General features: G+C 41.2%; 1 protein-coding gene across 1 annotated transcript; it reads left to right on the forward strand.

The window, feature by feature from the left end:
• Nucleotides 1–3,368: 3,368 nt before the first annotated feature.
• On the forward strand, nucleotides 3,369–57,249 carry CNKSR3 (CNKSR family member 3). Its single transcript, XM_054279493.1, has 13 exons — nucleotides 3,369–3,450; nucleotides 31,658–31,821; nucleotides 38,334–38,536; nucleotides 39,752–39,839; nucleotides 42,363–42,404; nucleotides 44,269–44,388; nucleotides 46,632–46,691; nucleotides 49,400–49,468; nucleotides 50,166–50,312; nucleotides 51,856–51,980; nucleotides 54,408–54,616; nucleotides 55,128–55,217; nucleotides 56,698–57,249. The coding sequence occupies exons 1-13, from the start codon at nucleotides 3,399–3,401 to the stop codon at nucleotides 56,994–56,996; spliced, it is 1,668 nt and encodes a 555-aa protein (XP_054135468.1). The 5' UTR covers nucleotides 3,369–3,398; the 3' UTR covers nucleotides 56,997–57,249.
• The last annotated feature ends 14,430 nt before the right edge of the window (nucleotides 57,250–71,679 follow it).

A 71,679-nucleotide genomic window follows, 5' to 3' on the forward strand; every position in this document is an offset into this window, starting at 1 on the left:
GCAGTTGTTTATTCCTCCCCCTCGAGATGAGTAGCAGCAGTTACCTCTCTTAGAGAAGGGAGCTGCTGTCCCTGCAAACCTGCACACACCAAGGGAAATGAGGCATAGCTCTGGTGGGTGGTAGTAAGTCTGGTAACAGACACACTGTGATGCAGCAGCCAGGGGACAAAAACAATGTGGTGTGAAGAGATAACCTGGTCCAAACTCAAACTTAATTCTCAACTGTTCAAGGAATTTTGGTGTGTTCTCTCTGTATCAGCAGGTATTTGTTTTAGATCATCTATTGCCTCTCACCCTCACGCTAGTTGAAAACTTGAATGTCATCCTTGTTGTCCACTTTGGTCACTTTCTCAGGCATAAGACCACCTAAATGTCAAAAAAACAGGTCCAGGCAGGTAACCTGGTAGGTCATGGATTTAGAATGAAAAATTAAGGCCTAAGAGGGTCAACCAGACTGTGTTTAGAAAAGAATTGTAATGCACTGTTAAGATAGAGTAGAGCCAATATAGTTAATGAAATGATGCCAAGCTTTTTCAATTATCCAAATACTCTTTTTTTTTTCTTGAAAGGATAATTTATTTCCATAGACTTCTGTTATAGAGAGTCATCTGCCCTCCTCTTGCTGCCATAAGAGAAAGCTGAAGATGGCAAACTGTGTAGCTTCTTCTGCCATTTTGACAGGATGTGGCTGTGGGTTTAGACAAAAGACTCTTTTGTCTTTCCTCTGGGGTGGTGAGAGGGAGCATATTGCTGTGCCTAGGTCTGTGAAACTGAGATCATGGTCCATACTAAGCGCTGTGTTGTCAGGCAAACTGGCCTGAGAGCCCTTTGAGAACCTGGAGTGCAAGAGGATATACAAAGGAAGAAAACAAAACAGGGAATCAGCCAACAATTGTTCTGAATTGTCTTCTCAAATCAATTTACTTTTACCACTGGAAAATGGTAATAAAAGAAAACCCATGCACTTCTGGAGAGCTGGCAGCCAGGTCCTTGGCAGAGCAATGAATGCCATGCAAGGCTGCAAGCAGAGAAAAGGAATGGACATCTTTGCTAATAATTGGTACTGGTTAAAAACTCATAAACTAACTTACAGAGCATCTGAAGGCATTCAAAGGAGAAGTGTCATTTTTTAATATGGCATTGCTAGAAAATGGACAGAGTTGCTTGGTTTTTTAAATTTTTTTTTTGGCAATGAGTATTCTTTTTAAACAAAAACCACCTTATTCTATAGACAGAACTTCTAATTGCATCATGCCAGTGGACTACTAGGTAATCTCATCTCAAATAAAGATCAGATTGTGGTGATGTAATCATGAGAAAGATCAACTCAAAAGCAGCTGTAATGTGGGTTTGCAAAGAGTAGCACAGGTAAGCCATGTGGCTAGGATCCTTTTGAGAAATAGGAGACATGCTGCCTTCCCCTGTGAGTCCCATTTCTTTTGTCCAGAGGAGGCTATAAAGCAGCTGGTGTTGGGGGACATCATGTAGTAAAAGAACAGAAAGTCACTGCAATGTTGTCCTGCTAAAAAAAAAAAAAATTAATAGATTGGTCACTTTGAAAATGACCAAAAATACTAAGTATTAATAATCGATTTGTTGGATTGGCAATCTGCTAGCAACCCTCTTTGCATGCCTTCTTCACAAAATATGGTGGTCATCTGACCCAAATCAGGCACAGGGACTGGCCCAAGACCTGTGACAGAGAAGGATGACAGCAGATGAGTGTTCCAAACACCAAGGGCCAGAGACATTTGCTATCCTGCCTGCAACCTAGGGAAGCATCTGTGTAGTTAAAACAAGTGCTGTTACATTAACCCATGTGAAACCATTAGCAGGGTCCATCTGTTTACTCAGGCCTCTGCGAGGGGGGAGAGCTGCTGTTTTACCTTTTTAAAGCATAAATGGCAACATGTTTCAATAGGCAATCAGGAAACTTTTGGTTGTTGCACCAATATTAAAGCTGTGAGGAACTGCACTTTAATCTTTCAGATAGACAGAGAGGTTAACTGACAGCTGTTCTATTTCAGAAACTAGAAAGCAAATACAGAAATCAGCTAAAACGAGTTAACCTTATAATAAAGAACTAAAAATATACCTTCAACAACCATGTAACAAAAAAAGAGAACATATTATACTTTCTAGGTATACATGCATACCCCCTTTCTTTTAAACTACTGGTTCTCCGAACTAGAACTAGATCTAAAACTCCTCCTGATTCCAATAGGGGTCTGAGGCAGTGTGTGCCAGAAGGCAGCTGTTTGTGCCGCGGTGGGAAAGCTGGGCACTGCACAGCTGGGTGCTGCACAGCCCTGCACGGGACTGACGGCCCCTGTCCCAAAGAGCTTACATTTCAGCTCCATGACTGAGGATAACAGATGGGTCGAGACGGGAGATGATGAGAACAGTGGGATACTGGACTGTCTCAAATCCCAGCTGCTTGCCCACTCTGTTTAACTTGCCAAGTTAAAATTTCACGGTCTTATTGTCACAGCAGTGTTTATGCTGTTTCTTCCTCATTGAGGAAGAGGAGCAGAGGGACACTTGTGCACGCTACAGAAGGGCTTCAGGCTGCAATTTGCCGCTGAACCAGATAGTATTGTGATAGACACAATAAAAACTCCTGTTTTCTTCATATTTCCTTGCGGCATGGAAAGGTGTTTGCAAGGCCGATTTATGTGCTCAGTGCTAGGGAATGGCAGAAGCCGCTATGCTGGGCACACAGTTCTGGAGGTCAGCCCTTTCACCTCTGAGAAGAGACTGACATTCAGTAAAGACTTCCATGGGCTTCGGAAGGTGGCCAGGACATAAGCGGCAAATTTCCCACGAGGAATGCGAGTCTGAGGTGCAGCTGATGGTTTAATGCAGCCCCCAAGAGAAGTGAGCAAAATAGAAGTAAACTCTTAAGGCGAAACAGCCTCCACACCCAAGGACGCTTTTAGGCGCGGGATTCAGAAACAAAAACCCCAAATGCCAATTCCGGGACAAGCGTGGTTCAAGGCACTCTGCTGCTAAAACTGCCCCAAGGCCGTGACTCACTCTGAGCCACCACCGAAGCAGGGCGCAGCGCCTGGCCGCCGCTCCACCCCATGGCCCGCCCGCCGCTCCCGGGGAACCATGCCGGGCGACTCCCGAATCGCCGTCTCTCCGGACCTGTCGGAGCGGGAACCACTGGAAGTTTTTTCTCGGCACTTTCCCAAGCACGAGGCCCGGTCGGGACGCGGCACCTGGGGGCGGAGCGGCAGCGGGGCGGGCCCGGCCGCGGCCGGCGGGAGGAGCCGGGCCGGGGAGGGGGCGGCCCGGAGCGGCGCTGCCGGGATGGGAGCGTGAGAGGGGGCGAGTCCGCGGCCGGAGGAGCTGCGGTCTGAGCGGGGGCTGGTGCCGGTGGGCTTGGACCCGCCATGGAGCCGGTGACCAAGTGGAGCCCGAAGCAAGTGGTGGACTGGACTAAGGGTAAGAGGGAGCCGGCCCTGCCGTCTGGGCGCCGGGGGAACTTTCCGGCGGCGCGCCGGGGGTGCTCCGCTGCCGCCGCGGCTCCTCTGCCCGGCGGGGCGGCGGCGTGGGCGGCGGGGGAGCGCGGCCTCTGCCAGCGCCGGCCCCGGCCGAGCCCCGGGACTGCCCGGCGTGGTGCTCGGGAGCTGGCGGCTTCCCGCGCCCTCCTGCCGGCGCTCCTCCGCGCCTGCTGGAACCTGCTTCGCCTTGCGGGATTTTCGGTGCTCTATTGGTTTTTTCTTTTTCTGACACTGGGGAAGAGAAAGTTTTGCAGCGAGACTGGCTAACTCCAGGTCCGTGTGTGTGTATATATATATTTATATATCTGCATATCTATGTATCTGCCGTGGGGTCTCTACCCACGGCTCGGTCCCCTTCTCCCTGTGTTCGTCCTGGCCAGCCTGCTTGCATGGAGCGGGGATTTGCCACGCTCCTTCAGGCAGGTAGGAAGATCGTGGAATCAGAGTAGTTCAGGTTGGAAAAGTCCTGCGAAAGTTAACTTTCAGCTTCTCAAGCGAAAGCCGTTGACAGTTCGAAAAAACTTCAGGTTTGTAAGTTAAGCAAGAAGTTTTTAAACTAGCTCAACTAAGCAAGAACTCTTTATCCTGTTCAGCGGTGATGGGACTGAAGAGAGTCCCATCTCGGAGAGGTGAATAGCGGCCCCTTCGTCCGCCGGTCTGTCCGTCCATCCCTCCCACCCCTCATCTCTCGGGTGCGTGCTTGTGTCTCCCTCTCCCGCTAGCAAAAACGCCCTCCTCTCCTTCGAGGTTTGTTGGCAGTGCTGACAGAGCAGCGAAAGCCTCGGCGGGGCTGCAATGTGCAGCCCGCGCAGCCCCGGGGGGCTCCGGGTGTCGGGATAGCTGCGGGCGCTCCGCTCCTGCCCGGGCATTTCGGCAGCGCTTGGTGTTACCGGGGCTTCCTCCGAGGGCAGGTTCAACCCCGTGCTGTCATACTGCGCTTGGACCCTGCGAGCTCTTTCCGAATGCCAGCCGGGGTGTCGCAGTTCCCGCTCTACAGGGAATGAATCAAAGGGAAGTGGAGCTATGGGTTAGGGTGAGGGATTTATGGCTTCTGGAGCGCGCGTCTCTCTTTTTTTTTTTTTTTTTTTTTTTTTTTTTCTTGCGGCATTAGGTTTTAGTGTGATCCTCTTTGGTTACATAAAGTATTTTCGCAGGCTTAGCTGGAGTTTAATTTGCTGAGGAGTTGGGAATGTTGTGAGGGGTGCAGGTTTGCCCGCGCTGGGAGCGGCGCTCTCTCTCCCTCTCTGGCTCGGAGCAGCCATTTCTGCCCGCCGTGCTTCGCTCGGCGCCAGCGGCCTGCGGTCAGCGCTTGGCGGCAATGCGGCCCCACACTCACTCCGGCAGGTTTGGAAAGCAGACCCGTGTTTTCAGACAGCCAGAGATGGATACTCCCAGCCCTCCTGAGCGTGAACATGTGCCTGAAGGCGCCGGTGCCAGTGAGCGACTGTCCAAGCAGCCTTTGTGAGGAGAGGATTCCACGCAAACGTGCTGTGAAGTTATGCGTTAACATATAAATAACTTCCCCAGAAAGATCTCTCTTTTTTTTTATGCTTGGAATTGGTTTAAACAGGAGTGCATTGTTCCAATGAAATAAGCCTTTTGCTTTGGCATGCGGGATATTTATATAAAGCTTTTCCCTCATTGTGTTTTTTCTCTTGGGTGCTGAAAGTTTGTTGCCTTGCCAGATTAAAGAGTAAACCTGCTAATAATTTTAAAAGCCTTTATTATTCTTAAGCATGCTTGGCTTCCTTTCTTGCATAATTTATTTTACTTGCAGGTTCCTTGAACAGGTAACTCTTCAGCTGGACCCTCAATTAGTGTTTTGCAGAATAATTTGAGGGCTGGCTGTAGTTGGGGGGTGGATCTTCTGACTAATGCAAACACTTGTACTTTGAAATGTAAAGGAATAAATTAAAGACTCCTGGTGACTTTTGTTTGTGCTGTTGTTTTTCAGTTTCTAGGTAAGCGTTGGACTTGTTTAGTACACAGAGTCATTTTATGTCACTCCCTGCGTGACAAGACTGTAATAAAGAAATGACATGTGGAAAATTCTTCTTTATGGTTATACTTTCATCTCTGAACATGAAAATAGAGGCTTTAATAGCTAGCTAACAGCCTTGTTAGCACAATGTCTCATCGTTTATTTTCAACCTGAAGTAGTTATTTACTGTGTAGTTCACAACCAATGGGTTTCATGTTTGACCAAGACCAATTTAATTTTACCTTATGAATATTTCATTTAATTCTCAAGGTTAGTTTTATGAACAAGTGTTTGGAGGGGAGCTTAAGCTCTTTGTTGTCTTGCACGTGCCTTGTGTGAGAAGTGATGCCATGATCTTGTTGAACTCTGGGCAAAAATAAACTGGTGATATCTGCTGCCAGTAGTCAGTGCTGTGGTGCTGTGGAGATGTATTTTAGGAGCATGATGTAAAAAACTGCTGGGAGATGCCAGCTCTCACTGGGGAGATTGGTTTTGCAGATAATGATTCTTACTTATCACACAATGATAAAAAATATCTTGGCAAAAATGTAGAGAATGGTGGAAATAAGTGATCTGACTCAGTCCATATTAATGTTCAACGTGAAACTGAGCCCCTTCTCGCTCTCCCCCCCATCAAACTTTGATAAATTAAATATTTTTTATAACTTTTCCAGACCAAAAGGAATCATGGAAACTTACCCTTTTCCATGAAGCAAACTCCTAAAAAGCAAAATCCCAAAGTAGGCTGTATGACCACTGCTGGATGCTGGACAGCTTATTTGTTCCTGGTCAGCCTACTTTTTTGTTGCTCTTAAATAACTTTTTTTACAAGGTAACTCTTGTTCTGAAGAGTTTTGCTCTGAGATTTTGAGATGTTCAGTCCTTGGAAAATACTGTAAGAGGCATTTATCCAGCATTTAAAATGGAACCTATAAAGAAGTATTAAGCTAAACATAAATATTTTTAGATATTTGTAGTCAGGTTTTAAATAAAAAGGGCTCTGTTCATTGTTACCAACAACAGCTGATACAAAACACAGTTGCTTGTCTTCTCTTGCTAATTCAGACTAGAATGCTGCTATTTTTTGTGAACAAGGGTGTTTTTTCTGGCACAGGGCGCTGTACTGGCAATAGCAGGCTATGCAGCTAATAAGAGCTGGTCTAGTTAAACTGAAACTGCAGAGGAAGACTTCTGCTTTTATTGCCAACAATTTTCTGTGTACATGAAGCATTTTTCAAGCAAGGATGTGATAACTTTTTAGCTACAGCATCAATGTTTGAAAATAATCTGCTTTTTCTGTAAGCACCACCTCGATTTCTGTCTGAAAGAAGTGATGGTGTAGTTAAAGGTTTCTCTTTGAGCACAATGAATTCAGATAGTACTTAAGGCCATATTCAGCCATGAAAAGGTATGCATTTTCCTAGATGCTGTGTTGATTTACTTCTGCCTGGGCTGGCATGGAGTCTGTGCTCTTTGAGCAATATTGTCTGCACTGTTTCCTAACTCTGCTGAGAAGGTGTGTTTGGGGTTTGTTTCTCTGGGTTGTTTTGAGTTGATCCTTGTTGTGGTACAGACTAACATCTGGGCAGTGTTGTAGTTGACCTGTGATCTTGCTTTTGTGCAGTGTAAGATGCTTGGGGGCTCAAAGTCCTCACCTGTATACCACAGCACTCTCTCGTGTGCCTGAATTTCTTGAGAGTTCCTCAAGAGGTATTCCTAGATTTGCTCAGCTTCTTGCAGAGCAGGTGAGTGGTCATAGAAGTTGCAGCACATTTGCAGTACACTGTATAAAAGTGACTTAATTTTACTGGCATAATGACAATTGATGGTATGGTGAAACTTTTTCTGGTCTAAGAAGTCCCTGGCTACTGGAAACCCCTCAGTTGAGGTCATTCCTCAAAAGATGTGAGGAAGAGGAGGAGGAAAGCAGCATTTGCCACAGAGGTCCTGTGTGAGAAATGTCACTGTTGTCTTAAGGACATGGCTGTGCCTCCTCTTTGTTTGCTGTAGCCTGATCTGTCTCTTCCCCCTTTCCCCAGGCTTCACGTGCTTGTGTGAGTTGTGACTTCAAGCAGAATTTTACACAGTAAAGACAAGTTTGACATGCTTGTAGTTGGAAGCCTCTGTTGTTGTGGGGCTCCATTGCAGCCTGGCCTTTGTCACTGGAGCTGTAGACTCGGCTGGCTGGGGATCACATCTGCTTGGGGCTCATTATTGCATCCAGGTTCAGTTATTCCCTTTCTCAGGAGTTCATGGACATTACTTATTCCTGCATATGTCATGAAATACTCAGATTTCCATTCCTGGTAAAGCTGTTGGACAGCTACATTTATAGGTATGTCTGGGAGAAGAGGGAGAAATATGCTAATTTATTAATAGGTAGCAATTAATCGTGAGGGCCTGGTGTTCTTTTTTTAGAGCTATCTTGCTTACCCAGAGAGATTTCAACAAGGTCAGTCCTGTTACCTGTGTGTGCTGGGAGCTGCAAAACAGAGCTGGATTTTAGAACAAGTTATGGGTGATGCCTGGAGTTATTATTTAGCTTTTCTTTTTAGGCATTCTCAAGTGAATGTCATTGTGTTCAAGTTATTTGGGAAGATCTAACACTAAGAAATCCCTGGTATTCTGCTTTCAGTGAGGAATAGCAGGGAGAGCTGCCCATGCCTGGAGTACAGAACAAGCTCTTTCCTCATTTCTAATCTTTTCTTGTTTACCTAAAAAATACTCTGTATGAGTATTTGTTAATTAGATCAGGGAATGGTGTTGCATAGCCACTCTTTGCACTTCCAAGCTTGCCCATAATGTTTTACTAGGAAAAGGTGAAATATACTAAATGCATCTATTTATATTTATTTGTGGGCTGAAACAAAGTAAAAACTAGCACAACGAGTTTGTACTACTGCAGTCTTAAAGTTATTCATGCATTGTTGCTGAGTGAATATGTATGAAAACATAAATCAAAGTTGGCCTCTGTGTTCTTGTGTTTAGATCACGTTTTCATGGGTTTTTCTGTGTTGCACTTTCTTGAGCTGCTTGTTGGTGATTTTTTTTCCCCTTGATCTTTTTGTATTCACAGTCAGCTCTGTTTATTTGCCATTAAATTGCTGTTCAAACTACTATAATAAAACACTGGGAACTCTGAAAGTTGAGTTCTCTCAGCATCATGTCTGGAAAAGCAATATTTGAAAAGCTAAAAATCACAATAGGCATTAGTGGAAAGTTGATTGTAACTTCACAGAATGTAGTGAAACTGTCTAGTTTAAGGTGCAGGGATTGGCCACTGTGCAGACTGCTTTTCTCCTTTCTTTAAAGCTTGAGGGTCAGGAAGTAATTTGTATCTGTTGTTGGACACTTCTATAGGAAAAGGCTCATTTTTGATGAAATATTGCTTGGGCTCCAGGTTTTCAGAGCTCTTGTTATGTGTTCCTTCCTTGCACTTCTTCCCTGTGTTTTCAGCATGCAGAACTTCTTAAACGAGAATCATGCCTCTCCTTGTTTTTACACGCATTAGCACATTGCAAGAGCTACAGGAAGACAAGGTACTGGGGCACTGGCTAAAAATGTATGTTGAAATTTGCCATGATGATTTATTTTCTGTAGTGAAAGACCCCAACAAAAAGTGGTTACTCAATATGTGCTGCAGGATGAATTGCAGTTATGAGTGATGTGTGAATACAGCCTATTATCAAGTACTCAAAAATATGTGGGGGTTTTTGGGGTGGCATTTGTTTGTGCTTTTTTGTCTCTTAAATCAAAATTTCTGAATTGCCTGGTTTAAGACATGGAGCTCCTTCCAGGCATGTCTAACAGATGATGACTGTTCAGGATTTGGGAATTGCAGAAGTGGTGGCAAGACTGCTCAGTGTTTGGTTTGTCTTAGGACAGGATTTTCACTGATGCTTCACACAGAAGGCATAATAATAAGTCTAAACAGTGCCTCTGTGAATTAAGTGAAAGACATTGATTTCTGTTGGATATTTTCCATAGAAGTGATGATACTGTTCTGAATTTGCACCTTGTCTTTGCCTAATGGTATCACACAGTCAAGCCTTGCCTTCCTAGAGGAATGGTGTATCCGCAGTGTTTCCCCTTGCTCTGTCCTCCACACACCCCAAATAAATCCTGTCAAAAGGAGGGGGTAGTGAGGTACTGAACAATGGCAAGGCACATTTGAGGAGAGGAATGTAAGGGTAGACAGGAGTTAATTGAACTGGGATCTCTATAGCAACCTCTCACACATTTATGGGAGTTCTTCAGGCCCCAGCTGCCTGTGGTGTTGGGGTAGCTCAAGATTTTAGTGTGTTTGTACACAGGGCTGTTGTGAAATAAAGGAGATTCAAATAAAAATGCTGTTTGACTGTGGGTCTCTGGCTGATGTTAGACCTGGTATGGAGTCCTTGTGTCATTTGGGCTCTCATTACCAGGGTGGGATAACTTTGGAGTCTGAGTCTATCATTCAGGTCCCTGGGCCATGCTTCCTTTGCATGAGGAAATTGCCTGTGGGTTTCCATATGCCTGCCTCCATCTTTTCAGAGTACAAGCAATGACATTTCACAGCTTGTAGGATCTGCAGGAGGTGCACTGAATCAGCCTGATCTGTTTTGTTGGCTTTAAACATTCATTACCTATTAAAATAGATATTTATGGTATTATGAAATGTAGCTAATTTTCATCAAGCATCACACATGCTGGACAAAACCAAGCATCTGTGTTTGATTTGGTGAGATCAGACCACTGACCTCTGTAACTCTGGTCTACAGTCTTGTGTTCAGCACCTGGCTGAATTCTGTTATAATACTGTATCAGTGCTGTGTTAAAGTAGTTTCTAATATGCTCTTCTCTATACAACGTTTTGAATGAAGACTGTTCTTTGTCACTGTCATGACAAAAAGTATTTTTTGGACTGTTTCTTAGACTAGTAGTTAGGTGTAGGTAAGCAAAGTGTATGGTGTGTTGTTGCAATCAAAGCTTTGTGGCATAAATGTGATCTTATCTTACTCCTTGATCAAAGGAAAGAACTTAATTGGTGCTCATCAAGGGCTAAGGCTTCTGCTAAGCAAGTGTTGGTACATGCTTCTGGCTAATCATCCTGATGTCTCTCTCTTGGGCGTGCAAAATGAATGTTGCTTAGGTTGCCATCCTTTTATCATTGTGCTTATTTATCTCATAGTCTTGTTTTAGTGAAATGAAGTTGGCTGGGTGAATGCTTTATTAAAAGCTCTGCAATAAACCCATTTTATCATTAAATAATGGAGACCTTCTCTGGTACATGTGCTTTTCAAGCCAGAAGAGAAGGACTCAAAGTTTTGCAGGAGGCAGAACGCTGTACCTGAGCAGGTCTGAGCACTGCACTGCTGGCTGTGTGTGCTTGGCCGTGCAGGTGGGGAGGGAGAAGGGATCAAAAAGGGATGAAGGCTTATTTCCCCTCCTCTTCCCCCTCCTCACCCCCCCCCACAATAAGACTTGTCCTATGTAGAGGGCTCCAAGAAGAAGTTCAGGCATGCCTGAGGAATGTGGCCTGAAAAACGTGTAGAGGATGGAGATGTGCCCAGAGAGTACTGCAGAGGAAAAGTGGGAACCTAGTGAAATACAGATACCTACTCTGACGTGAAACCTTTTTTTTCCTCCCTCCCTGTCTTGTTCTAGTCCCTGCTTCACTGCATCTTGTGCAAGGTGTTGGATTCTGTTTGTATTCTGTCAATTTCACCAAACAGAATTATAAAAGTATAAGGTGAAAGTTACACTTAATATTGACATTCCTAAGGCGAGCTGTAATGGAAGCTTTGGAAGAAGGTGGTGACAAAAGATACAAATGCTATAAGTTCTGTGTGTTTGTAAGTCTTTTTCATCCAAATTTGTAGTATGTCTTGTGGTATTTGGACTTTGTTTTTACTAGAGGGTGTAATTTATACCTCTTGTGAAATATAATCCCTGTGTCAACATAAAAGCATTGTAGTTGTTTCCTTGTATTTCAAAATAGTTCATCTTTTCTCTTGGCTATACCTACTTCACACTATTTCAGACAATAACATTGGATAAATAAATCTATATGTGATTGTGATTGAAACAAGGACTTGGAAATCAAACCTGCCAATAACATTTCTATATCTTGCTGGTTTTTGTTTTGTCTTCTCATAACATATTAGGCATCACTGCATAAAAAAAAAAAAAGGTAAGAACATATTTTGCCCTCAGTTATGATTATAATTTAAAGATAATCTTGGAGGAACATGTAATACTGGAGTTTGGCTGAGGATGAGTTTCATTGCTTATTTGTGGGGGTAAGTGTGGGTTTGATGCAGCAGTGCTGAGGCTGGAGCATTCAAATGGACTGAGGTGGGTGCTGTCCATCCATAGCAGGTACTCTCTGCGAGTGGGTGCTCTGAAGGGTGGGGGATCTATTTTTATGGTTGCTCTTATGACAGTTTCATGATAATTTAATATTTGGGACTAGGGTACACCTAGGCTTTGGGACTGGGTGTACCAGAGTGATGCTGACTGCTAGGATTCTGGCCAATTGTACTTTTATTCAGATTTTAAAACTTCAAGAGAAGATGACTGAAGTAGAGCCTTGAGAAACAAAGCCTCTGGGAGCTGATGAAGTGTCCTTTTGTTGCCTTATGCAATTATTGTCTTAATTTAAAATTAACACATTGTTATCACGGTGTCCCTGGTGTTAACCCTTTTTTTATTCTGTTCTATTTCATACAATAACATTGGACAAATAAATCTATATGTGGTTGAAACAAGGGCTTAGAAATCAAAGCTGCCAATAACATTTTTATATCTTGCTGGTTTTGGTTTTATCTCTTCATGACACATCTTTTTAGACCACAGCATGGTGTGTAAGTTCCAAGCTAGTTAGCATCTTTGGTCTATAAAATCATCTCTTCAGACAAGACAACTAGATAATCCCTTTGGATGTTGCCATGGCACCAGTAGCAGCAATATGTGCCATTTTTTATTGTGGTAAGATTATTGCTGCCTTCCCAAGGTGATGTATTTGGAGAGGAATTCTAGCTCTCAGTAGAGTCACTCATGTGCTAGGCATGTCTGGAGACTTGCTGATCTGCCTTTCATGGAAATGATAATTTCCAGGATGGTCAGGTAGTATGCACGCTTGCAGGTTTGCTCAAATTAACATGGCTTGGCTGCTGCAGGATACTGAATGGACTGTGTGGTTTCTAACACATGTATAATTGAGCATAATGCATGTAAATTTTACTGTCCAATATCATCCTCAATTTTCCAAGGGTTAAGAGAGCCTTGAAATGATAGTTGGAAACTTAATTATCTTTTGCGGCTTTACTGAATTATATTTTGCTCATTATTATTCTACCCTGTCATTGGGTGTTCTCAAAAATGTGTCAACTTGTGAAAACTAATTTTCAGGTAAGATTTAAACTATTTTCATTCTGCCCCTTATCCCCCTAGCAGCTTTGTTAGTTAGACATGCATGGGTCTTCCCTTAAAATGCTTCTTACACCTAGGAATTATGCACTGTCTGGAAGTTGCACCAAAAAAATTGTTTTCTGTAAGAGATTTGAAAATAAATGAAAAAAAAAAAAGCCCAAACCCAATTTAGCTGTGAGAAAGAGGCAAATAGCCATCAATGAAATTGCCTGACTTCCCAACAAATACCTGATGGTGCTTAATACCAATGCAAATACCTGTGGCTTAAAAGTATCAGTGACTCTTGTCTGGAGCTTCAGCAGAGGGTCAGAAATATTCTTGACACCACCCCCTAGCAGGGTAGAATATCTGCTCACACTCTTGCCTCTTCATCATCACAAAAAATGAGGATGTCAGATGGACTGGCTGAGGTATTTGTAGGACTCTTCCCTGCCCTCTCCTGTTCTACTTTTTGTCTGGGAAGGTGGTTGGTCTCCTGATCAGTTTAATGATATTTTAGACTTGCCTCTGATTCAGACAGAGTCCTCAGCTTTGCCATTGATTATCTTAAGACACCTTTGGCTTTGTTATGGCTGGGGCGTTGCACTTGAACTCTGAGGTCTCTGCTGTTTTAGGGAGTAGCATCACAGCTAGGGCTGAAAGATATAAAGTTATGAAAATGGGTCAGGCAGCTAATTGTTTCAAGCAATTGCTTTAGATGTTTAAAGTGATTATAAAATTATGGAGAAGCTCAAAGATTTGGTGTTCGACTGCTCAGTTGATACGCCTTGTTTTTTGACCCAGTTGTGACATGCTTTAAAATGCCTGTTTTATTTGGTGCCTCAAGACAGTGTGGCCTGGTTCATGGAAGGCACCCTGAGGGCTGGGTAAAATAATGCAAGGAGTAACTTTTAAGAAGATAGAATTCCTAATGGAAATGTTGCAGAGCTTTTTAAAATGAAGTCATTTGTACATCCAAGTAATGACAGCATCTCCTAGGAGAATCCAGTAGGGACTCGTGGGGATCTGTCTATGATGGAAAACTGTATGCGCCATCAGCTTCTTTCTGTTAATGTCGTGTCATTCAGCTTGTAAATGTCATTCACCTTGTCATTCATCAGCAGGTGCTGATGGCTGGTGATTCTCATGTGCCTGTACTTATTCCTCCCTGGTGACTGTCAGACTGTAAGGTGCTAGGCATCCGTGTTTCCTAAGCGAGCAGGAGGTTGTCATCCCAAAGCTTGGCTATCTGGCAAGTGCATCAGCTGTTGCCTTGCAGCAGGCTGCTCCCTGACTCGCTCTTGGGTGGAACAGTAATCACAGTGTTTGCAAGGGTGCACACACAAAGGAGAGGCACATGTGATTAATGGACCTTGCTGCAATCAGCCAAAACAGCTCCACATGGTGCTGCGAGAAGGCAGCCAAACCAGATTAAAGGGATCACCCCATTTCTTCTTGGGAGATAAGAGGTAGGCAGTTTTGCAATGTTTCTTTTTGTTTCCACTGTGGGAACAGGCAACAGAGTGTTAATTGCCAGAGTTCAAGAAAAGGAGCTCTTGTGACTAATGAACTGCTTCTTCAGCCGCAAAAACCTTGTAACTTTGAAAAGGCAAGCTCTTAATTGTGTGGTGGCTGTAGGGCGGGAGGGGTTGTTGCTTCGCATTAAGCACATAAAGTTATCAGGAACACAAGGTTCATGTGCTAGACACACAAGTAATGTAGTGTACTGTTGCTGCTTTTGGAAAATGAAATAACTTTGTGCTTGACCTGTTGAAGTATATTATTTATTTTTAGGGCCAGCAAAGACCAATAATGAGTATAAAGTTTATTCTTGCTGCAAAGATGTTGACTTATTTTCCTCATGGAAGGGTCATAACCTAATACAGCTGACAAGGCATGGAAGCAGCCACCTTAGGAGACATGCTTTGAAGGGGTCAGTGTTACCTGCAATTAGTGTGTAAATGTTGTGATTAATATTAATATTGCATGTGATTGAATTCTGTGCTCTTACTTACTTTCATTTTATTCCTTTGGAAGTGTAATTCTCTATGCTATTGTGAAGTTCTTTACAACAATAAACCAGATGGGCAGAGGCTTGGTGATGAGATGGATGTATGGGCTGATGGAAGCCCAGCTCCAAATAGAATTGACTGAAGGTTGTTTTTTTTTTCCTCCAGGTGGGATGGGTTTTCTGTTTTACAAGTTGACTTTTGCTTTGCCAGGAAGTTTTGCTGTGCAGTTATCTCTAAAGGCTTCCCTTGCTGGGTGTTTTGGCACGGAGGTGGGTGGGGGTCTGGCCTGTCCCCTCTATCCATAGGCTCTCCAGGCCTGAGCAGTTTACTGTCTAGGATTGTCAGGGACTGAGGAGCTGCTCTTAGCTCTGGCTTGCAAGTAATTACATGCTTTTGGTTTCTGTGGCTCTCATTCCAGCATCTTTTCAGCAGGATTAGTGTGTGTGCATGAGATGGGTAACAGCAGCTGAAGTTTAGTGTCTGCAGACCAAGAGGTTGATGACAGTTTTATATCTCTTAGGGTTGAAAACATTGGGCTAAAAGAAATGTCTTTCATATTTCACATGAGTGGGGTGGGATATCTGGAGAGATTAACTTTGGGGTTAGAAGACTTCTATGTTGCCTTGTTTGTTATATGCTGTAATGTTCTCCTGTGGATTGCTTGCTTTTGAGATACTGCTACTTCTGTTGATTTGAAATCAACATTAAGAGGGAAATAATGCAAAGAAATTTTTTGTGCTTGCTGCAGTTGGAGCAGCATGGCTGTGTAAAGGTTTGTTAAATGGCCACTTTGGGGTGAATATCTCCAATGAAAACTTTCAGTAGTTATTTCTGATCAACATTACTCTTTTGACTGTACTTCCCTTTTTCCTTTGTATTTTCCTGTTAATGTGATCTTTTCTAGATGATATTCTGTTGTGTTGGTCTTACTTGGGTAACTTGTCACTTACTTGACAAGTTACATAACTTACTTGTCTCCTGGCTGTTTTACAATAATTTTCAGAGGTATTTGGACTTTTTTTTCCTCCCCATTGTAAAGAAGATGCTTATAGATGTGACAAAAGAAAGCATTTAAAAAAAAATTTAATTATTTTAGCCCTTGTATGGAGAGCCCTTATTCTTTTCCAGCTAATGGTAAGAAGAAGAGGGGAGTGCTTGAAGTAAGAAGAAGAGGTTTCTGTGAGGATAGCTTGAAAATAAGTTGTTCACAATTTTCTGCTTATGGGTCTCTGTTACTGGTGCAGAGGGCACTGCTGGAGCTGCTGGGTTTCCTGGTAGTTTTAGTTGAGAGGATGTGGGGAAGGTGTCACTCTCCATAGCAGTCTTGGTTTGGGGATGCGAAGCCAAGTCTGCATGAGCAGAGATTAATGTGTGAGACACTTTCTTTGCTGTTTAATAACTTTTAAATATTGCTAGTGTCTTTAATTCAGAAAATAAACCCTCCTCTTTCTGCCTCTGCCCCCGCTTCTCTTCCCTTCCCCCACCGCTCCCCAGCTCGTGTAAGGATGTAATGATTAACTTGGGTGTAAGTAAGGTCACTGCAGTGCCTGCAAGAGAAGAATAAAGCGTGATCAAACAAGCTTCTACAAATCACCATCTTAAAAGTCCATTTCCATAAAGTTGACAAATAGGGGCACTCTCAGGGGTTAAAGTGGTTCAACCTGGTTGCAGGTTCTGTCTTCCCTTGCAAGGTACTGCACCAAAGTATTGCTTCTGAATTTATGTTTGCAAGTGCTTTGGGCCCAGTGAACAATTTCTTACGATTCGCAAGTTTTAAAAGTCAATCACTGACTGGAGATTGCTGCTCAGCAGTGACCATGTGGCAGATTGACTGCAGAAGTCCAATCTGAGGACTTGAAGAGGTTATTTGATCTCCTAAAGTAGCTTGAAAATAAGGCTCTGTGATACAAGAGATAGAATATGGATCCAGGAGAGAGGCTGCTAAGACAACTTGGAGTTGGTCAAAACAAATAAGTACATTTAAATAAAACTTCTGATATTTCTAGATAGGATGTAATATCTTTTTATTACTGGGCAAACATCTGCTTCTAAGTTTTTGCACCTTCCAATTTCCAACAGCCGTTATATCCACTAGATGCCATTTTTAAAAAACAACATACATGTTAGGAATAAATGTCCTGGCTTCTTCTCAATCAATATTTCAGGGACCAGAAAGGCATTGAATATTTTACAATGCTCATGAAATATAACCTAATTCTTCTTTCTATCCCATTCTTTAAATGTAATGTTAGTCATGGAGCTATACAAAACACTCAGTTTCACATGAAACCTTGTGTTTACTGCTTCTCATTGCTTTTGTTCTTCATACTGATTTGCAAAGAAATATGAGCACTAAGAGGATGCTTGATGTGCTCCTTTAAACTTAATGCTATTTGAAATGCAAGTGGAGTAGAAAGTAGAAGAAAAATAAGAAAATGTCTAGGTGAACCTAGTAATAGAAATTAGGGAGCAAAGTACATTGCATTGGAAAAACAAGTGTAAAAATTATCACAACCATTGTTTTTATGACAGCATTTGCATCTGTATGTTTCTAGCCTGTTTTCCACCTGTTTATTGCAGCAGGGGGACAATAGGTTATTTTTGGTGTTTCAAGTAATGTTACAGGTTCAGCATCAGGGCCTTATTGTGAAAGATTTCATGCCATCTTCCACATTCATGCACACACACATGTAGGGTGCTCCCAAACGGCTGAATTGTGTCAGGCATTGCAACTGCAAACCATTTATGGGATTTTCATCCCTTTTTGCATCTGTTTTGCAAATACAGAGCTCAAAGCTTTAAGGGGAGATTGTCCATTTAATAATCTCTTGGAAGAGAGGCTGTTTAGTGGTTATGTACCACTTTCACAAATGCTATCCAATCCATTCAGTCTTATTTAAAATCCAATTTAGAAAATCCTTCCCCTTGGTTACTATACAGACGTAGAGTGGCTGATGTGAAGTTTGGCATAACTGAAATAGAGAATAGTTGTTTTTAGCATGCAGGAGAAGTATGGTGCTTACAAGGTGGATCAACCACTAGGGTAGCACATTTTCTCTCTGAATGGCTTGAGGGTTTTAGGAGGTATCTGCCAGTTTGTGCCTCTTGTAAGGGTTTCTGTTATCTACGAGTTCATGTTCTTTCAGCTATTGACTTTGTGTTGACTGACACAGTCATGGGAATTATGTTTTTTTTTAAACTTGAATAATTAGTTTGGTATGAAAGCCATCCCTAATAAAAAAAATTAACCTACAGAGAAAATGATATTTTGCTAAAAAAAGTTTTAAGTGTAGCATTGTTTTATAATAAGAAAAACCAAACAAAAAACTCACACAAAATCATACAGATCAAACACAAAAAACCCTGCCCAACTGTATAGTGGCACAGAAAAATCTCAGTATGGGGAAAACTTGATTATTCATAAGAATTCAGTGATGCCTTGTAGACAAAGAGAATAGTTAAATGCATTAAAATAATGAACTGAAGAAGCACTGCTTTGAAGTGTCAGTAGGTGAAAGATAATATAGGTGGAAATACAGGTGACTGTTCTACTGGAGTTACCTCTCTGTGAAGCAGAAGCACTTCCTCTTTCAGACACCTTTGAATTTTTGACACCTTGCAGTTTCATCTTGTGATGGCGCTGGTGTAAGCTTCATATTACTGTGAATGCATTAACATTACAATTGAAATTCCAAGAGTCTATAAGGGAAAAGGCTCATTAAGTTGTCCACGAGTGTTCCTATGTCTGCTCTTGTGAAAATTGTTTGAATTTGATTGTGAGTTACTTTATAGTAATAATGAAGTTAAGTAAACTGGAAAAGTACAATGGTAGGAAGATGCCTTTTTGTAAGTTTAACTTCAATGTCTGCTGCTTGGAATACTGGATTAAGGATATGTGAGAGTTGGAGTGAAACCTGCCAAACATACCCTTTTGTAAGGAGTTAAATGTTTGTTTTTTTTTTTTTTTTGTTTTTTTTTGTTTTGTTTTTTTTGTTTTGTTTTTTGTTTTGCAAGCAGTGCAACCCTATGTCCTATACCACATTGGGTTCCTCGCTGTCCTCCTGTCCTCTCTTTTGTAGCATTCACTGTTGTAGAGGAATTCTAGGCAGAACAAGGGCTTGCTGTACTTCTGCAGGGACTGCACAACCCTGGCCTGCAGATTACAGAGTTACTCTGAAGACCATGTATCGTCCTCAAACACACAGAACAAGGAAGAATGAACATTGTGCAAGGACAAAGCCAGATGCCAGGCAAGATATGAAAACGCTAAATTAGCACACCCTAGCCAAAGTGCTTGCAGTGTGACAACCCATCAGCAAATAACATGTAGGTGTGATTGCAGCCACTTAACCAATGAGCATTAGGCAGCAGTCACGTGAAACAGTGTATGGAAGCATAAATATGACAAGATTGCCAAAGTGGAAGGACATGTAGCCATATTGGTGAGGTTGTCATTACTGACTCTCTGCGGGACCTTCTTCACACTGTCTTTTGTCCAATGTCCTATCAATCATTAAAGAGCCTTATATTCCTTAAATCCATGGTGCCCAGCGCAGTCCTGCACTGGTTCCCCCCTGTATGGCACCCATAATTCCCCTAAGCTATGCCTAAACCTGTGCCTTGCATGGTGTGATTTGCTGCCAGGTGGTACACTAGTGTGCCAGGGATGGGGAGTGTTGGTCCAGCCTGCTATTTGCAGCGTTTCTCTGGTGCCCCGGCATTCCTCCCAGAATATGTCGGGTACAGCTGGAGAACATGGTGAGACCCCCTCATCACCTGTAGTTCTCCTCCCTTTTGCTATGGACCTGGCGGGTTTTCTGGCAAGGGGCAGGTAGTGCAGTGCTGGGGTGTTGGATCAGGAGACCCCACCATGGTGCCTTCCAACTTTACCTGCTCTGTGATTCAGAGGTGAGAAAATAGGGGACCAGAGGTGTTGGAGAGAGGACTGAGACTGGACAATGGGAAGAACAAGACTAAAGAGGTGGTCTTTAGCCCTACATCATGAACTACAGGCTGAGTCCAAATTCCATAATTTCCACAGCTAGAGTTTTTGCCTTTGGAGATTGAAACAATTTCCTATTCCTGCTATGGATTAAGCTGCAATATGTATTCCACTGGAACAATAAAACAAAATTAAATTGTTTCCCTTAAACAAAAAAAGAATCTGGTTCTTTTAATCTTGTGAATGACTCCATATCTAAATTGGAACTATTTTATGTTCAGTGCTATTATATTTCTGTAAGCAAAATGGTGGTGTTTTAAAGACTTGTTTTGAGTAAAAATTCTCCTGTAAGATGTGTGTGTTAGAACAGTGGTATTAAAAAGAAGCCACACAACAAATTCAGCATAGTTGTGTGAGCTGGAAAATTCTGGGAAATGTATTTCCTCTGCGGTTGCATTGATTTAGTGAAAACAGCTGTATCTGTTAGTAGCAGCAGTGAGATTTCTTTTGGGCTTCTCTTTGGAGCTGTTAATGGTTGTGAGGAAATGCACGTCTCTGAGTGGGGTCTGCAGCCAGTCTGGTGGGGATGTGTGGGGGGTCTCACAAAGCACGAGCCAGGTTTCAGATAGAGGAGCTCTCCTGGTCACAGTTATGCCATCTTCTGCTCTGTCCCCCACCCCCTGCATCTTTTGCCGTTGTGTTTTGCAGTAACTCCACAGCAGAGATGGCAGACTGGGTTGTATCCTCCTGTGTGTTTTTCCAATTTGCAGCCCATAATACTGGCTGAAGCTGCTGCTGCTGCTGAGCTTTTGGAGTCCTGTTGCATAGTTGAGGCACAGGCATCCTCATGGATTGCCTTCTGCTTGCAAGATGTTGATGTTACATGGCTGGGCCAAGTCTCTCTGGTGATGGGGGGGAGCTTTACCCCAGGTTTTGGTAAAAGTGAGTTGGCAGTAACCACCTGTACATCTCTTTGTGCTGTCTGGGATCCAGTGAATCTTTTGAGGTCGTGTTTGTCCTCCTGCATGAGGCCTCCTCACTAAGAGAGTGAGTCAGGGTGCTGACCAGCCTGAAGCTGACGTGTCAATTGTTCTCCCACCCCTGTTCCTGTTGCCACCGAGCTGCAGAAGGGCACAAATGGGGCTGTGGTGTGCCCATGGGTGCTTTGTTTCTGCAGCAGTCATCCTGTGTGCCCTGTACAGGAGGGAACATGTGGTGAAGGGGAGTGATTCCCTGTAAAGTCAAGCTCTCTGTGGAGGGAGGGACAAAGACCTTGTTTGTAGACTTTTGTCAACCTCAGCTTTCAATGGCCAGATAACAGTGTGCTTTCATTCTTGGCAAAACTCTACTGTGCCTAGGCAAAGCTTTATTTGCATCAATGAAGCAAAACAGTTTTTTGGTGAACAGATCTACTGGGACTATAGAAGTTGCAAACTCCTGTCTGAGTGCAATTTAAAATGCCTTGACCAGCACGTCTTACAGTGTACTTAGTGTGGAAAAAAAGCCTTAGTGGGCTGAGAAAAATAAATACCAGAATCATCTGGTTTTCTCCACTTTTTGCTTTTGATTTTACCACTTGCTTTTTTTCTGCTGGAGAAAGACTTAGTGTTTCTTTAAGTTGTTGGGAAACAACTTGGGGGTATCCAAGAGGAGTGTGGTTTTCAAACTCAGAGTGGAACAGATTCCCCACGTTGAAACTGCGGTGAAAGTTTCATTGTCAGAGTTTTGGCACAGTACATGAGGATGATATGTTGTGTCACTAGCAGTCCATAGGACATATTAATATATTCTTATGTATGTGGAGCAGTTCAACACTCAGTGTGTGAGTGAAATTGATGTATGCTGTATGCTGGTGTAATAAAGTAAGTCACTTCTGGTGATGCCCTGTTTAAGCAACATCTTGTGTTTAGTCACCATGTCAGTTGCAAACCATTTAAGAAGAGAATTCTTTAGGGTGTAGGAAGAAGCTGGCAGTATTTTAAGTCCTGTTGCATCTCTCTCAGTACAGGTATTTGGTTGTCTTTCTTGCCTCACATAAGTATGCAATTGTAAAGTCACACTGAGTGATTATCTTTCTACTCTGCTGAAAGCTGTGTATTTGCTGACACTGTCAGTCATGTCTTCACCAGCAAAACCACTTTATTAGGTTGTGACAAACATAAGGTTTATTTCACTGGGCATGATGGCTATCAAAAGTTTGCATGAATTAGTTCAAGAACTATCTTTTTTTTGTTTAAAACCTCCTTATTTTTTATTAAAATGTGCAAATTTTTCTGCCATTGCAGTAGTCTGCTACAATATGCTCTGTGGGTTTAAAATAATTTTTTGGTGGAGTGTAAGTTGTTTGCTAGATGTAATGGTAAAAAATTAGGATGAGAAAGAATAACAAGATCCGGGTCATGCTGGCTGAAGTGCTTGTGTGTTAGTCAGGGGCCATTCTAAACCCATGTAAGTACCACTGTTTAAAATGCAACCAACAGACAAATAGGTACACTTCTCCGTTAATATTGGGGAAAAAAGATGATCTCTTGTTTCAGTTTGGAGTTTATAGTAGTTCTTAAGTGGTGCTGGAGCAACAAATAAATGGCCTCATTACAGCTACAGCGTACTGCCATTGTATTTGGTTCATATTGCTTTGCTTGTGCTGCACTCAGCAGATGAATACAAGTTGCACCTTGCCACAAGTAGGATATTGTTTTTACTGTGAGGTGGGGGAGGATGTTGTCACAAGTGTCCCTGACGACATCCTGTGGCATTATTAGCTAGGAATCTCTTTGGGCTTGTCTGCCTAAAGCAGATGTGTTCTCTGTTTTAATGATGTGTTTGCATGCATTTGCTGAGTGTTGGCTTTTATTGCATGTTCTGTTGAAACTAAGAGTGCCAGGTCTGTCTGCACAGAACATGTGGATATGTTCTGCTTCCACCTCATTCATGTAATGTGCCAAACAAAACCTGTTAAAGCATGGAAAGATTGATTTTGCAACACGTAGCTGGTCAGTGAGTGATGCAGTTGATTCTTAAAAAGGGAAAACCAAAGAGTGAGTGTTGCTCTGTGTGAAGCTACTGCATCTTATGGACCTTAATCCCTGATGCATGCAGAGCATACACCAAAGTCAGCAGGAAAAAATAGTTTGCATTGGTTCCCTTTTATTTTCACCCTTCATCTTTCTCTGGTCAGGAGTCCTTTTTCTGGTTGTGTGTGGGATTAGCAAAGAGTTACAGCTGAAATGCTGGCAGCAAGATATCATGCTGCTGGTTTTTTGAGTATGAACTCTTGTTTGTGGTTTCTGTTCTTTCTTGGAAACCCATTTTTCCCCAGGATGAGTATTTGGGGTAGCACCATGGAGTCTGACTGCCTGGGGCTGAGTGGTAACTCCTCAACAAGGGGGTGTCTCATCTCTTCCCTCTCCCAGGTGAGTGAAAATTTCACCCCTGGAAGCCAAATGATATTTAATGGCTGAATTCTCACAGATGAGTCAGTCTCTTGGGGAAGTGGGTGACACCAGTGAGTGTGATGGCACCAAAGCCCCACGGGGTTGTGCCCTAGGGCCCCACAGCTTTGCACAGGTATCCAGGCCAGTTCTGCTAGTGAAAAGCATGACTGCATGTATATTCTGATGCCTGCTTTTTCTGGTTAAACCTTTATGATGTTATGCTGTATTCCAGTTGTATTTTCCCTCTTCCTTTTTTTTTAGATACATGACATGCTATCACTACTCACTTTTCTGTAACATTGCATTTCAATTTTGCCTTTTATTTGAAGTCTCAAAGCTATGTCATAATAAGAACCCCCCTATGGAAAATGTTAGAAATAAGTTTCTCTTTCTCCACCCCAATTTTTTTCATGAATTATCTGAAAAGGAGTTATTAAAAAGAAAAAAAAAAGTCAGCTCTACTTTGAATTTTCGTTGAAATTTTGGAATTAAATACCATTAACTTCTCAATTATTACAGAGTTGCCTTTATCACTGCTTATTGTACTACCATTTCTCTATGTCAAATCTCTTTTTGGAGTTCTGATGCAAATTCACTCATTGTCAATCAAAGCTGCAATTTATAAATTAATTCACTCTAGTAATTTTCCATTTGCTGTTAATATCTCAATCTAGATTACTAAACCCATGAGAGCAGCTGTGTGATTCACTGTGATCTATTTCCTAGTATTACTAGGGTAAATTTTTGGCTGTATTTTTTTAAACCAGTCTGAAAAAGCTTTGGATCTATCTTTGGCTTAAATTGATATCGCAATTCAGTATTAGTGTATAGCTTTTTCTTCTTCCCCTCTACCTCCCCAACTCTAATTACTCTATACAGAGTTTTGCCTTTTTGGGAAAATCTTTTGTCACTCTTACAGAAAATGTTAAAACCAAGAGTAGCTTTCATAAGTGAAGAGAGACAGTTTTCTCAAGTCTTAGAATAGGAGCTCACCCTTGCTGTGAGAATGGTGAGGCACTGGAACAAGATGCCCAGAGAAGTTGTGGCTGCCCCATCCCTGGAAATGTTCAGTGTCAGGTTGGATGGGACTTTGAGCCACCTGGTCCAGTGGATGATGTCCCTGCCCATACTGGGGGGCTGTGGAGAGAATGATGTGCAAATTGATGATCTTTAAGGTCCCTTCCAACCCAAACAATTCTATGGTTCTAAAAGTAATTAAAGGGGAAGCTGCCATCTATGTTTTGGTGCTGTGTATGGCACAGCTGTGATAGTCCTGTGTTCTGTGCTGCCTAGCTAAGTGTCCTGTCCAGAATGTTTGCCAAAAAGAAGTAAATTAAGCAATGTAAGAGGAAAGATGACACACTGTATTTCCTTGTGCATTTCCCGTTCCTCAAGCCTTAAACCATCTCTGTTTGCGTCTGTCAGGATCAGACTTGGCTTCTGTGGCACTTTCTTTCATGAACCTCTTCACCATTCCCTCAATCTGTGTATGGATGTTGAGCATTCATTACATACTGCTGTGTGAAGGAAGAGTCACTCCTTTATGACTTGTTTGGACCTGTTATATGCTTGCTTCACTCTGATTCCTGTGTTGGAAGAGATGATGAGCAATCTCTGTTCTTTCTGGCCACTTCTGGCTTTCCAGGCCTTTATCATGTCCTTCTCCCCAAAGTATTTTCTTCTGTAAAACTTGTCTGCTTAGTTTCCCGAAAATATTTTTTGAGGAAAATTTGAGTTAATTTTTCTGGCTTTTGTAGAGAGAAGTCTTGCCTTCTAAAACTTCTGGAGTATTGGAAGGGTTTGAGCTAATTTGACTCTTTCTGAACATACTTTATGATTGTCAAGTGTTAAAGCTTAGAATTGTCCTCAGATTTACTGTCTGGACCAAGGCAATAGGCACTGCCAGAATGGTTGCAGTCAGTGGCTTTGTAGGGAGTACTGATAAAAAGTGTAGAATAACACAAGGGCTGTCAGTCTGAGATTGTATCTATACTGAGCAACTAAAGGTTAAACATGGTCTCTGTTTTCACTCTGGTCAGGATAGCTTACAACCCAAATTTACCCACGAGTTCTTTTATTACAAGGCAAAGCTTTCAGTTTTGTGCTAAAAAAAATAAATAAAAAGCTAAGGGATTTATGGATGGATTTGAATGGAATGAATGGATTTATTTTGAGGTAACATGAATGCATGAGCATGGAGCCTGTTTTTCCAGGCTAAATATATTAGTTGAAAATACTGAAAATAGAAACATGTTGCAAAAGCCTTTCTGTGCAACTGTCAGTCAGGGGGGATTACAGAGGGGACAGTGAAGCACTCATTATCGAGGCTGGAGGCTTCACCATTTCCTTCTGTCCTGCTGTGACCTTAATGAGAGAGCTGCCCTTTGCATCCCGACTGGCAGGCAGGGCCCAGCAATTTGTCTGGTACCATCCCTGTGTGATGGGGGAGACTGACAGGAAACTTCTGCACAGTTCTGGCTGCTCTGGGCAGGGCCTGTGCTCAGCAAAGCTGTACCTGTGCCTGCTGGTGAGGCAGCACGTGGTGCCTGCTTCATCAGGATGCAGGTGCTCAGACAAAACCTTAGAAGAGTTGCTTACAATTGACTGCTTGAGGAGAGCTTACTTAATAAACAGTCTGGTTAGGCTGGAGACATTTTTCCATGGTGCTAGTAAGAAGCTCTTGCTCTCTGATTTTGTGTTGTTTTGTTTTTTAAGTGATTGATACCTCAGATGATGTCAGTGTTATGACTGATTTTAAAATTACATGAGAGTAAAAAGTGGAATGAGGAAATTTTTTCACACTTGTACTAGACAATAATACAAAGATCTCTTGAAAGCATTTTCTTGGAAAGCTAAGACCTTTGAGGTCTTTTCTGGCCCCTAAAAGTGGCTCACACTAGTTGATAACTAAACTTTTGTTTCAGAAACTTTTGGAAATATTTACATGAAAACATTGATGATAGCTAATAATCAGGCAGTGCATCCTAGGAAGTCAGTTCCTACCTAGGATCAAATTGTGAGTGAGATAAGTTTCTACTGACAGCTCTAGATTTAATTTTTTTATCCTCTTTTAAAATGACCTTGAATTCCTCTGTTAAAGTTATCCCTGGTTCTGTTTGTGATACTACAGAAGAATGGCATCTTTGATGTTATTGTGTAAAACCTTCCCACTGTGTTCTATATTAAAGAACCCTAACCCTATATTAAAGAAAACCATGTATTTATTTTCTTCTCCTTGAACTTTTCTTATTTCTTTTCACCCTGTATCTGTCCTACTGAGCTGTGCTTCAGCTTTCAGCTGCCTTGCAGACCCTTTTTCCTTATTTTCATTTGCCATCTCAGGTGCTGGTTCATCTGCTTATGAAGTAGTTATTTTCTCTTTCTAGTGTGCATTTGCTGTCTTGATTCCCTCCTGCTTTATCTTTGATTAATTTCTTCCAGTCCTGGAAATAGAGGAAATTATCTCTGATAGAGGAAGCTATCACAGTAGCTGTTATAAAATGATGTGGAATGTAAATGACAGTATAATGGCATGTACCATGGGATATGCCAAAGATTCTCATGCAACTGATGATCTTTCAAGGCTTGGGAGGGATGAAGTTGATGTGTGCAGGGAATCTTTAGATACTAAAAGTGTCAGTGATATAGACCCTGAAGATGAGACCAGAATAAGAGTGACTTTTTCGGGTGGGAGGGTCAGTTTTAAGGTAATGAGGCAAAGATGACTTTGGCAGTCCTATCCTAACAGGCTATCCAAGGTCCCAGGGAGCCCCTTAATGGGATGAGGGTTGTAGTTGAACCTTGGTTCTGTGCTGAGATGCCAGGTGCTGCCTGCTTGTTAGAGTGGCCCAAGAGAGGAGAAAGCATGATCATAATAACACTTTGTGTCCTTGAGGCGGTGAGCAATGATCCCCATATTCCTGCTTGGTGAAGGAAAAGCTTTTGTCCTTGTGAGTTCTTCCTCTGTTCAAGTGGCTTGAGCTTCTCCCCCTTCCTGCTGTCAACTTTTGGCATTTTATGAGCTGTCCTGGGAATCTGTTCTTGAATGTAAGGAAATTAATCCCTGTCACATTCCAGCTTCCCCTCCCCGTGCCTTCCTCAGTCCCTTGCCCTGTCCATCTCCTCTTCCTTGCTCTCTGCCCCCCCTGCCCTGCTGTGTGGGACAGTTGGCTGTGGGATCACAAGAAAAGAGATCACAGATACCACTGTCTGTTGGCTGTGGTATCACAAGAAAAGAGAGTGAGGGAGGAAAAAAGAGGTGGGAAGTCAGCTGTGCCTGTGATGGATTAGCTAATTGTTGCTTTATGGTAAGTAAATTGTTTGGTAGTGTCCAGGTCATGCTTTTTTAAGGACTCTGCTGACAAACACACCTCTCTAGTTTTTGGGGAGTCAGGTATGCCACTGCTCGATGGCTGATATCTCTCAACTATACAAATGTTAATTCTGTCTGAATAGAAAACCGATAGTTACGGCTGGGACCCAAGCCTCACCCTTAACTCACTCCAAGTTGTCTCTTTCTTCCCCTCAATTCTTATACAAAATAACTTTCTTAATTGTGGAAACAGACTGAGATTGGTATCAGTGTAAATCCTTAAGTGTAAGCTCTGTCCTAATGTTTTTGCATGAATGCAAGGTATTGAATGTCTTCAGGGGTGCTTTTCTTGGTGGTTATTTTAGACAGAAAAGTCTAGACAGTTCTTAGGATCTATTGCACATCTCTACACCTGCCAAAATTTTGGAGGGAGTTTTGTTCAAATTACACTGCTGTTCATCAGAAAGTGCTATATGAGTTGTGAAAACCTAACTGAATTAGTCTGTTTCTTCCACTCTCCCGCTCCCAGATAATCTCTGCTACTAGTGTTCTGAAACTTGAATAATATTCTGCAATTGCTATTTTTATTTATACCTTTCCTCATTCTCTAACAATTACATAAATAGAAAGGACATTCTTTTGTGCATGATTTTGTTGTATGTGCAATAATGTAAAGATTTCACACGTGATTGAGACAAATGTTTTTTAAACACATTTTGAGTTGAAAATTAATAGGTTAGTTTTGAGAAAGGCTCTTCTGTGGATAAAGGAGATAAATATAGATACCTTTTTTCAATGTCAGTCTTAATTGTGTTTTTTTCAGAAATACAGAAAACTACTTTCTTGCTTGAACCTGCTAATATTGCACTGTTGAAAATGACCTGGCATGTAACAAAGCGTCTTTCTAAGTAGTGTAAGAATTTATCCAAGTAACCTCTACTTGCTTTTTATTGTTTTTAATTCATCTAAGTTCTTCAGCAATTGACAATAGCAAGTCTCCATAAGGTTCTGAAGTTCATGGAAAAATACTTGGAAAGAGTATAGATGTGTGGAAGAAGGGGAAAATAGGCAGCTCATTTAGACTACTGGTGACATATGAATGCTGATTTTAAAACTTAAATATTATTAAAATTCATTGAATTGGGTTATGAGTCCTTCCTCTCTTCTCTCTTCCCTCTTGGGAGCGTGGTTTGCACATGATGTGTTTGGTTCCCTTGTGATTAGACAATTAGATTTCATTCATATAATGGAAAATTAAACTATAGGCTATAAAATGTGGTTGCAATCTCAACTAAAATGTTTAATATTTCCCCCTAGGTTTCTTAGTAAAAACAATAGCAATTGTCCTAATGCTGGTAAGCTCATCTTAAACTATCTACTAGTGCATGAGTTAGCGGGTCTGTCTTTACTTCCTGCTTTGCACAGTTTTGTCATTTAATCTTAAATACAAGTCTAGCTGAGCATTTGTGCCACTGTGTTGGCTATTTTGAGTCAGCATTTGTGCAATTTTGGAATATCTTATTTTATATAGTCCTACAGTGTGGTTATAAAAGTACTGTTTTTAAGGGCTCTTGATTACAAATAAAATTTTAAAGTAGCCCTTCATTTTTTTAGTAGACCTTCAAGAATGGGCAAGCATGAGTTTAAAAAAGCACAGGCAAATGAAGACTCATCGTTGTATTTTTGGGGAGGGTATATACATTTGAATCTCCATGATTTAGCATAAAATGAAGTTCTAGAAAGGATATTAGGCAAAATCCAAACTGCATAAAAAGCTTTAAAAATAAAGCTTTGACTGCATGCTGAATGAAGTGTTTTATTTTACGTGTTTGTGTAGTTTGTAATGGAAACTATGGGCTTACAAGAGCAAATTATGGGAAACAGTGGTCTGTGAGGCAGCAATAAAAATTGGGAATGCCAAATATGTGCACTGTATGTCATTCATGGTTGTGAATTTGTTTGAGAAAATAAATTGTTAAACAATGAAGGCCAGTTATTTTATTTTATTATTTTTCCTGGGAAAAGAGTTTGTATAGCCTAAGGAGGAATTTGGTGCCTGTGGGAAAGAGAACAGTGGGCTCAATTTTCAAAATTTGTGCAACTTTGCCAAGACATATGGGAAGAAACAAGAGTGCACCCTGAACAACTGTAGCCCTGGGAGACTGCTAGACTTGCATGCAGGTTTTTCCTTTCATAATGCACTTAAAAATCAAGCTGTGTGCACTGGTAGCTCTGCACAGGGAGGAGTGGAGCTTGTTCAGCCAGATGTTGATTTACTCTCATAATTAAGCTTGCCTGAGTCGTGTGAAGGGGTGTCTGTCCTCATGCACTTGGAAGGGTGAGTGGTGTGTGTTCAGTCAGGCTGTGCCTTTGGGAGCCCACCCTCTGCACACCTGCTGTGCCTTTGGGAGCCCATCCTCTGCTGTGCCTTTGGAGCCCATCCTCTGCACATCTGCTGTGCCTTTGGGAGCCCATCTTCTGCTGTGCCTTTGGGAGCCCATCCTCTGCTGTGCCTTTGGAGCCCATCCTCTGCTGTGCCTTTGGGAGCCCATCCTCTGCTGTGCCTTTGGGAGCCCATCCTGTGCACATCTGCTGTGCCTTTGGAGCCCATCCTCTGCTGTGCCTTTGGGAGCCCATCCTCTGCACATCTGCTGTGCACAGGCGCTGTGGGGAAGCAGTGCCTGCTCCTGCCGCTGTTTGGGCGTGAATTTGTTTCATGTGACTCCTCAAACCCCCTTTGTGATTTGAGTCAAGTGTTTACTTGGTGGTAGAGTGTGCTGGGAGTGCTTGTTTTCCAGGCTGCTGCTGCAGCTCCACGAGTGGAGCTGAGTGCTGGTGTTTTCGTTTCTCTGTAGTTCAGGATGCCGTTCGTGTTTCTCATCTGCTGCGTTTGATATCCTGTCCACCTCAATGGTTTCCTTTTGAACCGGAGTTGTGCATAAACATCCTTTATTCAAGTAAAGGTTCAACCTTTTTTTAAAAAGGAATGGTAAAACAATGTAGCTGTATTGGACAATACAAAGAAGATGTCAAATGTGTTATTTGAATTTTTGCTCATGTCAACTGTTTTCAGTGAGTGTGGTATATTCCTGTGAAACAGACCTAATTGGGTCTGTTCCTTTTGCTCCAGCCAAAATATTGAAGGGGAACAGAGTTACAAGAGCACTGAAACATTTAAAAAATAACACATCCATCCAAATTCTCCCCCAGATTGTTGCTGTTCACGGGCTCTTAAACAACAGAGGAAATAAGGAAAATACACAAGGAAACAGGATTAACACATGAAGCTTAGAGTAAAATGAGATAAAAACCAGAAACACTTTCTGTAATCACTTGGAAAAACCTACTGTAGAAAACAGGATCATAGAATCATTGTTTAAAGTGAGGATTTTGGGGATATTGCTGGGACAAAATAGTCTAAACTGTTTTAAAAATACTTCTAGATAGAAAGATGATTTAGATTTCTTACTGGTGTGTGTTGTTGATCCTCAGAAAGGGGAAGCAATGGCTGCTTCAGGAAGCTGCAGGCTCTTATAAATCAAGGTAATAATGAGACTTGAGCCAAACATCCTTTTGATTGCTTTGCCTTTGTGTTTTATTTTTTTTTTGGTCATTTTCCTTCTCATCAGTTTATGCTGTTGTTTCTTTGCTTGTTTAACAGGCATTGGGCAAGATCCTTCTTCTTGCCTTGCCCTGGATGTTTTTTTGTTTGGACGGTTGTTATTTTTTTGTTGTTGCTGTGGATGCCCCTCAGGGTTTGGGTTACCTGGTGTGTATGCCCCTTGGTCACTTTGCCTGTGCAGACAACAAAGCACATTTTTACTGGCTGAGCTTGATCCACAAGGAGCAGGCAGGTTGTGCCTTGACTTAGGTGACCCAAAGATCCCCATAACGTACGTGCTCTATTTCTGTGCTCCTGTGGCACAACCTCAGTCACTGCAAGTTTCATTCATAATTTTGCATTGTATATTATATGAACTTTAAATTTCTGCCTTTTTCTAGATTTTTTTTTTTTTGGGAGGGGTTTGTTTGTTTGTTTCTAATGTCCCTTTGTCTCTCTTTTGTGTTTTGGCAGGCCTGGATGATTGCCTGCAGCAGTATGTCCATAAATTTGAACGGGAGAAGATAAATGGTGAGCAACTGTTACAGATTTCTCACCAGGACCTTGAAGACTTGGGTATCTCACGCATTGGACACCAGGAGCTGGTTCTAGAGGCTGTGGATCTCCTGTGTGCACTGGTTAGTTACACTGTGAAGAGATATGCAAACAGTTTCTTAAAGGGCTTTTTTGGGTGGATAATCAATGCAAGATTGATTAAAACCAGAATACCTTTGTCTCTTGCTTTCTGTCACACGTCACAATAAAACAAAAAAGTCAGAATTTGTTTAATTCTTGCAAGTTTTGTATTAATAGCTCTCTAACTTTTTCCTGATAAGAGACAACTTCAATTCATTTGCTTGCATTTCCAAAGGAAGAAGTTGTCTGAGGGATGTTGTTAGATCTTGTGGCTCCTGGACAGTTTGTCTTAGAAGACAGAAAACACACTGTTGAAATGACAGATGCTATAAGTTCCTCACATCAGTTGAAATGGGTTTAGAGTAATTCTGTAGCAAACCTAGGAAGTGAAGAAAAATTAATTCTTGAGGTGAGGGATGTTTTGCCAGCTCAGTTACAGTCTAGCTGAACTCTTCACTGGATTCAGAACTTAAGCTGTTCTTTTGTCCTACTCGTGATATATAACTGCAGATACTTTGAAAACAAACATGCTCTGAAAAGCATAAATATATTTTAGATTGTTTTACTTGTGCAGGCTTTATTCAAAAGCCATATTCTGGTCACAGCCTTGAGGCCTGTGATGCAGTGCAGTGTAATGAGCAGCAGAGGTATATATAATTACATCAGGGAGGAGGGTGGGAAAGCCTGCCTGTGATTCCTTGGCCAGCAGTGGCCTGTCTCCCCTGCATTAGGCAAGGTTTGGAGCAGCCTGCATATGCTTCTTGAAATGGAGAGTGTTTATTGTCTCTGTGATATGTGCTTTATTTGCTGCAGAGAGGTGCTACAGGGAGTGTTCCTACTCCACAACCTGGAGCAAATTGTACTCAAAGAAGCACATTTAATGCAATCTCTTCAAACGATCTAAAATGTTTCTCAAAAAAGTTACTCTTATACTTGAAAGACATTTTATTTCCTTTAGGTATTTGATCTACCAAAAAATTTTAGCATTACCTTGAAAACCTAATTGAAGAATGTAGCTGGACTGAAAAGCAGTTTGTGGCGTGGGAAGGAACTTGTTGGGCAAGTGTGGGAGTCTGGTGAGTTAGTAAATGTAGTGTAGGCTGTATATGGTCCTGACTGAAGTCATCTATGTGGTAGTCCCTAAAGGCACTTTTTTATTCGCTTAAAAATATTAGAATAAAGTGAACAAAGCTGGACAGCTGCCAGAACCTAAAGCTGTGTTTTATCTCTTACAATTTCCTTCTAATTTCCTTTGTAGACAAAAGTTTTGACCTCAGACCCATTTCTGGAAATCCTTTGTGAAATGCAGCTCAAGTTAATGCGTTAGACAGATATTGCATATAACAGCTGAAGTGTACTTGTTCCCTTTTTAAGAGGTGAAGGAAGAATTCCTGTGTTTTCAGTATGCCCTTTCCCACCTTCTTGATGCCTGTTCCCTTGGGTTTTTGGAGCTGCATAGAATCACCACTGATTTTGTTTCCAAGGGGTACTTGGAATGCTAGTGGCAACTAAATTTTTTTGTTGTTTCTTCTTTTTGTGCAAGCGAGAGGTTTCCTGATTCCACCTGCATTAGTTCTTTGAAAGTGGGAATGTTTATTGTTTAGTGGATGTTTTGTACATATGCTGACACTTCCCCAACTTTGGGGCCTTGTAAGCAAAGGAACTATTTTTTTTCTTTTTTTAATACTTTTTTCTTTTTTGTTGCCCCCTTTTTGACCCCACTGCCACCCCCACTAAGCTGTCAGCTCACACTGTGGTGATGTAGCATTGGCTGGGCCAGCCTGCTGTCACTCTTTGCGAGGTTGTCATTCTTAGTGGAGAAAGGCTGAGAGGGGATTTTGGTGCTTTCCCAGTCCTGGAGTTCCCAAGAAGAATTTTCCCTTTTACCTAGCAGTAAATTCTTGGCAGTTCCTCAGCTAAGTTTCCTTCAGGTCAATGCTTTGGTTCCCTCACACCACAAGAACACTTGTGGCTCTGCAGGCAGTGAGGAAGCTCTCTTTGGAACCTCTTTCTCCTGCAGTATCTCTTTTCAGGCATTCACCATAGAGACCTTTGTTCCAGCCTCCCTAGATCAGTCACTAAATAGAGTGTGAACATAGTCCTTGCCTTGAGAGAGGACACCAAATGCACCTGATTTTTTAATTCAGTTTTTCTAGGGACTGATTACTATTTGGCAGCACTGAGCTAAAAATGTGTCTGGAAGTTTCTGGTGTGAAAAGGAAATAATTGGATCTTTCTCTGCTGCTTTGGTGGTGAAGCAGTGTTCCCTCATGTCCTCATGGCAGTGGCTGCTTATGCAGCATCTTGAAGAGTCAGCAGGAGAGTGCAGACTGGAATACAACATTTCTGTTGCTGTTGAGCTGGTCTAATAGAGTTTTCTGAACAGGTGTTGGAGACTTATTTGAGGAATTTAGAGGATTTATCAAAGGACCCGAATTCCCCTGAAGAGGGGAAAAAATCATCAACTTGAGTATTTCAACTTTTTGTTGACAGTACTGCTTGGTGGGGGGAGGGAAAGGGATGGAAGAAAGATCATGTTTCTTTGTTGATTGAAGTATTTGGGGGAGAGGGGAACAAACATACATAACTTTGCTTTTCAAACCACAAAAGCAGGGACAGAAAACAAGCTTTTGAGGGCTTAATGAATATAAAACAATGTAAGCAAGAAACTATGCAAATATTTTCACTTGTAATGTGTTCTTTGGATTTGATTTCTGAATCTTTGCCTACACTGTATGATGGGAGAGTTTGGAAACAAAAATGCACTGAATTTTTTTTGAGGTTAGAATAAAAAGATGCTAGTTATATACAATTTAAGAAAACACCCCAAACCCTGAAAAAACCCATAAACAAAAAAAGGGACATAGTTGTGCCTTTCATAATTTTACTGGTGGTAGTGTTCTGCCAGCATGTTTGCAGCATAACAAAATATAACATCATAACATGAAAAAAAAAAGCATTCATGAACACTTACCCTTTGGGTCCTAATCATTGTCAAAGGGTATCTATGCACTGCCACATAAGATTTTAGTTTTTTAATATGCTTCAAATTTTTTGTTTATTAGGAAATTTACTACTCCAGAGGATTCTTTAGAATGCATTTTTGTTAGAAGGAAAAGAGCAAGAATGGGTGACTGTGACAGTAACTTGTGTTAATTCTTTATATAGCCTTCAGTGAGTTGGGTCAGCGTCTGAGCAAGCATTTGGATTGGTTTTATTCATTTTTTTTCCCAGAGCAGGTTTTCAGTTCAGTCAGCCAGCCTGTCCAACTCATCACATTGCAGCATGTGACCATGGCTGTGAAAGGGAAGAGGAGGCTGTCCCTGGACAGTAGCAGAGCTCTTCATCAGCCCAATTCAGCTCTGACACAACTGCTCTGCTCTTTTGACTTCAGTTAGCCACGTTTGGTTTTTTGTTTTGTTTTTTATCTTTTTGTTTGTTGGCTGCCTGACCTTGAGCCATTATTTGGTCAGATTACTTTTTCTCATTAAATGAGATGGAGTTTAGAAAGGAGTGAACTCTCTCCTGCACGTGTGGGTGCTGCCTCTCCTCCAGCCCTGCATGTGGCTCCCCAGGTTAATGAGTAATAGCCTGGGAATGTTTGACATCAGGTGCTCTTGACCGCTGGCTTCAGCCTGTGTTTAGGTCAAAACAACTTTGATGTTTAAAATCAGGAGCAGTAGTAAAGTGCAACCTTTTTTTTGGTTCATGAGCAACATCTAACAATTACTTAAGCAACCAAAACCTTTTGGTTGCTTAAGTAATGATTTGTTAACTCTTGTAGCCTTAATCCTGTGGAAATATTTCAAGAAAAGCTTGCTAAGCTTTGCACTTGGACTGTGTGTCACTGTGAAGGTTGTTTGGTGTGCTGCCACAATATCAGCATTCCTATCTGTCGTGGACTGGGGCTGCAGTTCTATGACAAGTTCAATTAATCCAAGTCAGCTGCTGTCTCCACCCCCTCCTGTCCTCTGATTAGTGATCCTTTGTGCTTGCACTCACCTGACCCTGAAGTGAGCTACTTCAGGGAGCTAAACCAAGGGATTAGATTTCTTTGTGTTGTTTAGATCCCCAACTCTCCCAACAGACTGGACATTGCAAGTGAAGGAGAAAAAATAGTTGGTGATGTGAGAGCTGGTCAAGAGAGTTTCAGCTTGGATAAAGGCATTGCTGTACCTGGTGAAGGGGCAAAATGCTTTTTGTATATTAAAGCAGAAAATGAGGGGACTGGTGGAGCAGAGGTGGCTTGGGTTGGGATGTCTCCTGTTTCTGGGGTAGTTCATTCACTAGGGCTGATCCACAGTTGTCCAATTTGGGATTGGTACTCAAGAGCTGCATACCCTGTGTTGTGCTGGGTGGGTGTGGTGCTTGGTCAGGACCTTTCCTGAAGCACAAACTGCTGATTTAGCAGTGGAGGTGCACTCTGTAGAGCCCTTGGGGGAAGCTGTAGGAGGGAACTTAGAGCAATGACTTGGAGCTTGGCTGTGATGGGCTCTTGAGAATCTTTTGGAGACACCAGTTGCAGTTATGAGCTGGAGCCCCTGCTCATCCCTAGAGGCTGCACATGTGTTGCTGAAGTCACCCTCAAAACTGAGAACAACTTGACAGAATTATTGAAAAACTACCTGAACTGGAAGAGTCACACCAGACTCACCTGTGGTATAAATAAGGTGAAAGGTGTGATAAGGGGTATGTGAATGTTTTAAGGCCAAGCCCAAAATCTTACCTGGTATATCAACAACACATATCCTCTTAAATGCTGGTGCCACCTCTAATCTCAAGTACCCACAGGTGCTTGGCTGAGTTTCTGCATCTGAATGACAGAAAGAAAGATCTGGAGATACTTAATTACATGAAAACTCTCAAGTTCTGATCAGGGTGATTAGGTTGTACCCCTGCACAGAAAGAGTATTTTCTGTTTTCTGTCCCTTTATGAAAGCAGGGGATCAGCATCCTCTAGTTCCCCTCTTTAAGGGCAGGGTTTCTGATATATGGCTACTTTCTTGTCGTTATGGGAACTTGCCCCACATCCAGACCTGTTTGTGAAAAAGTTTTCCCTCAACAATAGACTAATATTCAATCTTCTAAGAGGAGAATAAAACTAACTGCAAGAAATGCATTCAAATAATGCTCTTGGGGTGCTGAGTTTTTTTGGTGGGGTTTTTTTGTTATTAATTTTGTTAAAATTAAAAGGTGATAAGTTCACACATCACAGTGTGCAAGTACTTTAAAGTTGTTTAGTAATCCAGATCTTTTCCTTTCTGTAATCCTGGAAAATTTAAGGATATCCTTTGCTGTTGCAACAGTGGCATTTTTTAAAATTGGACATATCCTTTCAACCCTTACTCCTGGCTGCACATTAAGGGTATTTCCTTGCCAAGAGCCCTGAGGTGGAGGAGGGAGGCACTTGTGTAACTTAAACCCACTGGGATCTTATCCATGGGAGGCAGTAGGATTTTAAAGGTAGCTGTGTAGCTGACACCTCTCCATACACTGGAGACATGTGTTTCTTTGGGTCAAAGATTCTTACATTTTGTAAATGACTTAATCTGAAATGTTCCAGCCTGCTTTACAGATGCTTCACTCTGGAGGCAATGGAGCTACAAGCCAGCAACTAGGAATTAAATGGAATTAAAATTTGCCTTAGTTGGTTTAAGTTTTTGAGTAGGAAAGTAGGAGTATAGAGTATATCTGACTGAACTATGGAAGTTGGAGTTAGGTTGCAAGAATCTGCAGCAGCAAAAGAAAAGTGAAGGGCAGGACTCTCTTGTATTTTTGTGTGTTTGTTTTGTTCTGGTGGGAGTGGTTTTTTTGTTGTTGTTTGGCACTCTTTTGTTTTTGTTTTTTTTCTCAAGGAAAGTAGGAATTTGAATCTATAAAGTTGAAGTTGTAGGCAAGGCTCTCAGATCTTTGTTTTGTAAATGAATGAAAAATTTGATGTCTAAAAATGAGTTTACCATGTATGATGTTAACACTGTCCTCAAACTTGCAAATAATTGCACTGTTGTAGTCAAGGAGCACAGTTACTGAAAACTGGTGATTCAAATATTTATTTAAGCTTTTGATTGCAAAACTGCATTTGCTTCCTGTTGATGTTTTAATCTCTTACCAGATTTAACTTATCTTTAGTTGTGAATGAAATGTTACTTCAGTGTTTATTTACCACAGGATAGAAATTATTTTAAGAAAAACAAAATGCTTGCTCTTCTTTAACACAAAGAAGAGCAACACATTTAACAAGTAAATGATATCTATTAGGACATTGGGACTTGATTCTGATGAAAAAGTGTCCTTAAATCTCATTAATGACAGAAACTGAGGTTTGGCACTTAGAAAAGTATTCTTTACTGACTACAGCATAGAACAAATCTTTCAAGGCATTATTGCCAAAAAGCCATGAGAAAGTTGTGCAAATCATCAAGACTTTTCATCCTGTGTGAGCTTTTAACTTGTTTTATAATAAATAGGAGAACTCAACAAGGATATTTATCAAGCCTCATAATGTTCCTTGCAGAACTATGGCCTTGAAACAGACAACATGAAGAACCTGGTTCTCAAGCTGCGAGGATCATCCAACAATCTGCAGAACTACATCAGCAGCCGTAGGAAAAGTTCCAGTTATGATGGAAATACCTCTCGCAAGCCCCCCAATGAATTCCTTACTTCTGTCGTGGAGCTTATTGGTGCTGCTAAAGCCTTGCTTGCATGGTTGGACAGGTAAGAATGAAATGGTTATGTTTTAATTTGCTGCTCTAAAGAATTGCTTCTCTTTGTAGGGCCTTTCCTAGATGCTTGGGTGTAAAGATCTTGATGTTGCTAACCCCTTTTTTTTTGGTGTTGCTAGAAGACCTCTAGTGGATAAATTTAACCTGTAGTATCTGTTCTTGCCACTTCCACTCTTGCTAAAAGCAATGAAACTGTTAACGTTGCACTCAAACTGGTATTTATACAAGTATGGGTGTTCCCTTTTAGGTCAGTTTCTCATACACATGGTTCTCCCAGCTTCTAGATTACTTGTCATTGGCAGATCCCTTCCTGGAAGATTTTTTAAATGTTCTGCTGAAATCATGGCCGTAGCTATGTTATTTGAAAACTGAGCAGTGGAAGAGATTATCCTTCTGCTGTTTCATTTTCTCTTTTTGATTGGTCTTATTAATTTTTTTTTTTGGCCTGGAAAGAGCCGAAGTTATTTTGTTACAACTGCAGCAGGTCAGGTGCTGGCAGGGGTGCAGTCCATGATAAGAGATGAACATAAATTCTCAAAGCCCTTGCTAGCTTGCCTGAGAAGGAGAGTTAGGAGAATGACTGCACAGGGACTGGCAGCAAGGTGCACTTTTATCCTTTTTCCTGCTCTCAAGTGAGGACTTGATCTGTGTCCAGGCAGCAATGTTAACCCTTTGCGTCTCTCACCTGGTCCTCTCCTCTCACTCTGTTGCTAGCAGCTCACCCTAAATTATTTTTCTGTAACTCACAGTTATCAAAACTGCTGGCTTGTCCATTTCCAGACCTGCTGTGGTTATTTATCAATACCTCTTCTAGGCTTTGAAACTGTCTGAAAGGTCAGAGGTAGGACTCTCCAGGTCTAAAGCTGCCCTACCTGTAATGATTCTTCTCCAAGTCTCACTGGACCTCTGTGTGTAAAATGTGAAAATCTATTTTTCTTCTTTTAGAGAATCATTTTTCCCTTGTCCAGTCAGAAAGTTGAAGGTTCTCTCACTGGTAAACTCAAGGACAGGGCTAGAAAATTCCCAGTTTTAGTGCAAGAGTGGAGCAGGACTATGCAGTCAGGAATATTTACATTGTAAAACAATCCTCCCACCTATATCAATGATGGAGTTGCAGCACTTACTCCCGTATGTTCTTCCTCACTGGTAAGGTAGGATGGGAGAAGACTGGTCCCTCCAATCTAAGGGGAATTTTCTCTTCTTGTAGGACCCCATTTACAGGTATTGCTGACTTTTCATCAATGAAGAACAGAATCATTCAGCTCTGCTTGGACCTCACTACTACTGTTCAAAAGGTCAGCTGATTTCTTTTCCTCTCTGCTTTCCAAAAGGGAAGGAAAGGAGATGTTGGGGAAGTAATGTGATTGCTTTTTGCTGAGTGCTAATGAAAGGCAGTTCTGGGAATGAGAGCTTACTTTTAATTTTGAACATCCATGAAGGTCAGTTTCAGTTGTCTGTGTTTCTGAGTTGTGGAGCTTTTTTGTTGTTCCCCCTGCCTTTCAATTTAATTATCAATTTTGGTATTGCTGGCTCTGTCTTAAGCTGACTGCAGCTTAAAGGCTACTCTTATTTTCTTGAGCTTTACTGGAAAGAGAAAAAATCTTTGAAATAGTTGATCTGCATTTGAAGATTTTCACATTCCAAGCAGCATGTTGAAAAACAGTTATCAGTGCTAACTCTAAACAAAAATATGGCTCCATTGTTTTTTGTACCTATGTTTGCAGACTCCATAGATCTTGTCTCATGCAGGATGTTTTAGCTATCAAATGGGAAATGCTGCATGTAATGGAAGGAGCTGACACCTTTATGATACAGATCCCACTAGCCAGACTGCTTCTGCCACTACTGCAAGACCAGAATATTTTTCAAAACTTTAATTTACCAGCTGTAGGATGACTGCTTGTATAAATAATAGCTAAAAGGACATGTAGCAGCCGTGGTAATCTTGGCAGCTGACATAAAATTTTGCTCTCTGAATAATGCTGCCTGCTTTTCAGCCTGTTCTGAGAGCATGGCACTGCTGTGGGTGTGAAACACTGTGTGCACACTTCAGTGACTGCCAAACTTGCTCATAACCATTATTCAGTGCCCATGTAATGTTTGAACTCCGGAATACCATGCCCTGTGACATGGGTGATTTGCTCCCCATGCTGAAGGGATGACGTCAAAGGACAGAAACATCCTGAGTTGTCAAGCTGTGATGCCACCCAGTGATGTCAGTTGTCATTGTGAAAGGATGGTGTCTGGCTACCCCAAGGTGCGCATGCCTGCTGCTCAGTGCCCTTCTTGCTGGGGCACTCTGTGTGCAATTGCACAAACTCAGTGATTTACAGCTATAGATGTGCAGATTGTGCAGTGGAACAGTTCATGTTTCTAGCAGCAGATGGTGTTCACCCAAGGGTGCTATAGGAACTGAGATAGGAGATTGCTGAATGTATGAATAGAGCTGCTAAAAAGTGTGTCTAATCTTTCTGTTAGGTCAGCCCTTGATAGCAGGGGAACCAAAGTTGTGAACAGCAACTTTTAAAAAATGTCAGACTACTTCTCTGCCAATTTGATATGAGCCATCATAAAGGATGGGCTTGGTGCATATGAGAAAAGCATTAATGGGGGAAGAACCAACCCAACATGGTTTTGTCCTGGGACAGGGCACATGTACTAGAATAGTCTTAAAGAGTCTCCTGATGTGGAAAAGAGATACAGTGGAAAACTCTTTAGGAGGATTTTTAGACTTCAAAAGTATTTCTTATTAAGACATAGACTACAGAAACAGGTGGTCAGTTCTAATGGTGAAGAGGCCAGAGTGGCTCTTGTGGAACCAATGCTGCTCTGCATAATCATAAATGATGCATAAAAGCATATCATAATAAAGCAAGGCAGGAATGCAAGAAGATTCTAGTTACCTTTGATGATAGCTATATAGATTCAAGGACAGGATTTTATTCCACTTAAAGTTCCATGTCAAACTTTAGGGCTGAAATAATAAACAGGATAAACAGAAATCAGTGGGAGCAGAAGGACTTTGCAATATTGAGCATTTTTGGCTGCATGATGGCATTTGCTATTGATTTGTGCATATGTATTTAGCAGAGAAAAGCAGGGGAAAGTCCTCCACAAACTTCTCCAACATGACTCCTCCTTCAGGCTATTAAAATGCTTGGGGGTTTTCTCCTTGTAGATATTGTAAATCTTGGTCTATTATTTACTTGCTGTTTAAGTTTTTAATCTGAGCATAATACCATTCTCCACTCTTCAGCACTTCTTGCGGAAAACAGTGATGACTTCTGTAGATTTTTACATGAACTTGTTTCAGGACAAAGACTTTTTTACCTGGACTGTGTAAATAATGCCTTGTGTGCAGTCCTCTGCCCTTCAGGAATGTCACTGATAGCATATTTTTTAGAAAATCACTTTCCCTTCTATTTTGAACAGAATGCTTTAGATCCATTTTGGTGCCTGGGACAGAGGAGTGCCTGAGTTGGGGTTTATCAGTGTAAGGCAAGCACCTCTGCCTGGCCTTCTGAGAATCTGATTTAATTGTGCAAGGTTCTGCTTTTCTGGAAAAGTCAGCTGCTGTAATTGAATCCCGCATTCTCTTAGTTTTCAAGGTTTATTATTGCTTTCTGCCAGGGCCAGAAAATAGTTGCTTAATAGTCCTTTTGAGCCCTACTGGGTGAAACTAATCTGACTAATCCCTGCAGCATGAATAACTCTATTTCTATTTGAGGTTAAAATGGAAGTTTTGTAGAGTTTTCAGAGATGATTTGTTTCCATGTTTATTGGTTAATGTAGGGGTTTTGTTCTTGTTTTATTTTTAGGATTGCACTGTGGCTGACATGGAAGATAAAGTCCAGACTGTGGTAAGTTTATGTTTCTGTTGAAACTCAGCTGTCTGCATTCACATTCATTTTGGTTGCTTCTATGCTGACTATTGACAGCAGCTTTTCAGTCCCAAATGCACAAGCATATCATGCAAGTAAACATTACTATGACTTGTTTTGTGACTATTCTTTCCTGTAGAGGAAATCACTGAAATTTCAGCAGATGGATAGTGTGCAGTGAGAGCATAGTCAAGTATTCCTTGAAGTTTCATTACACAGCTATATTTCCAAGAGGATTTAACCTCAAATTTTCGAGGGAGGACTAGTCCTGTAAAATGATCACAGGCTAAATAAACCAATTATGCCTGTGAAGTGCATTTAGCACCTTAATAAGCAGAAGCTCTGCATTATTATGCTTCTTCATGTAAAAGAACTGCCGTGCCACAGAAATGAAGCTCTGGCTCTGTACTTGAGCTTGAAGTTTTTAGGGCTGTTTGAAGGAGCCTTGTGACCAAATGCAGAGTGTAATGGAATGCTTTTTATATTTTGTAACACTTAATCATCGCTTCCTGCTTTTGACATGAACCAGGCTGTGCTCTTTGATAAGGCCTTCCGGTAGCTCATAGATGCTTAGGAATTTAGTAGCACAATAACTAAAAATAATTTTGTTCATAAATAACGAGACCATGTGAAAGGGAGTTCTCTGTATCTTTCTTTTTCCATTTGTGCACACCCACACTGGAAGTAGGTATTGTTGTTTGGAATTCCCTTGTTTGAGCAGTTCCTCGCATTCACACTTAAACATTGTTTTGATTTATTTTATTGCTGCTCTATAAATCTGACGTAAAACGAAACAGAAAACTTTGGAGCTATTGTTTCCAGGGACCATTGTAATCCAAAGCTATTGGATTATATCTTCCTATGACACAGCTCCCCCCTGTTCTGTAGTTACATATGTCTGCTTTGACTGAAGGATTCAAGCCCCTTGTGAAAGGTGACTTACCTTGCAGGTTCCCAAACTGTTTATAGCTAACCACTGTACTGTGTAGTAAACTTCTCTCCCCTCTCCTTTAAGATTTTGTAACCTACTTGGAGTGTCAGCTTTGCTTCAGTTCATATCAAAGCAGGAAACACAGTGGGACATAATGAAATTTGTGAGTGTAGAGAGGGCACAGATTCTTTGGCTGTTTTTTCTTCTTTTTTCATGTTTAATTAGACATTCTGATAGTTACGTGTTCTGCAAGGCAAAGCCATTCTGCCTCCAACTTTACTGACACACACGCCAAGGTCAGAATTGGCCTGTATTTATAATGTTGGCTTAGGATCAGTTATGTTTTGGTCAAAAGGAAATATGAACCTTGCCTGTGTAAGCATTCCAGAAGAGGTCAGTTCAGAGGCACAATGGAGAGAAGTACTGCAGAAGCACTTGTGTGCTGGATGGTCCTACCTTATACTGCAAGGTTTTGTGCAGATAAGTCAATGGCCAGCACATCCCTTTTTTTGACACATGGCTAGTTGTATTCTTATAGCAGAAATACAGAACAACATGAAAACCTGTCAATTGTTCCCACAAGGAATCACCAAAATGCTTCAATATTTTAGTGACTTCTGTTTTGGTTAGAGCAGACAAACCCCAAACCCAATTTTTTGTTATATTTTGTGTGTTTATTTTTTCAGACAGAGGCTGTGTCAGCATCTGTTAGTGATGGTAAGGTGGCACTAATGGAAACAGGTTGTTTCTGTGTCACAGTAAGGATGTAAACATGCTGTAGAATAGATCTGTACAAATCAATCTTCTCTTTCAGTGATTTTAGAACTCATTTCCTTTATATATTTGAAAACTAAAAGACGAAGAAGCCAGGAGAAAATTTTCCTAACTGCTTTTTGTGTGTTCTCATTGCAGGCCAAGACTTTAAATGGCATTTGTGACAAAGCCATCCGATCAACCACAGACCCACTGATGAGCCAGTGTGCCTGTCTGGAGGAGGTCCATTTAACCAATATTAAACCTGGGGAAGGCCTGGTAAGAAGCAAGGCTGGAGTGTCCTGATGTTCCCAGTATTTAATAGGTAGCCCTGTGAGCCAATGCAAGTGTGTTTTTATAATAAGGTATTTCAAATCCAATAGTAATCTGTGGGGAAAACAAAGAGGCACAAGAAGGAACCCTAAAGGTCAGTTGTCAGGTGGTGTGCTGGAGTGGCTGCCAGGCACAGATATGCACATTAATAGGCTTGATCCCAAATATAATTTCTGAGGGAGAAGGCAATGAGAAATTATGTTTCTATTTTGAAAGATGCCTTTTTTATGTTTTTTGTAGCAAGATAGAGATGAATGGGAGAATTTTGGAGGTTTGCTGTTAGCAGGAAAATGAGAATTTTTAAACTCTTTGGTGGCCATGTCTTATTACTGACTCTTATTCGTTCAATGGATTCTGCTTAGCTGAGTGCTGGTTATGAGAAACTTAATTTGAAATCTCGGTGGATTTTCTGTCTAGGGAACAGATGTGTTAGAATGAGTTGTAGGGAATTTAAATTGTTATATGCATTTGTATTCACTCCTAGCCCTGAAGGCAGGAGAGATGAGCATTTTTAGAGAAAGCTGCACAGTCTTACCTAGACCAGTGGATTAGACTGAATCAGTCATGCATTTTTGAAATTATGGGAACCTCTTTGTTAAAACACAAGCTACATCGAAGCAGAGCCAGTCTAGCTTGGCTTAAATATGAAACAAGGAGGTTGGTACACCCAATTGGATACTGACAGGAAAACAGGCAGAGAACTGGCTGGAGAGAAAGGGTCAAAAAGATCATCTAATTTTCTACTCATTTTTAAAGTAAGTGTGGTAACTTTAAAAGCTAAGCTGCTTTCAGCTTCTGATTAACATCCAATTCTGTACTTCTCAGTGTGAGTGTTTCTAACAACAGATGTAGAAAGGAAAAGTAGTTATGTATTTGTTCATAAATGATGAAATCAATGTGCTGGTCACTGTGGGATCTCAGTCTCTCAGAACTGGGGTGCAGGGTGAACAAGACCCCCCCTGGGGGGCTCGGGAGTCCTGGAATGCTGCCAGAAATGTCTGGTGGCTGGACTTTGATCCCACATGGGAGATGACATCAGTATGAGGACGGGAGGATTTCACTGGGGTGAATGGTGAAGGGACAAGTTAATTGGAGTGTGAGATACAGGGTTTAAGATCCCTGTACAGGGGGGTCTAGAGAGGCAAGATGGAGGGATTGGGGCGTGCCCTTCTCCTTCTTCTTCTTCCTCTGGGCCTCCATCTTCTGTGGTGATGTTGGCACTCCAGGATTGGACCTTACTAGGGGAACACTGGTTAATAAGGGTAGAGGGTATTGGAGAAAAATGATAAATATTGTATACGTAACTCCGGGTATAAAGATAGGTGACCGCCCCAGGGGCTTTCAGTGTGTGCCCATGGCTGACTGCTGAGCAGAACTCTGTCAGGCCAAGAGAAAATCTTTTAGATAAGCAATTAATAAACACCGAGACCGAGAACAAATCTGAAGCTTCCTCTCGTCCTTTCGAACCCGGGGGCCCAAGGCCATCTTTGGGCTTTTCCCCAGACCATCTGAACAGCCCAGAAATCCCACAGGTCACCTCTTGTGGGAAATCTGTGTAATTATTAGTTAATAGCCTGTTCATGATTTTTAATTTGATGTTCTTATAGTCAACACCCACTTCATCCAGTTTGTCCTTGTGTTCACACTCAGCATTAGCCTACAGAGCCACAAATACTCTGCTGGAACTTTAGTGCTTATGTAAGCATTGTGGTTATGAGGCTGTCTGTGTATTGACTTACCAAGAGAAGCTGTAAAAGAACATGTCAGCAGTACTTGTAGCCCATCTGTGTGGGTCTGCTCTGTTTGGAGAGAACTGATGGCCTCCTAGTAAAACCTGTCATCCTTTAAAGCAGGCTGGGTAGTAAGGAAATAAAATTCTGTTCAAGGCCAAAGTCTGACAAGGCAGAAAAATCAGCAGTGTTTGGTATGACCAACCAGAGAGTGTTTCTGAGTGTTATTCCATACACTAGGTGTTTTAAATCATTATAAATATTGTAATAAATTACACTAAAAGTGATCTGTGAAGAAGTTTAGAGTGTTGTAATATTAGACTACACACTTTTTAAGGGAGAATATACAAATTGTTAACTGTTTTTATTAATGCTTTAAGTCTGTTGCCAACAGTGTTTTAATCAGATAAGTTATGTGGTTTGTTTTGCCTTTAAACTTGTTTTTCATTTATTCTTTAGGGAATGTACATCAAATCAACTTATGATGGATTGCATGTAATTACTGGAACAACAGAAAATGTAAGTGCAGCAAATATAGATTATCTCAGACAGCGGCTTTGATTGAGTTAGTTTGACTTACTACTTTTTGTTGTTTTAGACATGACTTGCATGGCATTACTGCTTTAAGTACTGCGTGATCCAGCGTTTGTTTTTCCACAGTTTGTAAATATTTTGTGCCTGCATGTTTCACTGTTAGTCTGATTAAACCAGTTTCTGCAAGTACACAAATTAGTTCAAATTTTTGGCATTAAAGTAATTACTTTAATAAGTTACTGTATCTGCTGTTCTGAGCTCTTATGGTATCTTGCTTAACAAAGTCTTGGATGTATTTGCTCTCCACTGGCAAAGGCAATCTTCCCTAATGGGAGCATTTAGGTGGTGGTGTGCTAAATTCAGTAATGAGTAATTAAATCAATGAGCTGTCCCATGACAAAATTACCTTGCAGACTAAAACAACTATGAACAAGTAAGACTTTAAGAGTGGTCAGCTGGAAGGAAGTAGTTGGCAAGAGAGGCAACTAGTTTTTTACTGCAGGTGGTTCCTTGTTTTATTTGTACACTGAGTCCTTTGCAGCTGAGAGTTTATTGAAGGCTTCTGGGCAGCCCTTGAAGGAGTAGACCTCTAGCCAGCAGCTGAGGCTGGCAGGTGATGCTGTGGAGTTTTCAAACAGGCTACTACTGTCCAGGAGCAGTGACTGAAAGAAAAAAAGAGCAGAGAAAGTTGGCTTTTGCAGCAATGCTTTTTTTATTTTTTTTGTGAATAGGAAAGAACCAGTGGTTCTAATTGTTCCCTTGCCAGGTCCAGGGACCTGGCAGGAGAGTGTGGAAATCTGTGCTTGCAGAGTATAAGCTTCTATAGCTTTGATGCTGTTGTCCTGGCATAATTTTATATAGGATTTGCCATAGAGGCCATGTCCACTTCTGCAGCAATTTTAACATCTGATAAATGCAAAAGAATGTAATGTTGACTGCTGACAAGCTGCCTCTGCATGTAGGTCTTGGGTCTGTATTCCTTCTGTAGATTTGAGTGTTGACTTAAGTGTCTGCTTTTTGTTATCAACACTGGCTCTTCCTTTGGGGAATATCCTTCCTTGGGCAAAATTCCTTCCTTTGGAGCAACAGAACTTGGCAAGCAACTGAGAGATCTGCAAGCAACTGATGGCTTTATGGTGGTGTGGTATCATTTAGATGACCCAGGCTGGATCTTAGCTCAGTTTTCTTGCTAGATTTGGAATGGTATTTTAGTAGCTACCCCCAGGAGCTGGTGTATGGGATTGCAATGGAATTGCATCCCTGAATTGAACAATGGAAGAACTGGGGAAATCCATTTGGTGTGAGTCAGCCAAGAGGATCCCTGAGTTATGTCATCCTACATGAGACTTGGCATGTTGAGTTCTAGAGCTAAACTCTGCTCTTTCCTCTGCTCTCACGATGTGATGCCAGTGCTGTCACCTGTCACTTGCTGCAGGAGTTCTCTGTGCAAGGGTCCCCCACCCTCCCTCAGATGAGCTGTTGGTCACCCAAAGGACAGCTTGAAAGGAGCTTTGTTTTTCACAAACTTGACTCTGGCCCAGCATTTTTTCATGATCTTGGTTGACTCCTATATATGCAGCTTTCCACAGAGGCATTTCCTCTCAGAGGAAGCAAGAAGACAATGAAGAAATGGGGTTACTCATGATAGCTGAAGCCTCCCACAAATTCCCTTGTTTTCTTCCTTTGTTGCACTGTTTATTCTCACAGTTCTTTCTCATAACAAAGTTACATGAGGTCTAAAGGTGTGATGAGGTGGAGAAGGGAGTCCTTAATCCCAGTGCTTAGTTCTGGAGTCACTAGGAAGAGCTGGCCTGCGGCCTGGTGGTTACTCATGGGGTGGAGGGAATGGGAGGAGTTGCTCTCCTGTGACCAGGGTGCAGCATGTACCAAGGTAGCATGTGTGTGTGCTTTGGGTGTTGTCAAGGCTGGTAGGAGTTGGTGTGTTACAGCAGTGAGAGTGTTTTTAATAACTGCAGTGCAGCAAAGGCTGGTGCATTGCACCAGCTGTTGATAAATCTAAATATTGACATACTTATCTGTTTCTTGCTAACGGCTCCCCAGAGCTTAGGTTTTGTTCCAAGAAAATTGTATTTTAAAGTGTATTATTATTAGATAGGTATTTGAAAAATACCTGTCTGTGCAAGTATTTTTATCTGCTGACTTTAGTGATTCAGGCAGGCAGTTTCACATTAAAGTCAGAAGCTTCTATTTACATTGGAAAACAAAAAGAATAAGTGCAAAGGATCTATCTTGTGGATTGGAAGGGTTTTGATCCTTTGTTCTGTACATTCAAAGTCTTGAAGTATTTTTTAACATAAATACACATTTGTTTAAAATTTCTTTAAGATGGTTGTTGTGTTCGGGCAGAAATCCTCCTCCTGCCCCTTCCATTACTGTCTAAAACTATAGTATAAACTGGAGGGAAACGGAGAGTGGAGACTGTCCCATGACTTAAATGCAATTTGGTCTTTAACAGATGGGTGGTATGCCTTCTCTCTTTCCGTTTAGTTCCCCCAGCATAAAAATAAATAATTCAATTCATTAATTTACATTTCTCAAGTCATCAGCAGAGGTGAAAATTACATATAGCGAAAAATCATTGCTGATGCAGCCTTTGACTTAGATTGGTGGGGGCTGTTTTGGGACAGAGGGAGACCTGATGCAGCACATGACTCTTGTTTTCCTCTTTGTAGTCCCCTGCTGATCGCTCCCAGAAGATTCACGCTGGTGATGAAGTGATCCAGGTTAATAGGCAAACTGTGGTGAGTAACTTCCCTTATGCTTGCTCTGCACCACAGGGGCTGAATGGATGGGATCAGGAGGCAGTTCTGATGTTTGAGGCTTTTTAACATTTTATTTTCAAGATAAATTTTATTATTTGCAATATTTTGATAAATATACAGTATTTCATGTTAAAATGCTTTATGCATAATATTAAAATAGTTCATGTTTCATTTAAGACCTGTTTAAAATGTCTTGTTACAATCCACTGAAATGCAGATAAAGAGCTTAAAATGCCCCCCAATAATTTGCAAATGATTGTCCAATCATTTGCATCTGGGAACCTGGATATAATGATTGCATTTTTGCTTAGCACATTAGGCAATGCATTTCAATGTGAGAAAGAAACATGACAAAATAGTTCACTGTGAATCCCTGTGTTAGTCAATTTGAGCATATCCATGTGTCTAGGACTGGAACTTGGGTATAAAGAGCACTGCTTGATATCTTAGTATTTAGTTTACAGCTTAAGTAGAGAACTTGTAAAGAAAATGAAGAACCTTGCAAAAAAAGAGCTTTCCGTTTTTTTTTTTTAATTAAGATGGCGTTTTTGGAGTCCCTTATTTCTTCTAGGTTCATGCCAAAACAAGCTGTCTAAGTTGGGAGATTTAGGTTTTTCTTGTTTGTTTGCTTTCAGAAAAGAAATGCCGAATAAAAGATGTCTTTATTCTCTTCCAGGTTGGATGGCAACTAAAAAATCTGGTGGCAAAGTTGCGAGAGAATCCTGCTGGAGTTAGGCTGCTGCTTAAGAAACGTCCTACCGGCTCTTTTCATTTCACTCCTGCTCCTCTGAAGAACCTGCGCTGGAAACCACCCTTGGTGCAGGTGAGAGCCCGCCAGCTCCACTCTCATCTCAGGATGGGAATGCCTTGGTTGCAGCTGGAAAAAAAAAAGAAAAATCTTAGAAATGCCCCAAAGTGCTTGAGTATATGTCAAGGCAGGTTAGGTGAAATGGCTGTCCTCCTATGGAATAAAAAAGAAAATGTGGTTTGTTTTTTTTGGTGGTTTTTTTTTTTTTTCTGTTTCCTTGCTACCAGATAATGCCCTCTTGGTACACAAAGGGACTAGGTGTGCTGAATATTTGAATCAGTCTGTGTGCCACTGGGAGAACTTATCTGAGGCGAAACTGCTGATATGTATGGAATTCATCAGCGTGGAGCAATAAATAAATGCTTTCTCTGTTTATCACAGTAATATGTTTTTGCTGAAATAGCTTAAGACTATTCCATATATTTGTCCTCTTTTTAGGCTAGTGAAGGGGGAGAGTGGTTTTTTCAAAAAAATATTTAAACTGCTTGTTTAAATAAGATTTGGTTGTTGGGCAATTCACAGATTGGGTTCTGAGCAGACAGAGAAAGTGATGTTAATAATTCTTAAATAACCATGTTGAGGAATGGCGTGTTGCATTAGGAAACTTAGGGCTTAATGCTTGCAGGAGTGAGCAACCTAACTGAATTTGTACTAATTATCTGAAATTAATAAAACCAGGGAGAGTTCCCCTTCCTCCTCCTGTTGTGATACAGGTCTCCCTACAGCCAAGGGGGTAATTTAAACCTGTAAAATGCTGGTGGCTATCACAAGTCTCCATGAGGGCAGATTTCTCTCAAAATGGGTAGAAGATGTATGCTTGACTACTTGTTCATCCTTCCTTTCACCAGTGCATGTGTTCTGTTTTTGTGGCATCGTGCCTGACATGTGCTTCAGTGTGAAGAGCTGAGGTGGGCTGGCTTATAGGCTGTGCCCAGCAGTGTTTCCTTAGGGGGGGAATGATTGGAGAAGAAAGGTCTTCGAAACCTTTTCTCTCCTATAGGCAGACAGGAACCTAGAAAAGTTCTGAGAATTTATAGAAGTGAGGTGCAAGGATGAGCAATACCAAATGTATTTTTAATTTGCTTCCCTGGTCCTTATATCCATTGATTCAGTCTATGGTGAACTTTACTATATTCCTGTCTGTGCTCCAGGCATTGGAGTGTATGGAATAAAGGTAGCATCTGCCAGCTTCACAAGGCTTGCTAATCATATCTGTATTAAACAAATTGCTTTCTTTTAACACATCTAAATATAGAAGAGGGGGTTTTGTCTCAGTTGCTTTTTTTGTCTGTGTAATTTACATGAAAAATAGAACTGGAAAGAGCAAAATATGCTTGAGCAATGCATTACCCATGATAGGACTTCTGTGGGAGGGCCTGTAAAGCTAGCCAAGACTGAGGGTGGAGGAAAATGTGAACTCTAAGAGTTTTTGAAGTGTCCATATATCACAGAGATAGTAGTTCACTAGGGGATGAAAATGGTGCTATTGATTATTAAGTTATCTTTTTGTGAATGATAAATGAATGTTCAGATGTTTGATAGCTGTTTAACATTTCAGACCAGTCCCTCACCAGCTTCAACTCAGTCACCAGAAAGCACTGTGGATACCTCACTGAAGAAGGAGAAGCCAGCCATTTTGGATCTGTACATACCCCCTCCACCAGCTGTTCCATATTCTCCTCGGTATGCAAACAAACCTGCACCACTCACACAAACCTCCTTCACTGCGCTTGTTTCTGAGCTGGCTTGCTGTTAGAGCTCTGTGCAGATTAGCTTGAGGAAGTTGCAGATCTCAAACTTTCTTCTAGCTGCCTAAATTAGTTGGATTGCTTGAATTTATGCTTAAATGTGTATACTACCAGGATTGTAGCAGATTTTATTACTGGAAGATTGTGTGCCATAGAGAGCAGAGTTGTTCCCAGAACATGACACCAATGTCATCAAAACCAGAGATGTTATGTTTCTGACTCTGTTTAAATCCAACTGCACACAGCAAGAAGTAATTTTTGTCCCTCACATTTTTCACTGATGGATTTTTTCTTTTTTAGCAAGTTGAGTAACTGTTGTGGGAGTTAGGATGGAAAAGAATGTCACGTTAAATGACGCCTATCACGTTAAATTTTTAAACTTGCAAGTTGTTTAAAACAAATATGTTCCCACTGAAGGGAAGGGAGAGGCAATACATCAACTCTTATTTTTTTTTATCCTGTGGTGTAAGCTGTAAAAATGCAGACCTGTATACACAGTGGGAGGGAGAGTGGTGTATATGGTAAGGCTGACTGTTGTTTCTTCTCAAGTCCATGTTGACTCATGCCAGAACCTTGCCAGCTGATCTGGGAATGTGATGGGAAAAAAGTGTTTCCAGGCAAGAAGTGAAATGCTGGCATGCTTCCTGGCCTTCCCTGACATTTTAGGTTACATGTAGGTAGCCCAGCACAGAAACTGTGACCTTTTGCTGGAAGCCTTGTGGGAGGGCACTTGCCTCCTGCCATGTAAGGGCTGATAGAGAGACAGAGGTGGTATTACTGCAGTTTTTGGGGCAGAACTGGGGCAGGGGCTTGCTTAGGTAGAGTCTCTTTACTGAAGTTGGACCCACCTTGAGTTGCTCTTGCCTTGCTTTTATGGTTACACATGCTCAGTTCTTATTACAAAACCCTCAAATCTTTAAATCTTTTGGCACAATAACAAGCATGTAGATTTAGCAGATGAATGCCTTAGTTGTTTCTTCAAATCATTAAATATCTCAAGCACATTGGTGAATTATGTCCACGTGCTCAATTTGTTTATCTTTCCTAAAGAGACACAAAATTATATCAAGCTTTGAATGCCTTTAGACCTGAATCCCTGTTGAAAAGGACAGAAATCACAATATGAGATTTAAAATTCATCCTGGATGATGGATGGAAAGGGAAAGGCATCTTGACTTTAACTTTAAAGAAAGTAAATGTGAGAAGCTATGGCAGGCAGGAAGAGGAGAAAGGACAATTCTTTTGCCTTCTGTTTGGTCATTTATTTTGACCTCTGCATGTTTTGCTTTTCTCTTGAAATTGTGGTGCATTTGTGTGATGGTTGCTTTTTTCCCCCCCGCTCAACATCCTGCTCTCTTCCCTTCCTGGCACAGATCTCCTCTGCACCACACTGGGAGTCAGAGAGCAGTGTTTGGTTTCCCTCCCCATGGCACAGTCTCCACATGGTGGTGGTGTAGGAGAGCTCTCCACATACATACATTTCTGGTGCAACTTGAGTGCAATTTTTGGTCTCTGCATCTCCATAAATTGCTCCTTCCTGTTCACTGAGCTTGTAGCATTGTTCTTGCTGCAGAGCTGGACAAGTGGAATGTACTGTCCAGGAACTGCTATGAACACTGGGGTATATGTGTGCTTAGGCAGTCAGCTATGTGTTTAGCCTGACTTGGCCAATGGTTGCTTCAAGCAATAAGATTGTAGCATGTAGAAAGGGAAAAAACCTCCAGGCAAATCTTAACTTAAAGGGTACCTTCTCTTCCAAAAGTACTTGCAGAATTTCATCAAAATCATATATGTGTATATATATATATATATATATATATACACACACATATAAGCACACTGTGAATCTGTTACTGAAACCCTCAAGGAGGGAGAGAGAAGGTGGCAAATATTCAGTGACAGGTATTGGACTCCTATAATGACTGAAAGGCAGAGACTCTCAGATGGAGGTAATAGCTGTTACCATTACACATGCAGAGATGGATAAATTTATGTAGCACTCCTGAGTCAAATCTGTATTTGAGCAGGCAGCAAATCAGGGGCTTTGATGCCCTCAGGACGGTAAGGTCTCATTTATCAAAATCTTTTGGATTTTGGAGGAATGGAGCCTCTAAATTTCTCAGTGTTAAATTACTGGCTCATTAAGAGTGATTTACCATGAGGAGGGTAGCTTTCTTTTCTCCTTGTTAAATATAGTGAAGTCTTCTATCACCTGACTTTCTTGGGGGTTTCTTCCAGCTTGTTTGCAGCACAATGCCAGTTGTCACGAGCATGACTTGCTGCTAGAAGCATCTTTCAGACCTATTCATGTCTGTAGCTTTAAACTCTTTCAAGGCCCTAATGCAGTGACCTGTCCTTTCAGAGATGAAAAGGGGAGCTTTGTGTATGGAGGAGGCAGCAAACGCAGTCAGCCCCTGCCTGGGTCCAAGGGCGCTGAGTCTCCCAATTCTTTCCTGGATCAGGAGAGCCGGAGGCGGAGGTTCACTATTGCTGATTCTGATCAGCTGCCTGGGTATCCCATGGAAGTAAATGTCCTACCAGCCAAAATGAGAGAAAAAACCCAGTCCTACGGTGAGTTCATTCCTCTCTGGTTATCACTGTTGTGATAAGGGCTTGGATCAGTCTGAAATTATTTGTCTTAGAAAACTGCGTGTTGGGCTTGATTGATATTAAGGCCATTTGTACAAACTGTGAATCTGAAATTCTGTATCTGAAATAATGTCTCTTAAAACTCTGTTATTTCTCTAATGAATGTCATTCAGTTGGGGTCTGCTGCTACAGAGCACCATTTCCAACTGTGATTTGCTTATAACATTATATATATATATATGTAATATTTATATATATATAATATATATATAAATATAATATTTGCTCTAAATGAGCAAGAGGGCGGCTGTTTAATCTCAGCACACTGATTTCTTATATGTCACTGGTGGAATTATCTTTGGATATTCTTTTTTTCTGCAATTTGAACTCCTTATTGCTTATCTCTCCTTTGCTTAACTGGGAAAAGTAAAACTTTAAAAATTGGTTTCCTCAACTTTATATAACTCCTCGTAACCTTCTATGTTGTCTCTAGGAAAACCTCGTCCTTTGTCAATGCCTGCTGATGGAAGCTGGATAGGTGCTGCAGAACCCTTCTCTAGGCCACGAGGATCAGGGAGAAAAGGCAAGGTTTTAGATTTTATCCCTCATTCTCTTCCTCACTGAAATTTCCTTGGGGTGAACTACATGAAAGTGTTTAAATTAGGAATGGAGGATTGTGGTTTGCATATTGCTGAATTGATGCAAGGTGACCATTGTTGGGTTTGGCAGAAATGCGAGATGGTAACTGAAATTTCTGAGGCTATTCAGTGATGGGACTCAAATCTTCTGCCTCAGAGTTGTAGTGAGCATTAAAAGTTAGCTAGAATGACTAGGGCAGATCTGTACTTGTGATTTTATAGCTCATTTTCCTCTTACACACAGCCCCTTCCCTTTCTACTGCATTTAATATTGATCATGAAACTACTTTTGTGCTAAGTCTTTTTGTTTAGTTCACTGTGGAGGCTGTTGAAGAAGCAAGCTTGTTCACAAAATGTAAAGTGTAGGGCCTTTTAGGAGCTGCTTTTTACTGCTACTGCTGTTAGAAAGGAAGATATTCTGCAGGCATCACTGAATGGGAGAGAGAAAGAAGCTCATAACGTTTTGTGTTCAGTTGGATGGCATTTTTTACTTCCCACACTGTCCTCTTCCCACCTTCTTCTGCATTTGAAAGACTATTTGAGTCCTGCTAGAGTGGGAAATAAGGATGACTAGTTTATTCTTGGAATCAGTTATGAAAGCTAATGTCTAATTCTAGGTAAAATCAAAGCTGGATTCTATTATTTTCATGTAAAAGTAGAAGTTGATGATGAGAAGCATCAACCTGGAGGGATACTAACAGAGCGATCACCAGGTGGCAGGGCTGGTTTTTGTGTGTGTGGTTTTTTGGTTGGTTTTGCCTTTGGTTTTGTGTTGCCTTTTTTAATGCTTGAAATGTACTTAAGTGCTGCAGGCTTGGACCTAAGATGTGTTGGATCAGAACCAAAGGCCTGCCTAGTCCAGCAGGAATTCTTTAGCAGCAGCTGCCTTGGTCAGGTGTCTGGGGAAGAGTTAAAACAGAGAAAGCATCATGAATCACTGGTCAAAATCAGGGAGGGAAATGCTTATATCTTCACCTGCAAAATTAATTTCTCTTGTCCAAAGTAATATTTGTAGCTTTTAAGTTACTCATGAGTTACTGGGAAGTTTATGGATTCAACTCTGGTCTCTTCAGCATTTTGAATAACACATTAGAAGAAGATTTGTTAAATATCACCTATGGTAATCATTTGCATGAAAGTAGTCTGTATCATCATTTTTGGTGTGTGTGAATCTGGAATGTAACAGTCAAATGGTATCTATCTCCTCTGTGTATGGATTTATTTCATTATTGTGTCACTTAAAAAACATTAAAGATGCAAAAAGCTGTGAATCTATTGATAGCTGCTTATGTCCAGGTGTTTTATGAACAAAACCCCAGATCTAGGTATTTGAAGTGTAACCAGAATACTTTTATAAAAATGGAAAATGTTAATGGAGGCTTTTGAAGTCAGCAATAATTGTTTTTTCTCCTCCTGTTTGTACAGGTGAAGATGTCCTCTGCAGGTACTTCAGCAATGAAAGGATACCCCCCATCATTGAGGAAAGCCCCTGCACGCAGCACCCTCTCTCCAGGCCGGTGTCTGACAAGCAGTTAGTGAGGGGAACGGATTATATTCGAGGCAGCAGGTGCTTTATGAACACAGACCTCCACAACAGTGCAACAATTCCTTTCCAGGAGGAAGGTGCTAAAAAATCATCAGTCACATCATCCACGAAATCCTCCTCGGCAGAGCCCTCGCTGCTGGTCAATTGGTTCACGAGACTGAAGCTGTTGACTCACTGACTTGTCCCCAGCGCTGTCACCAAGTGCCTTTGCTCGTCAGTCACACTTCTCTACTCTGCAGCTTAACTGACACACACTGACTAATGCAGTATTCTGTTCCTGGAGAATCTCACACTTTAGCCTTTTTTTTTGTCATTTTTGATGGATCAGAGGGTTTCATATAGTGCAAGGAGGGAGGACAGATCAAGTTCCTCTTCCTGGCCAAAAACTGAAGGTGTTTATTCCCATGGAAATGAGTAAAATTTCAGTGAGGTAGAGGCCACAAGTGACCTGGGAAATGTGTAATTGCTCAGAGGAAAGCATTGCATTACCGTGAAGTCCAGTGGCATTTAGTTGTCTGAATGCTCAGAGGCTGGTGCAACTGGCAGGGTGTCAGAGATCACAGAAGTTGTCACTCTCCTGACTGGGAAAATAAGCAGGGAAACAGCAGTTTCATGCAACTTGGTGATGCTGTTTCAAGTACTGCATGAGATCAACCTTGTAAGGAAGAATTAGTGGATTTACCACTCTTTCTCTGATATCCAGAGTTCCTATGAAGTCTTAGGAAGAGAGTTCTCTTATTCAGAGATTTTAGGAAGTTGGACTAATTTAATTATAAATCAATCCAACCTTATATATATAATCTATTTTATTTGAAATCACAGTACAAATAAGGAGCACTGAACAACTGCAGTGCTCATCTGTAAAGGTATATGGATTGCTACAACAAGCCAAGGAAATGCATCTGTAGAGGTGGTGAAAGAATATATATTTTTTCCTTAATTGTTTAAGAATGACTTGCTGTTAACCAAAGTAACCTTGAAAGACAGTCCTGTTGGACTTATGAGAACTTTTACAGTGGTTCAGTTTTTGAATGATATGTTGTTTTTATGAAAAATATGTGCTATCATACACTACAATTGTAAGACATCTTGCTATTTTCTATATAGCTCTAATTTTTACCCCTCCAGAATTTTAAAGTAGCCTTGGGTATTTTGGGAGGAAAATAAAACTTGTTTAACAAAAGAGGAGGATATTAAAGAGGTATTGTTTAAGAAGGAATGTACATAAGATTGTTAGTATGCAAACAGTTGTGTTTAAAGTTATTTAAATGTCAAATATAGTTGTATATATTTTTACATTTAAACAGATAGAGTTTGTACCTTCCTGTATTGAAGTATTGGGCACAGCTTAGTCAAATGAAAAGAAAATAAGATTTTGTATTACCTTCTAATTATAAGACTAACTATTTTTGTAGATGATACATTGCTGACAGCCTCTACTCCTTTGGTCTTGCTGAAAAGAAGGATTTGTATTTAATGATTGGTGGGGAAGGAGGGGAGTTAAATGCTAGTTTACACTTAGGACTGGGGGAGGAATCACATGTGATAACAGGATGTGAAACACACACTGTAATTCTGTCTGTGAAGATGTCACCATTCTGCTTCAACGAGCTGATGAAGTTGTGCTACAGCCCCACAAAGAGAGACAGGGTGTTTCATTCACTTCTCAATTAATTGTGCTTGATTGTGACTCACTAATGACTGGAGAGGCTGGTTTGGCCCTTTCTGATCAAAGCAGACATGTCTGTCTTGTGCCACTCTCCTCCACTCCCTGAGATGGCAGTCTGTACTAGACATGAGCTGCTGCTGTGCAGCCAAACCCTGACACAGGTTGGTCCTGCCTCCAAGAAAAGGGCTGAAACTGCCATGTTGTGGCCTCTGTGGTGTAGTGTAGTCCAGCCTCAGAAAGGCTGAACTGTTCTAAAGGTGTTGTCCAAACAAGACTTTTAAAATGGAAGTTCTGCTCATCTTCAGTGTTGTGTTTTCTGTACTTAAGAAATGAATGGGAACCATTATGCTTAACCTCTTATTGTGTGTAGAGAATATAGAGGATGCTCTACAGTTTAGGGGTAAAAAAACTCCCACAGATCTAGGAATAAATCACAGCTGATTTTCTGGCTTAACATGAAAAAATTCTGCTATTATACAAAAACTTGGCTCATCTCTTGATGTTAAGAGATGAGCTTGATGTTGAAGGTACGTGTATCTATCCAGTCAAAAACTGTACCTAGGCTGACTTCCCTAATGAGTACCATGTACATTTCCAGATGTTCTGCCATGGTACAGTACTCCACAATACTCTGAAAACACTGTCATGGTGGAAAAACAATACAGTTAATTGGAAAAAATCATAAACCCCACAAAAATGGAAAATAATATTTAGTACTGTTGCATATATGTATAGTGTGGATCGTGCACTTTTGGAATATTGAGCAGGCTTCTGTTGAAGTCTGTAGAATACATGAAAGCCAATACCTTGGATTTATCTTACATAACCATTGCAAAAAAAAAGTCCTATTTTGGATTGTAATGTATGAGAGGAAATAAGACATAAAAATGAGCACTAATGGCTTGTAGAGACAGAGTGCAGGGAAATTCTCCAAGCCATATGTTTCCTCTAGTATTCATGGACAATTAAATTAATCAGTGTTTGAATTCTGGATGACCAACAGAGGTGGACACAGTACTGAGAGTATTATACTAATTTTGTGCTAATCAATGAGCCAATAGCTTTTCCTTCCTCATAAGCAGGGCTTGTTTTACAAGCAATGTGCTCCATAGTCTTGGTGCTCATTGAACAGAAAGGAGAGAGAGTAAAAATCCAAAACTTAACCAAACCAGGAAACAGATGGTAAAGACTAGCTTTAAAGTTGGAGAAGATACAGACTTTTCTTCTTGCATAAATGTTTCTTTAGTCCAAATCTTGCATCCTGTTTTATTACACTGCCACCAGGCAGTCTTCACAAATTGCTCTATATCTGTAATCACATCCTGAATAGACCAAGTTAAACCTCACATCAGGCTTTACCTTAGATCTTGGTGAATTCAGCTCAAACCCTTTTTTTTGCAGGTTTTACTTCCCTTGGAGCTTTCCTGCATTCATCATTCAATTTTTGGAATATCTTGCACATGATCTGAGCAGAAAGGCTTTTGTGCTCATGCTTTCTCAGAAATGCCTTTGCCAGCAGGATTGGTAGCTCAGAGGAGTGTGAATGTTGGCTTCTGCTTGAGTTTTCTGCACTAAAATATTCATCCCCCAATTTCCACCATACATCCTAGTGCACCATCTGAAAAGCGTGAGATAGAAATGCTCGTGGGCAATTGGAAAGAATTGTTGTGTCCTTTGTCCTGCTGTACAACTGTGGCTTCTTTCTTTGCTGCAGCCTGAGCTTTACTTTGCACATGCTGTGGTTATGGAGCACGTGCTCTTTGTGGCCATCACATAGGAATGCTTTTGTCTCCTTGCAGGCTGTCAGGTTTTTGTAATGGACAAGAGCTCTTGAGGAAGCCACTGACTTAACTCAGCATATTCTGTGATTCACTTAAAATGTAGAAAGAGCACTCCAAAAAACCTCAGTTTGGAGAATGAAAACAGAGGGGTCAGGCTAAGCTAAATGTATGGGTCTGTGTTGTGTTGAATGCTGCTGCAGCTGAGTGGCAGCAACTCTGCAAAGAAAGCACCCCACACAACTGCAGCATGCACACTTGTTTCTATCACTACATTTGTATGGTGCTGGAATATGAAACAAGGGCACTCTTTCAAAGCAGTTATATATAGTTCCACACACCACACTTGAGCTGTAAGATATATTGACAAAAGCAGTCAAGAGCTGCTGTCAGTGTGTAATTTCACCAAATTCTGCTGCATCGGTTTAAAATAGTAACCTCTCTTTATCCTGTTGCCTGCACAATGCAAGTCCCTAACCATCAGTTTTGTCTTCCTTTATGATAGCATCTGTGGGTAAGACTGTGTCATTCCCAAGGGACCTCGTGCAGTGGTCTGAAAGCTTAGTTAGTTTGGGTTATTCTGGACTTTGTCCAGAAGTGGAAAGTCAAATTTAAAAACTATTACTGCTCCAACATCACTTAGAGTTGGGATTTTTTTTAAATACATACTAGATCTTAAACAGGCAGGAGTTGTCTGTTGCATTCTTTGCCAGTAGAAGAAAAAATAAGGATTACAAACTCAGTGGAGGAAAAAACCCCATGCCTTTGGGTGTCCTCCAGTTCCTGCCAGTGGGAGAAATGTGTTTGTTTTAGCATGACATAGAATAGATGTAAGCATTTCTTTTTAAACCTCCCTGTGTGGTCACCTCAGTTATTCAGGATGATGTAAGCCACTGACTTTCTCCCTTAAGTGGTTATGGAGTTATCCAATATATTTTTTTGGGAGACAGTAAAGATATCTTAGACAATTAAGTGATTGATTAAGAGAGTATGGAGATGGAGTAATTAGGCATAAAGTAAGTGCCAGAGAGTGCTGTGTTATAAGGGAAATCCTTGGGGTCAGTTTAAGATTGCAGTTGCTGTTTGTTCTCTGGTGAGGGTGGTCTCCATCCCAGACAGCAGCCAGGGAATCAGAGCACAAGAAGTCCAGTTTACTGTGCTGTCTTCAGCTGAGAGGGGTAGTTGCTTGGGCTTTTTTGGTTGTTTCTGACACCCCACACCCTCCTTGGTAAGTGTAGCCCGAGTAGGAAGTGTTGAAATGTACCTGTGGAGCAAACCTGACCAGATACTGATGGATCGCTGGGCTGTGCTGACTGATGGTGCTCAGCCACCACATGTTCAGATGTGCTCTGGGAGTGCCTTTGCAGGTGAGGAGCCTCAGACCCTTCTGACCTTTACTTAGAGGCTTTTTTGTTTGGGCAATATTTACTGAGAGGCATACAAATATGCCACAGTCTAAACTGAGATTCATTGTTTTGACAGTGTATTTAATGCTTTGGGGTTTTTTTTCCCCAAGTAATTGCATGCTTCTCAGTGCTACTTATTAATGTGTTTTCCTCTTTCATCCCCCATTAGCTGTTTTCAGTACCAATGTTTCTAATAAAATCCTCATATATTTCCAGTGAAAATGTTCATAATGCCAAGTAGTCACAAATAAGCCATAAAATCTTAATCTGTAAACTGTAAAAGAGCCCCAACCAAACAAAACTCCATTAGTAAAACACAAGGAAAAAACCCACATTTTCTGCCTTGGGAATAACAACTTCATGAATAATAATGAAACTAAGGATTTTCATCCAGGTAAAAGATCAGCCAAACTTTAGTGACTGCATCTTGGGTGATTTGTTTGATTTTATTACGTGATAGTAGAAAGTGAAGGCTGTAGTTCTGGTATTGTAGATTCTTGCAGCACAACTGTGGTGTTTAAATGTGTCTCCACAGAACATGACCGAAGGCTTTCTTGGGTGTAACACAATTTTAACTGAAACTCTCCCACTTTACTGAATGTCCCATTGAACATGCAGAAGTCTTAATGTTGTCTGGCATATTTCTTGACCACTGGTTTCTGGGGGGAAGTTGGTATAAGTTCCTATAAGTGAGTAGGATGAGAGCAAAATAAATTATGTCCTAAATTAATTATTTCCCTTTTCCTATGTCTTTCCTCTCTGACCTTTTCCTCCCTACATTAAGGCTGAGGGACTTTCCAAGAATTTATTTCACAAACAAACAGCTATAAAGTCTTTAATATTTATAGCATAATCAGTTTGTTTTGATGTCCGAGATAGTTTTGATCAGAGCCTTCCAGCAAAAATAGTGCTGCCCACAAGACAACATTTCCAAGTCCTTGATTCGTGTAAGAATTCCTCTCTGCTTAATAAGCTGTTGGCTTAGACTCTGCTTTGAAGTTACTTAGACCACCCCAAGCAGTCCTTGGTCCTTTAGGTCCAGACACTTCAGCTTCTTATCACTGGATAGGAAGAAAGGTCTGGTTTTTTTCTCCTCTTTCTGAGTTTTGTAACACTGGATTCATAGTCTGCATTGGAGAGGTGGGGGTAGACATCCTGCCCTTCCCTGCCTGCCCTCTCCTGCTGTCTGTGCAGTGGCTGTGTGGGGTGGAGGGACAAGAAGGCAAGGGGAAACTCATCATCTAAAGCAGCAGCCCCTCTCTTCCCTCTCTCATGCTCAGGATAGGAGTGACAGGCCTCCAAATAAAAGGCTACTGGGACAAGGTACATGATTTGCAAAGCTGGTTTTCCTGTGGAAGTGTGGGAACAGTGAGGACATGATGTGTCTCACAGAGGTAAAATGAGGGAGCCATTATCTAAGAACCCAAGAGGTTTGGCAGCATATGAACTCCCTGCATGGCACAGGCATGTTCCACCTAGGGCTGCACAGAGAGCCTTTACCAAAGCAAGGGGACGAGAGAGTGGGGCTGCCTGGGAGAGGCAGTCAGGCAGATCCCCCAGGGTGCTCACACATGGGTCAGTCTGGTCACAAGAAATGCATTTGACCTGTACTGACCGTGGCTGGCTGCTGTGCGTGGAATGGATGTGGTCTGTGTGGGAAACAAGGCTTTGAGAGGGGTGTGGAAGAGGCTCAGGTTTCAGCACCATGACTCATTTTCCCAGTGGTTGACCAAAGCGAGGGGGAGGTGTGATGGGAAGCTGTGATGAGAAGTACTCCTGCTATCTTTCTCCCTATCAAGAAACGTCAAGGAGTGAAAACAAACATCACCAGAAGTCTGAAGTTCAAAAAACCTGAATCACAGCACGGTTACCAAAGCATATGACTTCTCTCACAGGTCACTCTTGCAAATGTGGATGTTTCATCTAGTTTGCAATGAAGCATTTGGTGTGTTTTCAAAATGTAGAAGATTTTGGACACCGTCTGGTCTCACACAGTATTTGCTGTTCATGTAGCTGGCTGTCAAGAGAGACATCTTGGCTAGTGAGGCTGGCTCTGGCAGCGTTGTCTCAGGGCAGGATCTGTGAGAATTCATCACCCTGCCTAGTTTGATACAAGCTTTTTGGGTTGGATGTGCATAACATGCCTACATTTTAAAATGAAGTGAAAGTCAGTTATAAAATTACAAAAGCCATTAGTGGGAGAAGAGATGCTGCCAAAACATTGTGCTCTGGTTGCTCTCCAGTACTGTTGCCTAGTTTGCACCCCCAAGACAAAATTCCAGGTGCTTCCTTAGTGGAAGGAGGCACACTACATGACCCCAAAGGCTCCTTTCCATTGTTGAAAACACAGACCAAGCAACATTTCTGTTGTTTTTCTCTAGGTCTTCAGGTATTTCCAGTGATGACTAGTCTGCTCAGTCTGTTGCTACCTCCTCCCTTTGCTCAAGATGCCCTTGCTGACAGTTTTGGCATTGTCACACTTGGGTGCCTGCAGAAGGCAGTGTTGTGTTCAACATGCTTGTGCTGCTTTGTACTTGAGCATAAATAAGAAATTCTCCTGCTAAGTAAACAGGGTTTGTCAGGCAAAATGGTTTGTCCTCAGCACTAGGTCTGAGTACTCGGTTCCTTCTACTCTTTATGTCAAACCTGATTAGTTGATTAGAGCTGTTTCTGATTTATGATTGAAAGGGTGAAATGAAAATAGGATCTTGTTGATGAAGAAGATTCAAATGAACATTTGAACAAATTAATAAAGGCCAAAGAAACTAGAGAAGCAAAACCAGGCACTAATTCTTTATATGAGCAGTGCTAAACAAAAAATACACAAAGTAAATGTGTATGTGTTTTGTGTTTTTGTGGGGTTTCATATCTCAGCCTACTGTCTGGAAACTTTTAATATTATTCTCCTGCAAGTTTCTTGACAATGGAAGGTAACTGTGGGATGCTTATGATCAAGCTGCTGCTGTATTATTGTGCTGTTGTATTTTGGGAGAGCAGGTTGCTTGCTACACCTGGGTTTTCTGTTCCTTTCCAGCCCTCCCACTCTAAAACCAATGCACATCACATCAAGTGGCTTTCAAAATTATAAGCTCGTCACCAGATCCTCTTTTCACTGTCCTACTCAGTTCAACTTTTGAGAACAATAGCAAATGTATTTTTAAAGGCTGAAGATGCTGCAATACCATAAGCACAGGCAGAAGTAATTATTGCTTGGTTTGAAAACTGGAGCCATTGTAAGGTAACAGATATGCTGCTGTATTTAAGATGAAAAGTTTTTCTTCAAGTAGAAATTGTGTTATGTTCTTGGACTATTAAATACACTCTTGATTCAGAAATGCACAAAGCACTATTTGTGCCACTTAAAGTTCACATGGAAAAGCTGAATCATCCAAGCCATCTGAATGATGCACACTATTTGGTAATTGTTTTCTTCATCAGGCAGCTGGTGATCTCTCTTCCTGTATTCAGGGCTTGGGTGGGGGAGGAAAAAAGGAAGAAAGGAGTCTCCAGGGTGGGGGGAGAAGCTATTGCTTCATGTGTGCAAACTTTATGGTTTTCCTGAGAGCTCTCTAAATTTGTGGTAAGTTAAAACTATATTAAGAGGATTGAAAAGGCAATATATATTGCAATTAGGTTATAAAGTGTTTTTATTTTAAAGTAATAATGCTTTATGAACAATTTAGGCATTATTTGTTTATTATAAGTTATATTTCAAGCAGTTCTTCATGGGGGAAGACATGAGATATGTGCTAGGGCTGGGGGTCCTTCTGACTTGGTAGCTTCTGTGTCTCCTGCTCCCCTCTTGAAATAAGGAGGTGAACTGTGAGATTTGTTGTCTCAGTCACCAGCCAAAAAATGGTAACTCAATTTCTCTTGTGGTGGTCATGTTACCCAATTTACGTTTGCCTCTGAAGCTCAGTGGTAATGAAGGGCTGTTTAGTCCTGAAAAAAATCCCAGGTCAGGAGTGCGACAGGCATGTGACAGGGTTGGGGGGAAGAGTAGTTTTGCAGAAAACCCCACACGTACTCCCTGCAGCTTAGTTTTCTAATTTAGGATGTATCTATTTTTTTGTGGATATTTTGTTTATATTGACATTGGTGAGGAAGCTTTTTTAATGATCTACCTCTTTATTACAGTCTGTCTTACCTAGTTAGATGGTAAGATTTTTTTTTTTATCAGGCCTTGTCTTCTAGTTTTAACTTCCTGAGTGTAATGGGCTGGGGATTTAATTGTTCTGTATTGTATTTACTAATATAGTTGAAAAGGTCTAAAGAGCAGCAATAGAAAAAGCAGTGCAGAAAGGCTTTGCTCAGATCTTGATTGTCTGACTTTTCTTTGGGTTTTTCTTTTCTCCAAAAGCTGAAGAGGGACACAACCAGCAGGCATTCAAATCTTTTGAGTCTGAACCAAACTCTGTGTGACTCTGTCAGTGTGAGTAATGAACTGCCTGGGAATTGATGGCAAATTACTTCTATTTCTAACCAACACAGAGCAGGAAAAAAGAGCTGGGGCGCTGATTCTCAGCAGATTCTTCAAGAGAACCTCTCATTAACTGAGCAAGGGGGGCACTTCCATTCCTTTTGGTGACTGTCATTTTAGGGCTGGCAGTGCCTGCAAAAACCTGAAGTACTTACCACAGCAGGTAGTTTCAGTGAGGGGGCAACAGCCCCTCTTGCTTAGAAAACACTGGCCTTTGAGAAAATACCAAATCAAACTATGTTGCATAGTCTTAAGAAAAGATGACTGCATTTGGTGTCATAAGAACAAACATTAAAGATTTATGTAAGAAATTTATAGGACAAGAAACAATAAGGTTGAATTACAGCAGAGAGCTTGAATTTGGTTGAAAAACCTGATGTCAAGGAGAGTTAAGCACTGGTTTAAGATGCTGAAGGGAGCTGTGGAACCTCCATTATTTGAAGTCTTACAGAACGGGTTAGGCGGCCTCTGTCAGAAACAGCCCAAGTATAATTGATCCTGCTGGGAGGGACAGACTTAATGATCTCTTGATGTCTCTACAACCTTTTGGATTTGCAGAGCTGTGAGTAGGCTGTGTGTGATTGCATCCAGCCAGAGTTCAAGTGCTTTCAGGCCCTTCTCGATAAAAGCCATCATGCACACTTCACCATAACCCTGGTGAAATTTGGAGATTTAAAGGACCCTGAAGCAATCAAATGAATGCATGAGGAGATGCAGTCCAGGGCTACCACACAGAAAAGAGGGATGGGGAGCAATAACATTCAGATTCAGTAATTTTCTACTGATCTAGAGTAAAAGCATCATCAAAAATTACCATTATTGTTCCTTCAATTGTTGAGGCACTTGCAGAATGTTTCAAAACCACCACTTTTTGTTTTGAAGAACTGTGGGGGTTTTCCCTCTTAATAGAAGGAAGATATTAGTAATGGTGCTACACTTCTGACAAGGGAAAGCGTATTAATAGCTCTAAAATATAGTTTGGCCTTTTGAAATCAAGACAATAGACCTACAAAACCTGCTCTTTTATAGTGCTTCCTGATAGAGTTGAGAGACACATCCCCACATCCCTGCCATTTCTAATGTAATTTTTAATTTTTAAATAGGAAAATAACTTGCAGACAGGTAGAGCAGTTCTGTGCTTATGGAAGTAGCTTGTTTCTGTATATAAGTTCCTTGTTAGAACAAGCTGTGAAGCAAAAAAGTACCCACCTTCATTTTCTTTCAACCAGTGGGTGGCCCAGGGGTATGAACTTTAGGGGAGACAGACGTGCGTCATGGTACCCAGAAATTAATTTCTCATGCAGTGAAAATCATCAGTGGCCAGAGTCTCCAGAAAGCAGTACCAGATGTCCTGAATATTTTGACATTCAAGTCTGCAGAAAGCTCCAAAAAGGAGGAAGTGAAAGAATGGTGGCAAGTCTCTTGCAAGAAATTTTAGGGATGTGGGACTTCATTTGCACATGAGTGTGACAGCTCTTTTAAGCAAAAAGCATGGTGGGAAGTGGGACAGGCTTTTTCTTTACTACCACTCATAGGACTGAGCCATCTGCTTTTCCATGTCATCAAGGAACACTGTCTGGTCTGCTGCCTTGATCTCTTCTGTGGAATATTTACTCTTTCCATAAGTAACACGTGTGCTTCTGCAGACCTGCCAGTACTGCCCTCGCTATGATTCACAGTGCACGTAAAGCCAGTAGTTATTTTAGGAAGCAATAGCTGAGTCTCTGCATCAGATTTCAAGATGCATTTTTGGGAAAGTTTTCAGATAACCATTTATATGCAGTTGAAGTGCTTTGAAGATATAAAGTGCTATGTTACAGATAAGTACTGATTAGTCATGCAAATAAATAGAGATATTTTAATTAGGGCAATTTCAACATGACTCGTACTGTGGAAAAGAACCCATGTAAACATATTAAATAGGTAATTTATTAGTGGGAGCAACCTGTGATTAAGAGTGTCGTGTTTTAATTTTTGGGGGAGAATAACATACTTTGCAAAGTAACAATGCAAGAGAGTAACAGCCTTATAAGCTAAAAAACAATAACAGCCTCTGTTTTTCAAAGTATTTGTAAAATTATAACTGAGATATTTATGTCTCTTCATGTCTGCTTGAGCCCCAGTACAACTCCAAGTGAGCTGGGCATGCTCATGTATGTACTGCCTGAAATGTGGCAGTCTTGCCAGCTGGTCAGTCTGAGACTACTTATCTATCCTGTGGTGCTATAGTAGCTCTGTTCTGGGATTTGCCATCACTTTTCTGCCAGGACGCTTTCTTGCAGTAGCTTCTTTTTGTGTGTGTGTGATCTGTCAGCATCCTGACTGGGAGAGAGACAGCAAGTGAGTGGGGTGTTTGCCACGAGGCCTTCTGGTGTCATGTAGGAGGTCTGGTGAAGTGCTGCTGGGTCATTCCATATCTAGTTCCGAGTCACTTTTGTATGTGTGTGCAATTATATGGAAGGTGAGCAGAAATGGAGGCCAGGATCAAGGTGCTGTTTTGCTAAACTTGCTCAGGAAGGCTTCTGAGAGTTAGAGCCAGACCTTTCATGTTCTTGGATATGGTTGCACACTGCACTTTCCTTGGAATCAGGATTGGGTACCTCTTTGATGAGGCACGGAGCAGAATATCAGACTATTGTTACTGATATGTGTGTGTTTATCACCTTTGACAATATATCTGGGCAATGTAAGTGATGAATACTTGATGAACTACAGGAATGCATCCATGAAATGATTCCTTGCCTCTTTGTTTTTAGTGCCAGGACTTGTTTATAGTGGAGTGTGCCAAAGTTAACCTCCAATTAAAAATCAGGAGAGGCAACAGTTTGCCCCATGGTAAACACCACGTAGTGGCTCAATTTACTCTCTGTCAGTTAGTCACAACACCCACAGTCTTTTTAATTTATGACTAAAATGCAAAGGTGTAATGTAAGTGGATTTTCCAGTCTGGTTTCCTAGTTTCAGTGGAATTTGCCTGAGCATTATATAAGTATAAAAGTATTTACATGTGTGTATGCCTGTGGGTGAATGTATATACACATGCACTGAATTCTGTTTAAACTACTCAACCATAATATTTGAGATGGAATGGCATGACTTGTCAGCTCTGTCTTTCAGATTCAGTCTTTTACCTTTGCTAAAAACCTTCCAAAGAACTTGGACTTACAATCTGTAGTCAAGGAAAATGGGTCTTCTATTGCCATGTTTCCCTGCTCACACAGCCCCCTTACCTAGAAAGATGATAAAACCAGGCTCAAGTGAAAGTTTACTGAAACAGCTTTTGTGTAACTTCTCACTTTATGCCTATATGAGGTATATTTCTCTCTTTTTTTCTTTCTTTTCTTTTAACAGAGAATATATAAGAATAAATTTTCAAAATCATTGCAGTTCCTACTCAGTAGGTATTTGAAGTACTTACAAAGGTTCAGTGCAAAACCATTTTTAATCATTGCTATTCTCCTTCTAATGTCAGGGTTACACTTCAAGTGCAGCTGTGTGTATCTCTGCCTTTATAAAAAGAAGTCAAATTTCGTTTAGAGTTGTGCTCTGAAAAAACACAAACAACTGCTGTGACTTTGTGACCTTTCTAAAATGTGTTCTCTGCCTTTTAAATAGGCACTTTCACTTGAAGGAATTTACAACAGATTTTGCTCAGAGTCCTTCACACTTAGATCTTGGCTTTATTCCAGAGTGTAGAAACTAGGTTTGTAATTGCCTTATTTACAAGGTAGGGTTTGCCCTTCTCTTTGTTTGCTTAACTTGTTGGATTGTAGACTATTAGGCGCCACTTAACCTTCTAAAAGATGTTTTATTTCTATTTCTTTTCTGATAAATAACTATTTATTCTCCTGAAAAACCATCATCAGAATGAACAGAAAAAGTGGATTATTCTGAATTTAATTTGTAATGTAAGAGACTGGGTTTAGCAGAATGGAAGAAGCTAGATAAAGTGGTCCTCAATTTGATTAGAAGATAATTTGACTTAAAATTGCTGTTGCATTTTTTCTCCCCAAAATTATGGATTTAGATAAAATTTGGGGAAAACATTGGTCTGAAGTTCCATTCCAAGCTTTAAACAAGGCTCAAGCACAGTAAATGTTTTGGGGAACAAAACCATTATTCCCAACGGCTTTTGGCTTGAAATTGTTCATTAATTATTTATTTTTACCATCAGTCTCTGCCTCTTGCATACCTGACTAGCTCTAGAACTAGCTTCTGATACACAGAACCAGCACAGGGACACTTGTTGGGAACACTTGTGCTTTCAGGACATGCTTGAGCCTTTCTCTTTCAAACATACCGTCATATGCCCTTCGGCTTCTTCGCTATCCAAAACTGCTCCTTGTCAGTACTTTACTCTTCCCAATGATCCTATCAGCAGCTCCAGCATTCTCTTTAGGAAGAGAAAGTTAATGGGTGAGACTTAATGTAGTCCAGAGTGTGTTTGGGGACCAACTGGCTCTAAGAGACATCCAGAGTGAGGTGTTTATCTTCCCATTGTCTGTCCTTCGCACTGGACTCCTCCCACTGCAGGAAAGGGTGGCAGCAGCTCCAGGTCCTGTTAACAGGGGTGGAGGAGGAGGATGAAGAATGCCTCCTCCTTGCCAGGGTAAGGCTGTACCATGGATCCAGCAGGAAGCTAGCCCTCATCTGGGATTTCTGGACTATGTTTTGCTGCTGTATTATTTAACCTTTTTTTCAAATATTTTTGTGTGAGCAGCTGGCACTTGCTGTCTGACTGGTGGTGCCATGGGGCTTTTATTTGTGTGACTCTGCTGTAGGAGAGCACTGCAGGAATTACTCAGCTGGTTTTACTCAGGAGAGCACTGCAGGAATTACTCAGCTGGTTGGGCTGCTGAGGGTTTCTCAGTGGTGGCTAACCCTGGTTGGATTTCTAGTCCTCTTTTTTCTTATTTCAAATAGATTGTGAAAACATTCTGAATGGTAAAAATATACTTGTCTGTAACAGCAAGCAGATTGTGTATCACAGCCTGCTGTACTAGTCCTTTGGAAATTGTTTGCTTACATGATTTCCTGAGTGGATTTTTTGTGGCATTTGACTGCTTGGCTGAGCTGTGTAGGTCTCTGCTCCCAGACAAACTTTTGCAGTGGGAGAAAGACGTTTTGTTGTTCTCTGTGGATGAATGCTGGTATTCATAAAAACACAGCCTGTCTAGTCATGCACATAAATAAAAAACCATTCAGGATAATGATGACAAAAAGGGAACATACATATGTCAGATAAATTATATTCTGTAAGTACAGGCAAAAATGAGGTTTGTAGAATGTACTTAGGTCTTGGTCCTGCAGACAGCTATCAGCATGTGAATACATTTATGTACCACTGTTGACTTTTAGAACTGCTCGAATTTATAGGATTAGTCCAAAGGCTGCAGAACACACATAGTAATTTTGTTAAACTCATCTAGTTTAAAGTGTTACTGTCTCCAGGCTGTGGTCACTCCTGTTTTGTGTTTCCTCGCTGGGGCAAGGGCCACCCCAGAGATGTCAGTAGCTGTTAACTGGGA

The sequence above is a fragment of the Melozone crissalis genome, unplaced genomic scaffold, assembly GCF_028551555.1.
Source record: "Melozone crissalis strain CALT ecotype California unplaced genomic scaffold, PUWL_Pcris_2 ptg000027l_1, whole genome shotgun sequence".
NCBI classification, from domain to species: domain Eukaryota; kingdom Metazoa; phylum Chordata; class Aves; order Passeriformes; family Passerellidae; genus Melozone; species Melozone crissalis.

Bases quoted from the DNA above. Each gene is read 5' to 3' on its own strand.
- CNKSR3 (XM_054279493.1), top strand. From the start codon at position 3,399: ATGGAGCCGGTGACCAAGTGGAGCCCGAAGCAAGTGGTGGACTGGACT. The intron at 46,692-49,399 runs GTAAGTGCAGCA...TCCTCTTTGTAG, and splicing joins TTACTGGAACAACAGAAAAT to TCCCCTGCTGATCGCTCCCA. The intron at 51,981-54,407 runs GTATGCAAACAA...CTGTCCTTTCAG, and splicing joins GCTGTTCCATATTCTCCTCG to AGATGAAAAGGGGAGCTTTG.